Source organism: Clavelina lepadiformis, chromosome 1 (genome assembly GCF_947623445.1).
Source record: "Clavelina lepadiformis chromosome 1, kaClaLepa1.1, whole genome shotgun sequence".
Classification (NCBI taxonomy): Eukaryota; Metazoa; Chordata; class Ascidiacea; order Aplousobranchia; family Clavelinidae; genus Clavelina; species Clavelina lepadiformis.
Genome location: NC_135240.1, coordinates 27681196 through 27751640, shown reverse-complemented (window position 1 = coordinate 27751640; position 70445 = coordinate 27681196). Strand labels below are relative to the sequence as shown.

The 70445-nt window shown below is 38.7% G+C and overlaps 7 protein-coding genes across 9 annotated transcripts; 3 read left to right on the top strand and 4 right to left on the bottom strand.

The window, feature by feature from the left end:
* Positions 1-28922: 28922 nt before the first annotated feature.
* On the top strand, positions 28923-29426 carry LOC143470234 (transmembrane protein 254-like). Its single transcript, XM_076968231.1, has one exon. The coding sequence runs from the start codon at positions 28923-28925 to the stop codon at positions 29298-29300; it is 378 nt and encodes a 125-aa protein (XP_076824346.1). The 3' UTR covers positions 29301-29426.
* Positions 29427-29532: 106 nt separating this feature from the next.
* LOC143470227 (cAMP and cAMP-inhibited cGMP 3',5'-cyclic phosphodiesterase 10A-like) lies at positions 29533-33674 on the bottom strand. Its single transcript, XM_076968216.1, has 11 exons — positions 33164-33674; positions 32803-32972; positions 32561-32700; positions 32168-32289; positions 31941-32095; positions 31704-31844; positions 31433-31545; positions 31190-31356; positions 30879-31033; positions 30211-30780; positions 29533-29983 (listed from the first exon to the last, which is right to left on the bottom strand). Exons 1-11 carry the CDS (start codon positions 33575-33577, stop codon positions 29533-29535), a joined length of 2598 nt encoding a protein of 865 aa, XP_076824331.1. The 5' UTR covers positions 33578-33674.
* Positions 33675-39917: 6243 nt separating this feature from the next.
* On the bottom strand, positions 39918-44442 carry LOC143465207 (membrane-associated progesterone receptor component 1-like). 2 transcript variants are annotated; one of them, XM_076963406.1, is made up of 5 exons: positions 44240-44442; positions 43200-43365; positions 42685-42840; positions 40450-40585; positions 39918-40345 (listed from the first exon to the last, which is right to left on the bottom strand). In XM_076963406.1, the coding sequence occupies exons 1-4, from the start codon at positions 44360-44362 to the stop codon at positions 40479-40481; spliced, it is 552 nt and encodes a 183-aa protein (XP_076819521.1). In that variant the 5' UTR covers positions 44363-44442; the 3' UTR covers positions 39918-40345; positions 40450-40478. The 2 variants fall into 2 exon arrangements, with proteins under 2 accessions (XP_076819521.1, XP_076819515.1); XM_076963400.1 differs by having other exon boundaries at positions 39918-40585; positions 44240-44441.
* A 4788-nt stretch (positions 44443-49230) lies between these two features.
* On the top strand, positions 49231-53321 carry LOC143446941 (nucleoporin p58/p45-like). Its single transcript, XM_076946817.1, has 12 exons — positions 49231-49432; positions 50386-50507; positions 50631-50753; positions 50842-51058; positions 51139-51270; positions 51330-51452; positions 51530-51648; positions 51717-51799; positions 51898-51991; positions 52064-52219; positions 52867-53028; positions 53097-53321. Exons 1-12 carry the CDS (start codon positions 49380-49382, stop codon positions 53252-53254), a joined length of 1542 nt encoding a protein of 513 aa, XP_076802932.1. The 5' UTR covers positions 49231-49379; the 3' UTR covers positions 53255-53321.
* A 28-nt stretch (positions 53322-53349) lies between these two features.
* LOC143446948 (ubiquitin-like protein 3) lies at positions 53350-60817 on the bottom strand. Of its 2 annotated transcripts, XM_076946840.1 has the most exons (7): positions 60402-60817; positions 57561-58818; positions 56569-56660; positions 56266-56374; positions 55563-55649; positions 55410-55487; positions 53350-54681 (listed from the first exon to the last, which is right to left on the bottom strand). In XM_076946840.1, exons 3-7 carry the CDS (start codon positions 56641-56643, stop codon positions 54620-54622), a joined length of 411 nt encoding a protein of 136 aa, XP_076802955.1. In that variant the 5' UTR covers positions 56644-56660; positions 57561-58818; positions 60402-60817; the 3' UTR covers positions 53350-54619. The 2 variants fall into 2 exon arrangements, with proteins under 2 accessions (XP_076802955.1, XP_076802945.1); XM_076946830.1 differs by having other exon boundaries at positions 57561-60817.
* A 1296-nt stretch (positions 60818-62113) lies between these two features.
* On the bottom strand, positions 62114-64811 carry LOC143460011 (small ribosomal subunit protein uS11). The gene is made up of 5 exons (XM_076957366.1): positions 64691-64811; positions 63517-63672; positions 63197-63298; positions 62805-62941; positions 62114-62214 (listed from the first exon to the last, which is right to left on the bottom strand). Exons 2-5 carry the CDS (start codon positions 63663-63665, stop codon positions 62147-62149), a joined length of 456 nt encoding a protein of 151 aa, XP_076813481.1. The 5' UTR covers positions 63666-63672; positions 64691-64811; the 3' UTR covers positions 62114-62146.
* Positions 64812-65944: 1133 nt separating this feature from the next.
* LOC143460002 (uncharacterized) lies at positions 65945-69886 on the top strand. Its single transcript, XM_076957355.1, has 9 exons — positions 65945-66180; positions 66626-66870; positions 67110-67246; positions 67561-67681; positions 67755-67903; positions 68275-68446; positions 68564-68780; positions 68896-69072; positions 69387-69886. Exons 1-9 carry the CDS (start codon positions 66072-66074, stop codon positions 69575-69577), a joined length of 1518 nt encoding a protein of 505 aa, XP_076813470.1. The 5' UTR covers positions 65945-66071; the 3' UTR covers positions 69578-69886.
* The last annotated feature ends 559 nt before the right edge of the window (positions 69887-70445 follow it).

Sequence of the window (70445 nt, the reverse complement as noted above, 5' to 3'; positions counted from 1 at the left end):
CTGCGACCAGCTGCCGCCAAAATAACAACAAAACTTGTTCACAGCGACGTCACATGCGCATTGGACCGGAAATTTTCTTACTTTTTTTAATATGACGCATTGAGTACGAACACGTAATAATCAATGTGTTGCCGGCTCAAAATTGTCTTTATATTGGGAAGTGAGCCCTGCATTAGAACATACCAACTGAAAGTCCATCGTGCGCGAAAGATTGGCAATCTCTATCGAAAAGAGCTTGAATGTTTATTAAATAGATCAAATTTACACTATCCGCTAGATGGCGATTAGAGCACAGACATCCTTAATTGGTCAAAAGACATCAATTAAGGTTAAAATTCTGGACCAATTACAAGTAATTTGGTCCCATTGAAAATCTATGCGTTGTGTACGACATGGCGAAACGCAGTTAGCCTGGAACAAGATTATAATTCAACAATACGCTAGCAGGATCTGGCAAAAAGGCGATTTCATGTGTTGCCAGATTATCTTAGGAGCGCTCGCAGGAAAGTCGTAGGAAGACGACGTCTAGCAGTAATATAGACAAGACACACCTACTGATAACATAAAAACTGCGATCGTATTTATTTCCGTTTTGCAAACCAACATGGCGCGCGACCTAGGGTAGAAGCTTGCCAAAGATTTGCAAGGGATGGCTTGGTCGTTAACGTTCTCACAACTGACAACGATTTAAAGGTATTTAACGGCTTTTCCAAGCAAATGCAATCAACTCAAGAACAACCAGTAACACGTGAGACAAGCTGTGTTCATACCTTTCAATTCCTTGGTCGGCGTTTTCGAAAGCTTTGCATAGGTAAGTTCTTTACAAAAGAAGACACTAGCAGCGCGATGAAAGCACGTTCGCGAAAAAACTTTGCCATTCATTTCCAGTTGAGGTTGTTTGCTCAGTACGAAGCCTGCATCGAAAATCACTTGAAAAGGATCTTCAAACTGTGACAACTGTGACAAGTCTGCTAAACAACGCAACAGAAGCTGTCTTAGCCGGCCTGCAAGATGATCACAGCGAATGAATGTCGACGGTTTTCTTTCGTTCGCCGTGGTAAATCGCGACCACTGTTATGGAACAACAACAAAATACGTCTTGTACTAAATGACAAATCATAATTGCTTTGCAAACAGACCGTTGCCAAATACTTCAATCAATGAATTTTGGGTGTAATATGTTGAGGTAAAAACACCAAAAATGCAAAAGTGTAAACGATACATTTTCGAAAACGCTGCCGACAGGCAGCCATTTTGAAAACACAATACCTGGTCGATTGCAGCTTGCAGCTTTATGTCGAAACAATGGTTTTGGTAGCGCCCCCAGCAGTACCAATGGCTTGCGATGCATAGGGCTTTCGTTTACAGTCAGGCTTCCCAGCAACAAAATGGATGCAGTCGCTCGTCGAAGACGGAAATTCTGAAATAAAGGGCCATTGAAATAGCATGATTTAGGCGGAAAAGTAGTAGAAACTTACAAAAATAACCATTGCAACTATTTTAAAACCTAATGCTCAGAGCCTGTAAAGGCAATTTTTAAAAAATCATGGCCAAAACAGTATTGATGATGGTTGCATCACTAACTTGAAATGTCCACGTTGGCTGGCTCTAAAATGAGGCGATATGGATCGACGCAAAGCCGGAAATGACTTACTTGCAAATCACATGCAAGCGGTAAAATTGATTTATGTACTACTAGCATATATGTCAGTCAATGATCGTCCAGCCCCTGGCCGTCAAGGTTGATGCTACCATTCCGTTATCGGTCATTGTGCTAATCCAGAGAGACAAGACTCGTTAGAAGCCAGCCAAACCATGTCCTTTCACTCCTTTGTTAAATTTTCTATCAGCTTTTTCATCGTTTGTCTGCGTACATTTTAATAAAATATTAGTGCTTTATGCTTTTATTAACTTAAAACGCATCCATTCTGTCAGAAAAATACGTACACTTCATTATAGCACGAAAACAATAACTGTCCTACCAGTTTTGCAAATAAAATGAATAAACAAAGAATTAAACGCCGTTAAATACAAAAAAGCCAGCCAAAAGTATTTCTGGAAAGTGTGCAATCAAATTTTAGTTAATAGCCTAGCCCAAAAAACAAGCTAGCAAGTTAAGTAAGCCTAAAAACTGAGTTTTACATTCATAATAAATATTTGGCTTAAGGGGTCCCTACCCTTTTCAAAGAGATAGGCTTTTCAATGCAAAGTACATTAAATCAAGACGCTACTGTCGCAAATTCACATCATAAACCTACACTGAATTTTTGCTTGCAACGATATCTAGGTTATGACTATTTGCAGTCCTAATTTGGACAAAATCCATGTACTCAGTTTTCTATAACAGCTACCTAAACTTTACAGCAAGTTTTAAACTTAAAAATTCAGCACAAATTCTCCAAAAAAGCAAAAACTCAAACCCACAAAAAATGTACAACCTAGCCTAGACCTGCGACCAGCTGCCGCCAAAATAACAACAAAACTTGTTCACAGCGACGTCACATGCGCATTGGACCGGAAATTTTCTTACTTTTTTTAATATGACGCATTGAGTACGAACACGTAATAATCAATGTGTTGCCGGCTCAAAATTGTCTTTATATTGGGAAGTGAGCCCTGCATTAGAACATACCAACTGAAAGTCCATCGTGCGCGAAAGATTGGCAATCTCTATCGAAAAGAGCTTGAATGTTTATTAAATAGATCAAATTTACACTATCCGCTAGATGGCGATTAGAGCACAGACATCCTTAATTGGTCAAAAGACATCAATTAAGGTTAAAATTCTGGACCAATTACAAGTAATTTGGTCCCATTGAAAATCTATGCGTTGTGTACGACATGGCGAAACGCAGTTAGCCTGGAACAAGATTATAATTCAACAATACGCTAGCAGGATCTGGCAAAAAGGCGATTTCATGTGTTGCCAGATTATCTTAGGAGCGCTCGCAGGAAAGTCGTAGGAAGACGACGTCTAGCAGTAATATAGACAAGACACACCTACTGATAACATAAAAACTGCGATCGTATTTATTTCCGTTTTGCAAACCAACATGGCGCGCGACCTAGGGTAGAAGCTTGCCAAAGATTTGCAAGGGATGGCTTGGTCGTTAACGTTCTCACAACTGACAACGATTTAAAGGTATTTAACGGCTTTTCCAAGCAAATGCAATCAACTCAAGAACAACCAGTAACACGTGAGACAAGCTGTGTTCATACCTTTCAATTCCTTGGTCGGCGTTTTCGAAAGCTTTGCATAGGTAAGTTCTTTACAAAAGAAGACACTAGCAGCGCGATGAAAGCACGTTCGCGAAAAAACTTTGCCATTCATTTCCAGTTGAGGTTGTTTGCTCAGTACGAAGCCTGCATCGAAAATCACTTGAAAAGGATCTTCAAACTGTGACAACTGTGACAAGTCTGCTAAACAACGCAACAGAAGCTGTCTTAGCCGGCCTGCAAGATGATCACAGCGAATGAATGTCGACGGTTTTCTTTCGTTCGCCGTGGTAAATCGCGACCACTGTTATGGAACAACAACAAAATACGTCTTGTACTAAATGACAAATCATAATTGCTTTGCAAACAGACCGTTGCCAAATACTTCAATCAATGAATTTTGGGTGTAATATGTTGAGGTAAAAACACCAAAAATGCAAAAGTGTAAACGATACATTTTCGAAAACGCTGCCGACAGGCAGCCATTTTGAAAACACAATACCTGGTCGATTGCAGCTTGCAGCTTTATGTCGAAACAATGGTTTTGGTAGCGCCCCCAGCAGTACCAATGGCTTGCGATGCATAGGGCTTTCGTTTACAGTCAGGCTTCCCAGCAACAAAATGGATGCAGTCGCTCGTCGAAGACGGAAATTCTGAAATAAAGGGCCATTGAAATAGCATGATTTAGGCGGAAAAGTAGTAGAAACTTACAAAAATAACCATTGCAACTATTTTAAAACCTAATGCTCAGAGCCTGTAAAGGCAATTTTTAAAAAATCATGGCCAAAACAGTATTGATGATGGTTGCATCACTAACTTGAAATGTCCACGTTGGCTGGCTCTAAAATGAGGCGATATGGATCGACGCAAAGCCGGAAATGACTTACTTGCAAATCACATGCAAGCGGTAAAATTGATTTATGTACTACTAGCATATATGTCAGTCAATGATCGTCCAGCCCCTGGCCGTCAAGGTTGATGCTACCATTCCGTTATCGGTCATTGTGCTAATCCAGAGAGACAAGACTCGTTAGAAGCCAGCCAAACCATGTCCTTTCACTCCTTTGTTAAATTTTCTATCAGCTTTTTCATCGTTTGTCTGCGTACATTTTAATAAAATATTAGTGCTTTATGCTTTTATTAACTTAAAACGCATCCATTCTGTCAGAAAAATACGTACACTTCATTATAGCACGAAAACAATAACTGTCCTACCAGTTTTGCAAATAAAATGAATAAACAAAGAATTAAACGCCGTTAAATACAAAAAAGCCAGCCAAAAGTATTTCTGGAAAGTGTGCAATCAAATTTTAGTTAATAGCCTAGCCCAAAAAACAAGCTAGCAAGTTAAGTAAGCCTAAAAACTGAGTTTTACATTCATAATAAATATTTGGCTTAAGGGGTCCCTACCCTTTTCAAAGAGATAGGCTTTTCAATGCAAAGTACATTAAATCAAGACGCTACTGTCGCAAATTCACATCATAAACCTACACTGAATTTTTGCTTGCAACGATATCTAGGTTATGACTATTTGCAGTCCTAATTTGGACAAAATCCATGTACTCAGTTTTCTATAACAGCTACCTAAACTTTACAGCAAGTTTTAAACTTAAAAATTCAGCACAAATTCTCCAAAAAAGCAAAAACTCAAACCCACAAAAAATGTACAACCTAGCCTAGACCTGCGACCAGCTGCCGCCAAAATAACAACAAAACTTGTTCACAGCGACGTCACATGCGCATTGGACCGGAAATTTTCTTACTTTTTTTAATATGACGCATTGAGTACGAACACGTAATAATCAATGTGTTGCCGGCTCAAAATTGTCTTTATATTGGGAAGTGAGCCCTTATAGGGAATTTTTTAATCCGACTGTCTAAGGTTAAAGACACTTGCATTAGAACATACCAACTGAAAGTCCATCGTGCGCGAAAGATTGGCAATCTCTATCGAAAAGAGCTTGAATGTTTATTAAATAGATCAAATTTACACTATCCGCTAGATGGCGATTAGAGCACAGACATCCTTAATTGGTCAAAAGACATCAATTAAGGTTAAAATTCTGGACCAATTACAAGTAATTTGGTCCCATTGAAAATCTATGCGTTGTGTACGACATGGCGAAACGCAGTTAGCCTGGAACAAGATTATAATTCAACAATACGCTAGCAGGATCTGGCAAAAAGGCGATTTCATGTGTTGCCAGATTATCTTAGGAGCGCTCGCAGGAAAGTCGTAGGAAGACGACGTCTAGCAGTAATATAGACAAGACACACCTACTGATAACATAAAAACTGCGATCGTATTTATTTCCGTTTTGCAAACCAACATGGCGCGCGACCTAGGGTAGAAGCTTGCCAAAGATTTGCAAGGGATGGCTTGGTCGTTAACGTTCTCACAACTGACAACGATTTAAAGGTATTTAACGGCTTTTCCAAGCAAATGCAATCAACTCAAGAACAACCAGTAACACGTGAGACAAGCTGTGTTCATACCTTTCAATTCCTTGGTCGGCGTTTTCGAAAGCTTTGCATAGGTAAGTTCTTTACAAAAGAAGACACTAGCAGCGCGATGAAAGCACGTTCGCGAAAAAACTTTGCCATTCATTTCCAGTTGAGGTTGTTTGCTCAGTACGAAGCCTGAATCGAAAATCACTTGAAAAGGATCTTCAAACTGTGACAACTGTGACAAGTCTGCTAAACAACGCAACAGAAGCTGTCTTAGCCGGCCTGCAAGATGATCACAGCGAATGAATGTCGACGGTTTTCTTTCGTTCGCCGTGGTAAATCGCGACCACTGTTATGGAACAACAACAAAATACGTCTTGTACTAAATGACAAATCATAATTGCTTTGCAAACAGACCGTTGCCAAATACTTCAATCAATGAATTTTGGGTGTAATATGTTGAGGTAAAAACACCAAAAATGCAAAAGTGTAAACGATACATTTTCGAAAACGCTGCCGACAGGCAGCCATTTTGAAAACACAATACCTGGTCGATTGCAGTTTGCAGCTTTATGTCGAAACAATGGTTTTGGTAGCGCCCCCAGCAGTACCAATGGCTTGCGATGCATAGGGCTTTCGTTTACAGTCAGGCTTCCCAGCAACAAAATGGATGCAGTCGCTCGTCGAAGACGGAAATTCTGAAATAAAGGGCCATTGAAATAGCATGATTTAGGCGGAAAAGTAGTAGAAACTTACAAAAATAACCATTGCAACTATTTTAAAACCTAATGCTCAGAGCCTGTAAAGGCAATTTTTAAAAAATCATGGCCAAAACAGTATTGATGATGGTTGCATCACTAACTTGAAATGTCCACGTTGGCTGGCTCTAAAATGAGGCGATATGGATCGACGCAAAGCCGGAAATGACTTACTTGCAAATCACATGCAAGCGGTAAAATTGATTTATGTACTACTAGCATATATGTCAGTCAATGATCGTCCAGCCCCTGGCCGTCAAGGTTGATGCTACCATTCCGTTATCGGTCATTGTGCTAATCCAGAGAGACAAGACTCGTTAGAAGCCAGCCAAACCATGTCCTTTCACTCCTTTGTTAAATTTTCTATCAGCTTTTTCATCGTTTGTCTGCGTACATTTTAATAAAATATTAGTGCTTTATGCTTTTATTAACTTAAAACGCATCCATTCTGTCAGAAAAATACGTACACTTCATTATAGCACGAAAACAATAACTGTCCTACCAGTTTTGCAAATAAAATGAATAAACAAAGAATTAAACGCCGTTAAATACAAAAAAGCCAGCCAAAAGTATTTCTGGAAAGTGTGCAATCAAATTTTAGTTAATAGCCTAGCCCAAAAAACAAGCTAGCAAGTTAAGTAAGCCTAAAAACTGAGTTTTACATTCATAATAAATATTTGGCTTAAGGGGTCCCTACCCTTTTCAAAGAGATAGGCTTTTCAATGCAAAGTACATTAAATCAAGACGCTACTGTCGCAAATTCACATCATAAACCTACACTGAATTTTTGCTTGCAACGATATCTAGGTTATGACTATTTGCAGTCCTAATTTGGACAAAATCCATGTACTCAGTTTTCTATAACAGCTACCTAAACTTTACAGCAAGTTTTAAACTTAAAAATTCAGCACAAATTCTCCAAAAAAGCAAAAACTCAAACCCACAAAAAATGTACAACCTAGCCTAGACCTGCGACCAGCTGCCGCCAAAATAACAACAAAACTTGTTCACAGCGACGTCACATGCGCATTGGACCGGAAATTTTCTTACTTTTTTTAATATGACGCATTGAGTACGAACACGTAATAATCAATGTGTTGCCGGCTCAAAATTGTCTTTATATTGGGAAGTGAGCCCTGCATTAGAACATACCAACTGAAAGTCCATCGTGCGCGAAAGATTGGCAATCTCTATCGAAAAGAGCTTGAATGTTTATTAAATAGATCAAATTTACACTATCCGCTAGATGGCGATTAGAGCACAGACATCCTTAATTGGTCAAAAGACATCAATTAAGGTTAAAATTCTGGACCAATTACAAGTAATTTGGTCCCATTGAAAATCTATGCGTTGTGTACGACATGGCGAAACGCAGTTAGCCTGGAACAAGATTATAATTCAACAATACGCTAGCAGGATCTGGCAAAAAGGCGATTTCATGTGTTGCCAGATTATCTTAGGAGCGCTCGCAGGAAAGTCGTAGGAAGACGACGTCTAGCAGTAATATAGACAAGACACACCTACTGATAACATAAAAACTGCGATCGTATTTATTTCCGTTTTGCAAACCAACATGGCGCGCGACCTAGGGTAGAAGCTTGCCAAAGATTTGCAAGGGATGGCTTGGTCGTTAACGTTCTCACAACTGACAACGATTTAAAGGTATTTAACGGCTTTTCCAAGCAAATGCAATCAACTCAAGAACAACCAGTAACACGTGAGACAAGCTGTGTTCATACCTTTCAATTCCTTGGTCGGCGTTTTCGAAAGCTTTGCATAGGTAAGTTCTTTACAAAAGAAGACACTAGCAGCGCGATGAAAGCACGTTCGCGAAAAAACTTTGCCATTCATTTCCAGTTGAGGTTGTTTGCTCAGTACGAAGCCTGCATCGAAAATCACTTGAAAAGGATCTTCAAACTGTGACAACTGTGACAAGTCTGCTAAACAACGCAACAGAAGCTGTCTTAGCCGGCCTGCAAGATGATCACAGCGAATGAATGTCGACGGTTTTCTTTCGTTCGCCGTGGTAAATCGCGACCACTGTTATGGAACAACAACAAAATACGTCTTGTACTAAATGACAAATCATAATTGCTTTGCAAACAGACCGTTGCCAAATACTTCAATCAATGAATTTTGGGTGTAATATGTTGAGGTAAAAACACCAAAAATGCAAAAGTGTAAACGATACATTTTCGAAAACGCTGCCGACAGGCAGCCATTTTGAAAACACAATACCTGGTCGATTGCAGCTTGCAGCTTTATGTCGAAACAATGGTTTTGGTAGCGCCCCCAGCAGTACCAATGGCTTGCGATGCATAGGGCTTTCGTTTACAGTCAGGCTTCCCAGCAACAAAATGGATGCAGTCGCTCGTCGAAGACGGAAATTCTGAAATAAAGGGCCATTGAAATAGCATGATTTAGGCGGAAAAGTAGTAGAAACTTACAAAAATAACCATTGCAACTATTTTAAAACCTAATGCTCAGAGCCTGTAAAGGCAATTTTTAAAAAATCATGGCCAAAACAGTATTGATGATGGTTGCATCACTAACTTGAAATGTCCACGTTGGCTGGCTCTAAAATGAGGCGATATGGATCGACGCAAAGCCGGAAATGACTTACTTGCAAATCACATGCAAGCGGTAAAATTGATTTATGTACTACTAGCATATATGTCAGTCAATGATCGTCCAGCCCCTGGCCGTCAAGGTTGATGCTACCATTCCGTTATCGGTCATTGTGCTAATCCAGAGAGACAAGACTCGTTAGAAGCCAGCCAAACCATGTCCTTTCACTCCTTTGTTAAATTTTCTATCAGCTTTTTCATCGTTTGTCTGCGTACATTTTAATAAAATATTAGTGCTTTATGCTTTTATTAACTTAAAACGCATCCATTCTGTCAGAAAAATACGTACACTTCATTATAGCACGAAAACAATAACTGTCCTACCAGTTTTGCAAATAAAATGAATAAACAAAGAATTAAACGCCGTTAAATACAAAAAAGCCAGCCAAAAGTATTTCTGGAAAGTGTGCAATCAAATTTTAGTTAATAGCCTAGCCCAAAAAACAAGCTAGCAAGTTAAGTAAGCCTAAAAACTGAGTTTTACATTCATAATAAATATTTGGCTTAAGGGGTCCCTACCCTTTTCAAAGAGATAGGCTTTTCAATGCAAAGTACATTAAATCAAGACGCTACTGTCGCAAATTCACATCATAAACCTACACTGAATTTTTGCTTGCAACGATATCTAGGTTATGACTATTTGCAGTCCTAATTTGGACAAAATCCATGTACTCAGTTTTCTATAACAGCTACCTAAACTTTACAGCAAGTTTTAAACTTAAAAATTCAGCACAAATTCTCCAAAAAAGCAAAAACTCAAACCCACAAAAAATGTACAACCTAGCCTAGACCTGCGACCAGCTGCCGCCAAAATAACAACAAAACTTGTTCACAGCGACGTCACATGCGCATTGGACCGGAAATTTTCTTACTTTTTTTAATATGACGCATTGAGTACGAACACGTAATAATCAATGTGTTGCCGGCTCAAAATTGTCTTTATATTGGGAAGTGAGCCCTGCATTAGAACATACCAACTGAAAGTCCATCGTGCGCGAAAGATTGGCAATCTCTATCGAAAAGAGCTTGAATGTTTATTAAATAGATCAAATTTACACTATCCGCTAGATGGCGATTAGAGCACAGACATCCTTAATTGGTCAAAAGACATCAATTAAGGTTAAAATTCTGGACCAATTACAAGTAATTTGGTCCCATTGAAAATCTATGCGTTGTGTACGACATGGCGAAACGCAGTTAGCCTGGAACAAGATTATAATTCAACAATACGCTAGCAGGATCTGGCAAAAAGGCGATTTCATGTGTTGCCAGATTATCTTAGGAGCGCTCGCAGGAAAGTCGTAGGAAGACGACGTCTAGCAGTAATATAGACAAGACACACCTACTGATAACATAAAAACTGCGATCGTATTTATTTCCGTTTTGCAAACCAACATGGCGCGCGACCTAGGGTAGAAGCTTGCCAAAGATTTGCAAGGGATGGCTTGGTCGTTAACGTTCTCACAACTGACAACGATTTAAAGGTATTTAACGGCTTTTCCAAGCAAATGCAATCAACTCAAGAACAACCAGTAACACGTGAGACAAGCTGTGTTCATACCTTTCAATTCCTTGGTCGGCGTTTTCGAAAGCTTTGCATAGGTAAGTTCTTTACAAAAGAAGACACTAGCAGCGCGATGAAAGCACGTTCGCGAAAAAACTTTGCCATTCATTTCCAGTTGAGGTTGTTTGCTCAGTACGAAGCCTGCATCGAAAATCACTTGAAAAGGATCTTCAAACTGTGACAACTGTGACAAGTCTGCTAAACAACGCAACAGAAGCTGTCTTAGCCGGCCTGCAAGATGATCACAGCGAATGAATGTCGACGGTTTTCTTTCGTTCGCCGTGGTAAATCGCGACCACTGTTATGGAACAACAACAAAATACGTCTTGTACTAAATGACAAATCATAATTGCTTTGCAAACAGACCGTTGCCAAATACTTCAATCAATGAATTTTGGGTGTAATATGTTGAGGTAAAAACACCAAAAATGCAAAAGTGTAAACGATACATTTTCGAAAACGCTGCCGACAGGCAGCCATTTTGAAAACACAATACCTGGTCGATTGCAGCTTGCAGCTTTATGTCGAAACAATGGTTTTGGTAGCGCCCCCAGCAGTACCAATGGCTTGCGATGCATAGGGCTTTCGTTTACAGTCAGGCTTCCCAGCAACAAAATGGATGCAGTCGCTCGTCGAAGACGGAAATTCTGAAATAAAGGGCCATTGAAATAGCATGATTTAGGCGGAAAAGTAGTAGAAACTTACAAAAATAACCATTGCAACTATTTTAAAACCTAATGCTCAGAGCCTGTAAAGGCAATTTTTAAAAAATCATGGCCAAAACAGTATTGATGATGGTTGCATCACTAACTTGAAATGTCCACGTTGGCTGGCTCTAAAATGAGGCGATATGGATCGACGCAAAGCCGGAAATGACTTACTTGCAAATCACATGCAAGCGGTAAAATTGATTTATGTACTACTAGCATATATGTCAGTCAATGATCGTCCAGCCCCTGGCCGTCAAGGTTGATGCTACCATTCCGTTATCGGTCATTGTGCTAATCCAGAGAGACAAGACTCGTTAGAAGCCAGCCAAACCATGTCCTTTCACTCCTTTGTTAAATTTTCTATCAGCTTTTTCATCGTTTGTCTGCGTACATTTTAATAAAATATTAGTGCTTTATGCTTTTATTAACTTAAAACGCATCCATTCTGTCAGAAAAATACGTACACTTCATTATAGCACGAAAACAATAACTGTCCTACCAGTTTTGCAAATAAAATGAATAAACAAAGAATTAAACGCCGTTAAATACAAAAAAGCCAGCCAAAAGTATTTCTGGAAAGTGTGCAATCAAATTTTAGTTAATAGCCTAGCCCAAAAAACAAGCTAGCAAGTTAAGTAAGCCTAAAAACTGAGTTTTACATTCATAATAAATATTTGGCTTAAGGGGTCCCTACCCTTTTCAAAGAGATAGGCTTTTCAATGCAAAGTACATTAAATCAAGACGCTACTGTCGCAAATTCACATCATAAACCTACACTGAATTTTTGCTTGCAACGATATCTAGGTTATGACTATTTGCAGTCCTAATTTGGACAAAATCCATGTACTCAGTTTTCTATAACAGCTACCTAAACTTTACAGCAAGTTTTAAACTTAAAAATTCAGCACAAATTCTCCAAAAAAGCAAAAACTCAAACCCACAAAAAATGTACAACCTAGCCTAGACCTGCGACCAGCTGCCGCCAAAATAACAACAAAACTTGTTCACAGCGACGTCACATGCGCATTGGACCGGAAATTTTCTTACTTTTTTTAATATGACGCATTGAGTACGAACACGTAATAATCAATGTGTTGCCGGCTCAAAATTGTCTTTATATTGGGAAGTGAGCCCTGCATTAGAACATACCAACTGAAAGTCCATCGTGCGCGAAAGATTGGCAATCTCTATCGAAAAGAGCTTGAATGTTTATTAAATAGATCAAATTTACACTATCCGCTAGATGGCGATTAGAGCACAGACATCCTTAATTGGTCAAAAGACATCAATTAAGGTTAAAATTCTGGACCAATTACAAGTAATTTGGTCCCATTGAAAATCTATGCGTTGTGTACGACATGGCGAAACGCAGTTAGCCTGGAACAAGATTATAATTCAACAATACGCTAGCAGGATCTGGCAAAAAGGCGATTTCATGTGTTGCCAGATTATCTTAGGAGCGCTCGCAGGAAAGTCGTAGGAAGACGACGTCTAGCAGTAATATAGACAAGACACACCTACTGATAACATAAAAACTGCGATCGTATTTATTTCCGTTTTGCAAACCAACATGGCGCGCGACCTAGGGTAGAAGCTTGCCAAAGATTTGCAAGGGATGGCTTGGTCGTTAACGTTCTCACAACTGACAACGATTTAAAGGTATTTAACGGCTTTTCCAAGCAAATGCAATCAACTCAAGAACAACCAGTAACACGTGAGACAAGCTGTGTTCATACCTTTCAATTCCTTGGTCGGCGTTTTCGAAAGCTTTGCATAGGTAAGTTCTTTACAAAAGAAGACACTAGCAGCGCGATGAAAGCACGTTCGCGAAAAAACTTTGCCATTCATTTCCAGTTGAGGTTGTTTGCTCAGTACGAAGCCTGCATCGAAAATCACTTGAAAAGGATCTTCAAACTGTGACAACTGTGACAAGTCTGCTAAACAACGCAACAGAAGCTGTCTTAGCCGGCCTGCAAGATGATCACAGCGAATGAATGTCGACGGTTTTCTTTCGTTCGCCGTGGTAAATCGCGACCACTGTTATGGAACAACAACAAAATACGTCTTGTACTAAATGACAAATCATAATTGCTTTGCAAACAGACCGTTGCCAAATACTTCAATCAATGAATTTTGGGTGTAATATGTTGAGGTAAAAACACCAAAAATGCAAAAGTGTAAACGATACATTTTCGAAAACGCTGCCGACAGGCAGCCATTTTGAAAACACAATACCTGGTCGATTGCAGCTTGCAGCTTTATGTCGAAACAATGGTTTTGGTAGCGCCCCCAGCAGTACCAATGGCTTGCGATGCATAGGGCTTTCGTTTACAGTCAGGCTTCCCAGCAACAAAATGGATGCAGTCGCTCGTCGAAGACGGAAATTCTGAAATAAAGGGCCATTGAAATAGCATGATTTAGGCGGAAAAGTAGTAGAAACTTACAAAAATAACCATTGCAACTATTTTAAAACCTAATGCTCAGAGCCTGTAAAGGCAATTTTTAAAAAATCATGGCCAAAACAGTATTGATGATGGTTGCATCACTAACTTGAAATGTCCACGTTGGCTGGCTCTAAAATGAGGCGATATGGATCGACGCAAAGCCGGAAATGACTTACTTGCAAATCACATGCAAGCGGTAAAATTGATTTATGTACTACTAGCATATATGTCAGTCAATGATCGTCCAGCCCCTGGCCGTCAAGGTTGATGCTACCATTCCGTTATCGGTCATTGTGCTAATCCAGAGAGACAAGACTCGTTAGAAGCCAGCCAAACCATGTCCTTTCACTCCTTTGTTAAATTTTCTATCAGCTTTTTCATCGTTTGTCTGCGTACATTTTAATAAAATATTAGTGCTTTATGCTTTTATTAACTTAAAACGCATCCATTCTGTCAGAAAAATACGTACACTTCATTATAGCACGAAAACAATAACTGTCCTACCAGTTTTGCAAATAAAATGAATAAACAAAGAATTAAACGCCGTTAAATACAAAAAAGCCAGCCAAAAGTATTTCTGGAAAGTGTGCAATCAAATTTTAGTTAATAGCCTAGCCCAAAAAACAAGCTAGCAAGTTAAGTAAGCCTAAAAACTGAGTTTTACATTCATAATAAATATTTGGCTTAAGGGGTCCCTACCCTTTTCAAAGAGATAGGCTTTTCAATGCAAAGTACATTAAATCAAGACGCTACTGTCGCAAATTCACATCATAAACCTACACTGAATTTTTGCTTGCAACGATATCTAGGTTATGACTATTTGCAGTCCTAATTTGGACAAAATCCATGTACTCAGTTTTCTATAACAGCTACCTAAACTTTACAGCAAGTTTTAAACTTAAAAATTCAGCACAAATTCTCCAAAAAAGCAAAAACTCAAACCCACAAAAAATGTACAACCTAGCCTAGACCTGCGACCAGCTGCCGCCAAAATAACAACAAAACTTGTTCACAGCGACGTCACATGCGCATTGGACCGGAAATTTTCTTACTTTTTTTAATATGACGCATTGAGTACGAACACGTAATAATCAATGTGTTGCCGGCTCAAAATTGTCTTTATATTGGGAAGTGAGCCCTGCATTAGAACATACCAACTGAAAGTCCATCGTGCGCGAAAGATTGGCAATCTCTATCGAAAAGAGCTTGAATGTTTATTAAATAGATCAAATTTACACTATCCGCTAGATGGCGATTAGAGCACAGACATCCTTAATTGGTCAAAAGACATCAATTAAGGTTAAAATTCTGGACCAATTACAAGTAATTTGGTCCCATTGAAAATCTATGCGTTGTGTACGACATGGCGAAACGCAGTTAGCCTGGAACAAGATTATAATTCAACAATACGCTAGCAGGATCTGGCAAAAAGGCGATTTCATGTGTTGCCAGATTATCTTAGGAGCGCTCGCAGGAAAGTCGTAGGAAGACGACGTCTAGCAGTAATATAGACAAGACACACCTACTGATAACATAAAAACTGCGATCGTATTTATTTCCGTTTTGCAAACCAACATGGCGCGCGACCTAGGGTAGAAGCTTGCCAAAGATTTGCAAGGGATGGCTTGGTCGTTAACGTTCTCACAACTGACAACGATTTAAAGGTATTTAACGGCTTTTCCAAGCAAATGCAATCAACTCAAGAACAACCAGTAACACGTGAGACAAGCTGTGTTCATACCTTTCAATTCCTTGGTCGGCGTTTTCGAAAGCTTTGCATAGGTAAGTTCTTTACAAAAGAAGACACTAGCAGCGCGATGAAAGCACGTTCGCGAAAAAACTTTGCCATTCATTTCCAGTTGAGGTTGTTTGCTCAGTACGAAGCCTGCATCGAAAATCACTTGAAAAGGATCTTCAAACTGTGACAACTGTGACAAGTCTGCTAAACAACGCAACAGAAGCTGTCTTAGCCGGCCTGCAAGATGATCACAGCGAATGAATGTCGACGGTTTTCTTTCGTTCGCCGTGGTAAATCGCGACCACTGTTATGGAACAACAACAAAATACGTCTTGTACTAAATGACAAATCATAATTGCTTTGCAAACAGACCGTTGCCAAATACTTCAATCAATGAATTTTGGGTGTAATATGTTGAGGTAAAAACACCAAAAATGCAAAAGTGTAAACGATACATTTTCGAAAACGCTGCCGACAGGCAGCCATTTTGAAAACACAATACCTGGTCGATTGCAGCTTGCAGCTTTATGTCGAAACAATGGTTTTGGTAGCGCCCCCAGCAGTACCAATGGCTTGCGATGCATAGGGCTTTCGTTTACAGTCAGGCTTCCCAGCAACAAAATGGATGCAGTCGCTCGTCGAAGACGGAAATTCTGAAATAAAGGGCCATTGAAATAGCATGATTTAGGCGGAAAAGTAGTAGAAACTTACAAAAATAACCATTGCAACTATTTTAAAACCTAATGCTCAGAGCCTGTAAAGGCAATTTTTAAAAAATCATGGCCAAAACAGTATTGATGATGGTTGCATCACTAACTTGAAATGTCCACGTTGGCTGGCTCTAAAATGAGGCGATATGGATCGACGCAAAGCCGGAAATGACTTACTTGCAAATCACATGCAAGCGGTAAAATTGATTTATGTACTACTAGCATATATGTCAGTCAATGATCGTCCAGCCCCTGGCCGTCAAGGTTGATGCTACCATTCCGTTATCGGTCATTGTGCTAATCCAGAGAGACAAGACTCGTTAGAAGCCAGCCAAACCATGTCCTTTCACTCCTTTGTTAAATTTTCTATCAGCTTTTTCATCGTTTGTCTGCGTACATTTTAATAAAATATTAGTGCTTTATGCTTTTATTAACTTAAAACGCATCCATTCTGTCAGAAAAATACGTACACTTCATTATAGCACGAAAACAATAACTGTCCTACCAGTTTTGCAAATAAAATGAATAAACAAAGAATTAAACGCCGTTAAATACAAAAAAGCCAGCCAAAAGTATTTCTGGAAAGTGTGCAATCAAATTTTAGTTAATAGCCTAGCCCAAAAAACAAGCTAGCAAGTTAAGTAAGCCTAAAAACTGAGTTTTACATTCATAATAAATATTTGGCTTAAGGGGTCCCTACCCTTTTCAAAGAGATAGGCTTTTCAATGCAAAGTACATTAAATCAAGACGCTACTGTCGCAAATTCACATCATAAACCTACACTGAATTTTTGCTTGCAACGATATCTAGGTTATGACTATTTGCAGTCCTAATTTGGACAAAATCCATGTACTCAGTTTTCTATAACAGCTACCTAAACTTTACAGCAAGTTTTAAACTTAAAAATTCAGCACAAATTCTCCAAAAAAGCAAAAACTCAAACCCACAAAAAATGTACAACCTAGCCTAGACCTGCGACCAGCTGCCGCCAAAATAACAACAAAACTTGTTCACAGCGACGTCACATGCGCATTGGACCGGAAATTTTCTTACTTTTTTTAATATGACGCATTGAGTACGAACACGTAATAATCAATGTGTTGCCGGCTCAAAATTGTCTTTATATTGGGAAGTGAGCCCTGCATTAGAACATACCAACTGAAAGTCCATCGTGCGCGAAAGATTGGCAATCTCTATCGAAAAGAGCTTGAATGTTTATTAAATAGATCAAATTTACACTATCCGCTAGATGGCGATTAGAGCACAGACATCCTTAATTGGTCAAAAGACATCAATTAAGGTTAAAATTCTGGACCAATTACAAGTAATTTGGTCCCATTGAAAATCTATGCGTTGTGTACGACATGGCGAAACGCAGTTAGCCTGGAACAAGATTATAATTCAACAATACGCTAGCAGGATCTGGCAAAAAGGCGATTTCATGTGTTGCCAGATTATCTTAGGAGCGCTCGCAGGAAAGTCGTAGGAAGACGACGTCTAGCAGTAATATAGACAAGACACACCTACTGATAACATAAAAACTGCGATCGTATTTATTTCCGTTTTGCAAACCAACATGGCGCGCGACCTAGGGTAGAAGCTTGCCAAAGATTTGCAAGGGATGGCTTGGTCGTTAACGTTCTCACAACTGACAACGATTTAAAGGTATTTAACGGCTTTTCCAAGCAAATGCAATCAACTCAAGAACAACCAGTAACACGTGAGACAAGCTGTGTTCATACCTTTCAATTCCTTGGTCGGCGTTTTCGAAAGCTTTGCATAGGTAAGTTCTTTACAAAAGAAGACACTAGCAGCGCGATGAAAGCACGTTCGCGAAAAAACTTTGCCATTCATTTCCAGTTGAGGTTGTTTGCTCAGTACGAAGCCTGCATCGAAAATCACTTGAAAAGGATCTTCAAACTGTGACAACTGTGACAAGTCTGCTAAACAACGCAACAGAAGCTGTCTTAGCCGGCCTGCAAGATGATCACAGCGAATGAATGTCGACGGTTTTCTTTCGTTCGCCGTGGTAAATCGCGACCACTGTTATGGAACAACAACAAAATACGTCTTGTACTAAATGACAAATCATAATTGCTTTGCAAACAGACCGTTGCCAAATACTTCAATCAATGAATTTTGGGTGTAATATGTTGAGGTAAAAACACCAAAAATGCAAAAGTGTAAACGATACATTTTCGAAAACGCTGCCGACAGGCAGCCATTTTGAAAACACAATACCTGGTCGATTGCAGCTTGCAGCTTTATGTCGAAACAATGGTTTTGGTAGCGCCCCCAGCAGTACCAATGGCTTGCGATGCATAGGGCTTTCGTTTACAGTCAGGCTTCCCAGCAACAAAATGGATGCAGTCGCTCGTCGAAGACGGAAATTCTGAAATAAAGGGCCATTGAAATAGCATGATTTAGGCGGAAAAGTAGTAGAAACTTACAAAAATAACCATTGCAACTATTTTAAAACCTAATGCTCAGAGCCTGTAAAGGCAATTTTTAAAAAATCATGGCCAAAACAGTATTGATGATGGTTGCATCACTAACTTGAAATGTCCACGTTGGCTGGCTCTAAAATGAGGCGATATGGATCGACGCAAAGCCGGAAATGACTTACTTGCAAATCACATGCAAGCGGTAAAATTGATTTATGTACTACTAGCATATATGTCAGTCAATGATCGTCCAGCCCCTGGCCGTCAAGGTTGATGCTACCATTCCGTTATCGGTCATTGTGCTAATCCAGAGAGACAAGACTCGTTAGAAGCCAGCCAAACCATGTCCTTTCACTCCTTTGTTAAATTTTCTATCAGCTTTTTCATCGTTTGTCTGCGTACATTTTAATAAAATATTAGTGCTTTATGCTTTTATTAACTTAAAACGCATCCATTCTGTCAGAAAAATACGTACACTTCATTATAGCACGAAAACAATAACTGTCCTACCAGTTTTGCAAATAAAATGAATAAACAAAGAATTAAACGCCGTTAAATACAAAAAAGCCAGCCAAAAGTATTTCTGGAAAGTGTGCAATCAAATTTTAGTTAATAGCCTAGCCCAAAAAACAAGCTAGCAAGTTAAGTAAGCCTAAAAACTGAGTTTTACATTCATAATAAATATTTGGCTTAAGGGGTCCCTACCCTTTTCAAAGAGATAGGCTTTTCAATGCAAAGTACATTAAATCAAGACGCTACTGTCGCAAATTCACATCATAAACCTACACTGAATTTTTGCTTGCAACGATATCTAGGTTATGACTATTTGCAGTCCTAATTTGGACAAAATCCATGTACTCAGTTTTCTATAACAGCTACCTAAACTTTACAGCAAGTTTTAAACTTAAAAATTCAGCACAAATTCTCCAAAAAAGCAAAAACTCAAACCCACAAAAAATGTACAACCTAGCCTAGACCTGCGACCAGCTGCCGCCAAAATAACAACAAAACTTGTTCACAGCGACGTCACATGCGCATTGGACCGGAAATTTTCTTACTTTTTTTAATATGACGCATTGAGTACGAACACGTAATAATCAATGTGTTGCCGGCTCAAAATTGTCTTTATATTGGGAAGTGAGCCCTTATAGGGAATTTTTTAATCCGACTGTCTAAGGTTAAAGACACTTGCATTAGAACATACCAACTGAAAGTCCATCGTGCGCGAAAGATTGGCAATCTCTATCGAAAAGAGCTTGAATGTTTATTAAATAGATCAAATTTACACTATCCGCTAGATGGCGATTAGAGCACAGACATCCTTAATTGGTCAAAAGACATCAATTAAGGTTAAAATTCTGGACCAATTACAAGTAATTTGGTCCCATTGAAAATCTATGCGTTGTGTACGACATGGCGAAACGCAGTTAGCCTGGAACAAGATTATAATTCAACAATACGCTAGCAGGATCTGGCAAAAAGGCGATTTCATGTGTTGCCAGATTATCTTAGGAGCGCTCGCAGGAAAGTCGTAGGAAGACGACGTCTAGCAGTAATATAGACAAGACACACCTACTGATAACATAAAAACTGCGATCGTATTTATTTCCGTTTTGCAAACCAACATGGCGCGCGACCTAGGGTAGAAGCTTGCCAAAGATTTGCAAGGGATGGCTTGGTCGTTAACGTTCTCACAACTGACAACGATTTAAAGGTATTTAACGGCTTTTCCAAGCAAATGCAATCAACTCAAGAACAACCAGTAACACGTGAGACAAGCTGTGTTCATACCTTTCAATTCCTTGGTCGGCGTTTTCGAAAGCTTTGCATAGGTAAGTTCTTTACAAAAGAAGACACTAGCAGCGCGATGAAAGCACGTTCGCGAAAAAACTTTGCCATTCATTTCCAGTTGAGGTTGTTTGCTCAGTACGAAGCCTGCATCGAAAATCACTTGAAAAGGATCTTCAAACTGTGACAACTGTGACAAGTCTGCTAAACAACGCAACAGAAGCTGTCTTAGCCGGCCTGCAAGATGATCACAGCGAATGAATGTCGACGGTTTTCTTTCGTTCGCCGTGGTAAATCGCGACCACTGTTATGGAACAACAACAAAATACGTCTTGTACTAAATGACAAATCATAATTGCTTTGCAAACAGACCGTTGCCAAATACTTCAATCAATGAATTTTGGGTGTAATATGTTGAGGTAAAAACACCAAAAATGCAAAAGTGTAAACGATACATTTTCGAAAACGCTGCCGACAGGCAGCCATTTTGAAAACACAATACCTGGTCGATTGCAGCTTGCAGCTTTATGTCGAAACAATGGTTTTGGTAGCGCCCCCAGCAGTACCAATGGCTTGCGATGCATAGGGCTTTCGTTTACAGTCAGGCTTCCCAGCAACAAAATGGATGCAGTCGCTCGTCGAAGACGGAAATTCTGAAATAAAGGGCCATTGAAATAGCATGATTTAGGCGGAAAAGTAGTAGAAACTTACAAAAATAACCATTGCAACTATTTTAAAACCTAATGCTCAGAGCCTGTAAAGGCAATTTTTAAAAAATCATGGCCAAAACAGTATTGATGATGGTTGCATCACTAACTTGAAATGTCCACGTTGGCTGGCTCTAAAATGAGGCGATATGGATCGACGCAAAGCCGGAAATGACTTACTTGCAAATCACATGCAAGCGGTAAAATTGATTTATGTACTACTAGCATATATGTCAGTCAATGATCGTCCAGCCCCTGGCCGTCAAGGTTGATGCTACCATTCCGTTATCGGTCATTGTGCTAATCCAGAGAGACAAGACTCGTTAGAAGCCAGCCAAACCATGTCCTTTCACTCCTTTGTTAAATTTTCTATCAGCTTTTTCATCGTTTGTCTGCGTACATTTTAATAAAATATTAGTGCTTTATGCTTTTATTAACTTAAAACGCATCCATTCTGTCAGAAAAATACGTACACTTCATTATAGCACGAAAACAATAACTGTCCTACCAGTTTTGCAAATAAAATGAATAAACAAAGAATTAAACGCCGTTAAATACAAAAAAGCCAGCCAAAAGTATTTCTGGAAAGTGTGCAATCAAATTTTAGTTAATAGCCTAGCCCAAAAAACAAGCTAGCAAGTTAAGTAAGCCTAAAAACTGAGTTTTACATTCATAATAAATATTTGGCTTAAGGGGTCCCTACCCTTTTCAAAGAGATAGGCTTTTCAATGCAAAGTACATTAAATCAAGACGCTACTGTCGCAAATTCACATCATAAACCTACACTGAATTTTTGCTTGCAACGATATCTAGGTTATGACTATTTGCAGTCCTAATTTGGACAAAATCCATGTACTCAGTTTTCTATAACAGCTACCTAAACTTTACAGCAAGTTTTAAACTTAAAAATTCAGCACAAATTCTCCAAAAAAGCAAAAACTCAAACCCACAAAAAATGTACAACCTAGCCTAGACCTGCGACCAGCTGCCGCCAAAATAACAACAAAACTTGTTCACAGCGACGTCACATGCGCATTGGACCGGAAATTTTCTTACTTTTTTTAATATGACGCATTGAGTACGAACACGTAATAATCAATGTGTTGCCGGCTCAAAATTGTCTTTATATTGGGAAGTGAGCCCTTATAGGGAATTTTTTAATCCGACTGTCTAAGGTTAAAGACACTTGCATTAGAACATACCAACTGAAAGTCCATCGTGCGCGAAAGATTGGCAATCTCTATCGAAAAGAGCTTGAATGTTTATTAAATAGATCAAATTTACACTATCCGCTAGATGGCGATTAGAGCACAGACATCCTTAATTGGTCAAAAGACATCAATTAAGGTTAAAATTCTGGACCAATTACAAGTAATTTGGTCCCATTGAAAATCTATGCGTTGTGTACGACATGGCGAAACGCAGTTAGCCTGGAACAAGATTATAATTCAACAATACGCTAGCAGGATCTGGCAAAAAGGCGATTTCATGTGTTGCCAGATTATCTTAGGAGCGCTCGCAGGAAAGTCGTAGGAAGACGACGTCTAGCAGTAATATAGACAAGACACACCTACTGATAACATAAAAACTGCGATCGTATTTATTTCCGTTTTGCAAACCAACATGGCGCGCGACCTAGGGTAGAAGCTTGCCAAAGATTTGCAAGGGATGGCTTGGTCGTTAACGTTCTCACAACTGACAACGATTTAAAGGTATTTAACGGCTTTTCCAAGCAAATGCAATCAACTCAAGAACAACCAGTAACACGTGAGACAAGCTGTGTTCATACCTTTCAATTCCTTGGTCGGCGTTTTCGAAAGCTTTGCATAGGTAAGTTCTTTACAAAAGAAGACACTAGCAGCGCGATGAAAGCACGTTCGCGAAAAAACTTTGCCATTCATTTCCAGTTGAGGTTGTTTGCTCAGTACGAAGCCTGCATCGAAAATCACTTGAAAAGGATCTTCAAACTGTGACAACTGTGACAAGTCTGCTAAACAACGCAACAGAAGCTGTCTTAGCCGGCCTGCAAGATGATCACAGCGAATGAATGTCGACGGTTTTCTTTCGTTCGCCGTGGTAAATCGCGACCACTGTTATGGAACAACAACAAAATACGTCTTGTACTAAATGACAAATCATAATTGCTTTGCAAACAGACCGTTGCCAAATACTTCAATCAATGAATTTTGGGTGTAATATGTTGAGGTAAAAACACCAAAAATGCAAAAGTGTAAACGATACATTTTCGAAAACGCTGCCGACAGGCAGCCATTTTGAAAACACAATACCTGGTCGATTGCAGCTTGCAGCTTTATGTCGAAACAATGGTTTTGGTAGCGCCCCCAGCAGTACCAATGGCTTGCGATGCATAGGGCTTTCGTTTACAGTCAGGCTTCCCAGCAACAAAATGGATGCAGTCGCTCGTCGAAGACGGAAATTCTGAAATAAAGGGCCATTGAAATAGCATGATTTAGGCGGAAAAGTAGTAGAAACTTACAAAAATAACCATTGCAACTATTTTAAAACCTAATGCTCAGAGCCTGTAAAGGCAATTTTTAAAAAATCATGGCCAAAACAGTATTGATGATGGTTGCATCACTAACTTGAAATGTCCACGTTGGCTGGCTCTAAAATGAGGCGATATGGATCGACGCAAAGCCGGAAATGACTTACTTGCAAATCACATGCAAGCGGTAAAATTGATTTATGTACTACTAGCATATATGTCAGTCAATGATCGTCCAGCCCCTGGCCGTCAAGGTTGATGCTACCATTCCGTTATCGGTCATTGTGCTAATCCAGAGAGACAAGACTCGTTAGAAGCCAGCCAAACCATGTCCTTTCACTCCTTTGTTAAATTTTCTATCAGCTTTTTCATCGTTTGTCTGCGTACATTTTAATAAAATATTAGTGCTTTATGCTTTTATTAACTTAAAACGCATCCATTCTGTCAGAAAAATACGTACACTTCATTATAGCACGAAAACAATAACTGTCCTACCAGTTTTGCAAATAAAATGAATAAACAAAGAATTAAACGCCGTTAAATACAAAAAAGCCAGCCAAAAGTATTTCTGGAAAGTGTGCAATCAAATTTTAGTTAATAGCCTAGCCCAAAAAACAAGCTAGCAAGTTAAGTAAGCCTAAAAACTGAGTTTTACATTCATAATAAATATTTGGCTTAAGGGGTCCCTACCCTTTTCAAAGAGATAGGCTTTTCAATGCAAAGTACATTAAATCAAGACGCTACTGTCGCAAATTCACATCATAAACCTACACTGAATTTTTGCTTGCAACGATATCTAGGTTATGACTATTTGCAGTCCTAATTTGGACAAAATCCATGTACTCAGTTTTCTATAACAGCTACCTAAACTTTACAGCAAGTTTTAAACTTAAAAATTCAGCACAAATTCTCCAAAAAAGCAAAAACTCAAACCCACAAAAAATGTACAACCTAGCCTAGACCTGCGACCAGCTGCCGCCAAAATAACAACAAAACTTGTTCACAGCGACGTCACATGCGCATTGGACCGGAAATTTTCTTACTTTTTTTAATATGACGCATTGAGTACGAACACGTAATAATCAATGTGTTGCCGGCTCAAAATTGTCTTTATATTGGGAAGTGAGCCCTTATAGGGAATTTTTTAATCCGACTGTCTAAGGTTAAAGACACTTGCATTAGAACATACCAACTGAAAGTCCATCGTGCGCGAAAGATTGGCAATCTCTATCGAAAAGAGCTTGAATGTTTATTAAATAGATCAAATTTACACTATCCGCTAGATGGCGATTAGAGCACAGACATCCTTAATTGGTCAAAAGACATCAATTAAGGTTAAAATTCTGGACCAATTACAAGTAATTTGGTCCCATTGAAAATCTATGCGTTGTGTACGACATGGCGAAACGCAGTTAGCCTGGAACAAGATTATAATTCAACAATACGCTAGCAGGATCTGGCAAAAAGGCGATTTCATGTGTTGCCAGATTATCTTAGGAGCGCTCGCAGGAAAGTCGTAGGAAGACGACGTCTAGCAGTAATATAGACAAGACACACCTACTGATAACATAAAAACTGCGATCGTATTTATTTCCGTTTTGCAAACCAACATGGCGCGCGACCTAGGGTAGAAGCTTGCCAAAGATTTGCAAGGGATGGCTTGGTCGTTAACGTTCTCACAACTGACAACGATTTAAAGGTATTTAACGGCTTTTCCAAGCAAATGCAATCAACTCAAGAACAACCAGTAACACGTGAGACAAGCTGTGTTCATACCTTTCAATTCCTTGGTCGGCGTTTTCGAAAGCTTTGCATAGGTAAGTTCTTTACAAAAGAAGACACTAGCAGCGCGATGAAAGCACGTTCGCGAAAAAACTTTGCCATTCATTTCCAGTTGAGGTTGTTTGCTCAGTACGAAGCCTGCATCGAAAATCACTTGAAAAGGATCTTCAAACTGTGACAACTGTGACAAGTCTGCTAAACAACGCAACAGAAGCTGTCTTAGCCGGCCTGCAAGATGATCACAGCGAATGAATGTCGACGGTTTTCTTTCGTTCGCCGTGGTAAATCGCGACCACTGTTATGGAACAACAACAAAATACGTCTTGTACTAAATGACAAATCATAATTGCTTTGCAAACAGACCGTTGCCAAATACTTCAATCAATGAATTTTGGGTGTAATATGTTGAGGTAAAAACACCAAAAATGCAAAAGTGTAAACGATACATTTTCGAAAACGCTGCCGACAGGCAGCCATTTTGAAAACACAATACCTGGTCGATTGCAGCTTGCAGCTTTATGTCGAAACAATGGTTTTGGTAGCGCCCCCAGCAGTACCAATGGCTTGCGATGCATAGGGCTTTCGTTTACAGTCAGGCTTCCCAGCAACAAAATGGATGCAGTCGCTCGTCGAAGACGGAAATTCTGAAATAAAGGGCCATTGAAATAGCATGATTTAGGCGGAAAAGTAGTAGAAACTTACAAAAATAACCATTGCAACTATTTTAAAACCTAATGCTCAGAGCCTGTAAAGGCAATTTTTAAAAAATCATGGCCAAAACAGTATTGATGATGGTTGCATCACTAACTTGAAATGTCCACGTTGGCTGGCTCTAAAATGAGGCGATATGGATCGACGCAAAGCCGGAAATGACTTACTTGCAAATCACATGCAAGCGGTAAAATTGATTTATGTACTACTAGCATATATGTCAGTCAATGATCGTCCAGCCCCTGGCCGTCAAGGTTGATGCTACCATTCCGTTATCGGTCATTGTGCTAATCCAGAGAGACAAGACTCGTTAGAAGCCAGCCAAACCATGTCCTTTCACTCCTTTGTTAAATTTTCTATCAGCTTTTTCATCGTTTGTCTGCGTACATTTTAATAAAATATTAGTGCTTTATGCTTTTATTAACTTAAAACGCATCCATTCTGTCAGAAAAATACGTACACTTCATTATAGCACGAAAACAATAACTGTCCTACCAGTTTTGCAAATAAAATGAATAAACAAAGAATTAAACGCCGTTAAATACAAAAAAGCCAGCCAAAAGTATTTCTGGAAAGTGTGCAATCAAATTTTAGTTAATAGCCTAGCCCAAAAAACAAGCTAGCAAGTTAAGTAAGCCTAAAAACTGAGTTTTACATTCATAATAAATATTTGGCTTAAGGGGTCCCTACCCTTTTCAAAGAGATAGGCTTTTCAATGCAAAGTACATTAAATCAAGACGCTACTGTCGCAAATTCACATCATAAACCTACACTGAATTTTTGCTTGCAACGATATCTAGGTTATGACTATTTGCAGTCCTAATTTGGACAAAATCCATGTACTCAGTTTTCTATAACAGCTACCTAAACTTTACAGCAAGTTTTAAACTTAAAAATTCAGCACAAATTCTCCAAAAAAGCAAAAACTCAAACCCACAAAAAATGTACAACCTAGCCTAGACCTGCGACCAGCTGCCGCCAAAATAACAACAAAACTTGTTCACAGCGACGTCACATGCGCATTGGACCGGAAATTTTCTTACTTTTTTTAATATGACGCATTGAGTACGAACACGTAATAATCAATGTGTTGCCGGCTCAAAATTGTCTTTATATTGGGAAGTGAGCCCTAAAACGTAATCTCACTGAGGCCGAAATTATTACTCAAGCTCTAAGATCTCTGTAAGCTGGTGTTCCATGATGAAGTTCGACTTGAAATCCCAAAAGCCACGGAACAACGAGGAATCTTTTAGCTGATTTGCGTCTCTCAAATGACGTCTAGATCAAGCAAACCACCACTAGACTGGCCGACTATGTCCTCTATAAAGAAGAGAAGACAGCGGGAAGAAGGCAAAAGAACAAACAGGAAGAAGCGGCTTCAAAAACCGTGTCCTCATCCAACTCTCTCTTTCCATCTGTGTCCAAGACTCTTTAACCATCGTCTGGTTCTGCATCAGCGTTTCATTCGTCACAGACAACAGCACGGGGAGCAATGACGTGAAGGTGATCAAGATCTGAGCTCGGATCGCGAACAGAAGCTGAAAACGATGAAAAAAGAAAACCAAAACCTTTCTGCTCAAGCAATGAGGATGAACTACAATGAACAAATCTATCGCAATTTTGAGATAGTATTTTCGGCGGATTGCCGGTCATCTTCGCATACAAATGATGGGGTAAAGATGTGAAACGCGAGACAACGTGCTTCGCTCAGAGGGAATTGAGCTGGACAAGACCAAGTAATTTAGCGATTTAGTTAATATCTAATCTAAAGCAAACACGCTGGAGTTGGCGGAACGTGGTGTCTGGTTACCTCCGTCGCATTTTGCGCTTTGTCATGGCGGCACCAATCTGATAAGTTTGAGGAAAGGACAGAAACTAGGCAAGACGTGAATTTGCTTTCAATATTATTTGTTTTACGCTTTCGTATTATTTAGATATTATTTAGATTTATATTTGCTTTCACAGTTTCACAATTAGCGTCACATCAAAATTAATTGTGGGTTATACCCTACATATTAACTAACGTTTGTACTGCAACACTACACGTAACGCTATAACGTGTGTGGTGCATTAGAAGTAACAGCAAGTAAAGCATACGTAAGCTGCGTATATTATCTACCTTCGAGGTTTCTTTTAACTTTGCTGTAGTCTTTCGTTATCCATTCTACCTTGCCATACAAATGGTGTTGTTAGTTGTGAAACGTGATACTACAAGTGTAGAACAAGACAAAAACGTATTCATGATAATTAATCTTATCTGTGAGCAAGCTATAGTTTGCGCTGTGTTTGTTCTTTATTTCACTTTATGCTTTGTCATTGGTGACGCAATTCTGACAGGTTTGGAACTTGTGGTAAAGGCAGCAAATCGAAATTATATTATTTTGTTTTCACGTAAACCACAATGTTAATGCATTTCATACGCAACCAGTTCGGCTTAAACAGCTAATCCAGAGCCGATACAAAGGGCACGAGCTATGCTCAGTACGTCCATGGTATTATAGATGTCATGGCTCATATGATATGTTATGACTTGACTGTCAATATATGGAGAGTGGGTTGTAGTGAACTTTTCAGCCATTGTTGTGATGAAGAGTGAAATTCAATTTGTATTTAACATTAAACGAGCTTTATCAGTCGCCCGATGATTAATATAAATTAACTATTATAAGTTGTATACAGTACAGTAAGGACCATATGTAGCCTATACGTGTTTTGTGCATAAACATTGCATCATATTTTCTGAATAGAGTTTAGTTGTAAAAGGCAAACATGTCTGGCAACGACAAAGAAATTTCCTCCAAGTATTTCAAGCGACTGGGAGTGTTGGTTTTACTGCTTAACTGCGTTCTATTCAGTGTGTTGTACCTTGCCATTTACCACAGGGACGTCGTGCCCTACAAAAGTCTGGGGCCGGTCGGATCTTTTTATCACTACATCTCGTACACCTACCCCAGCATTGCATTCTACGTCTTCTACGGACTAATCGTGGCTCACATCGTTGAAGGATTCCAGACTATGCACATTGCTCGTAAGAAAGGAGTCAGAGACGATGCAGCGTTGATGAAGTGGTTCTTACAAACGCTGCTTGCTGGTCGATTTTCAGTGATGCTCATCTTAGCTTACAAGCCGAAGACAAAGAACAAATAGACTTGAAGATCAGGCGATGTACTGGAGCTGTTTTAATTGACTTATAACCTTGCTGACTTTACTTGTAACGAAACTTTAAGGTTATTCCAATTTTTGGGATTTGGTGAATCAAGATTTTAAAGCGTTTCATTTCGTGTTGATTGTTTTCAGATTTAGAACAAAGCGACCGTTTGATGATGTGATAGTCGCGTGAAAAATCTTTTATTCTATAAAATCGAGCATTATTACGCAATCAAGTTCTCGAATGTTCCACGACCCACATCCCTCCCCTTAATGTTAACCCGAGCCCCTCCTGTTCAAGCTCCGTTTCTTTTTCCTTCTCCTCCTCCTCTTTTCGCTTCTCTTCTTCCTTCCTCGTCTTCACGATCTCTGCCTCTTGCCTCCAACGTTCTAGATTCGCTTCCGCACCAACCGCCAGTTCCTCGCAGGAGGGCAGCACCCGCTTTAATGTGTTGTAGCATTTCAAGGTAACATTGGACAAAAAACCGACCTGGCCCTCGGCCAAATCCTCCTCCAAATCGCGATCCATTATGGGGGGGATTGAGAAGCCGAGCTCTTTACGTAAGTTTCCCTCGTTCCAGAACTCGTGGTATAAATCTAGAACGCTCGATTCCATCGTTTCCCAGCTCTTGGCGTTGAAGCTGATGTCACAGGCGGTCATTATCAAGGACATGGCGCGCTGCCTAGAAAACATGGGACGAAGAAAGTTGACATATTCAATTTTAAACAATAAAGTTTTGAGCAACATGTCATAGGCCAAATAACATAACGTTTATATGAATTAACGCGTAAACTATAATAATACGTCACGCGGTGTACCGTTATAATGCATTAAGAGTCATGGTAAAAGCTAGGTACTGTAAACAAAGCACAATAAAGCTGCGTTGGCCTACCTTCAAATATCTTTTACCTGTGTTCGGGGTGGTACAAGTCGAACTGGTCCTTATCTAGAAGCAGCTGGACAAGTTCGCGATTTCCGAAATAAAAAGCTAGATCGGTGGAGATGATGACGTTTTTAATAATCGCGACCGCTTCTTCGCGACCGTCCTCCCCCAAACACGCCAGGACGTCGTGGCCTTCCCTGTGTAAGATGTCCATTGTGACATTGACGTGATGATGCTCCATGGTAGAGTTAGGATAGAGAGCAGAGAGTGGATGGTTGATGGTCTGGAGGAAATGATTCGAGAGCGCTCTGTGATCGATGTCGTGGCAGAGACTCGCGACGATCAGCGCCAGTCTTTCGACGTCACTGAAGACGTCCATATTCCGGCGCAAGACACAGAACATCGAATGTGCCACCGTCATGGCGTGGCGCCAGTTGTGGTAGACCTTGTCACGATAATTGTTTCGAACCGCCAAAACAAATCGCGCTATAACTTCGTCGGGAATTATGAAGTCATCGGTATTTAGTATGTTGCGCAATATGTGTGTGAAGAAGAGCGGAAGTTCTACGTCATAAGGGAGAAGCGAAAAATCGAAGCTGAAAAAATGTTGATATTTTGAGTTATTTTTACACGAAAACCTTAAAACCATCAAAAACATTAAAAACTTTGAATTAGAAAGTAGTTCCTTTGGCACCTTTCAAAATCTCGGGGAATAACCGCCAGCACATTGTCGTCACCTTGTTTGCTTATCAGGTCCTCGACCTCGGATTCCGGGCATTGGCTGTGGTAGAGATATTGCTCGCGCACGACGTTGAAACTGCGCTGGTCCCTTGCCAACCACTGATGGAGCTGGCCCATTTATACAACATAATCGCTATTGTTATGAACGAAACATACAACGCTTTGATTGACTTTACTGAAAATCATCTTTACCAGCTGTGACCCACAGCCTTGCATGTCCCTATATAGGTGAGGATGCAATTGACTTGAATCTGAATCACTTACCTTGGAGTATCTCAAAGCTAGCGCACAAAACACGGCGAACATTTTGAAGTTGTTTTGGTCAGTCATGGTGAAAGCGCCGCCATCTTTTTTATTAATCATCTCTACCACGCCATAAACCTCATTGTCGCTCATAATAGGAATGCACAGTAGGCTGGTTGTAGTGTAACCTAAAATTAAAAACACACAATTTCGATTTCGTTTCGAAATTCAAGTTTATTCGCAAATGGTAAATTGTTGATCGACCTGTTATTTTGTCAAACTCTTTGTTGAACCGCTGATCTACGTAGGCGTTTGGGATGTTTAAGATCTGCTTCGTAGACGCCGCTGCACCAGCTACGCCTTCTGTGATCGGGAACCTGCAAAAAGATGTAAACTGTGCTGTGCGACTCAAGCAAGTAGCTGATGAAATGCCATGATTTCCATCTACTCTAATGGATGTCTTGATAGTTCAAAGCTTGAAATTTAGATGATATTTCAGTCAAATAAACGTCATACCCGGCACGAGGTATATCACCTGATCTCGGATTTCTTGGAGAAGATTGTCTTTCCGTCTTTCTCCTCACCGACGTCGAATAAGTCAGAATAAAGCTCATTCTTCTCTTTGTCATAATGGAAGAGCGTGCAGCGATCGGCCGACACCAGCGATTTCGCGAACCTGCGTTGTCATGACAACATAAAAAGAACGTAGCAAGTAAACTACGGTATTTTGACCAAAACTAAGCTGCAGTGATTTGTTGTTGACCATTGTTACCTCATAATGTGTTCAATGATGGTGTCAACGTCGGTGATGTCATCCAGATAAGTTCTGCAAACGTCGAGAAGAAATTCGCTCATCTGATATTGCTGCTTCAACCCACTGCTCACTTCCGTCTTGTGTATCGCTAGCGTCATCCAGTGGACGATAGTCTGAGGCGTGAGAAGCAAAGATCTTACAACGTTGCAATAAAAAATTCCTGGAGCTTTTCGCTAATTCGCCACCTTTGCCATGACTAGTGTCTCCTGCGTGTAAGCCGCTTTCTGCCACGTCCTGTAGAGCTCCAATACCCCCAGGAGGTCGCCATTTTCCAAGCAGATTGGAAGACACATCACCGAGGTCGCGGCTGCGGATGAATAGATCGATCGTGAGCTTAACGATGGAAACTGCTACAACGATCAAGTCAGCAAATAAGGTTCTTTTAGACGGTACGGATTGTTTTTATAGTATTTTTTTTTATTTAACTGCAACTAAAAGAAATTAGCAAATTTAAACCCACAATGGGTTAACCCTGGGCTAACACGTTATATTCTATCGGAATGGAAACTTAAAACAGGTCCTTCGTCATGGCTACGGTATCAACCTCGTGCAGAGATACAGTTGCTTTTGGAACTTACTTGAGTCCTGTGTTGATATTCCTTTTGGAAACCTTTCGTCCAGCTGCAGGTCTTCCACTAACACTGGACGTCGCGTATGAGCTGCGTATGCTGCCACCGTGCTCTTTGTTCCGATGACGTAATAAGGAGTGATGTTACTTCTGTATGACGTAACAATAACTAAAACGTAAGTTTAACTTATGGGGAAAATGGCGAGACCAGTTCAACCAGAAAACGGACTCAAGAGTTTATTGAACCATGACCTGAGCATGGGTAAGGGGTCATGCCGCCACTGAGGTAGATCCGGGTTGTACAGATGCAGACTTTCACCGGTACCGCCCACCGCGTAAAAATTAAATCCGCTAGATAGCGTAGCTTGGCGTAGATGGGCGGATGACGCGTATAGAGGGGCCAAATATTTACCAGAGTCCACCTGTATTAAGATGTCGATTATACAAGCTTGTTATTCAACAAAAGCTGATTTGTAAACTAGTGAAAAACAGAGTTGGGTATCTTTTACGTTGTAAAGATGATGATATAATTGATGACGAACAGCACGCGGCAACACACACACACACATACACGCACACACACACGCACACACACGCACATACACGCACTTACCTTATCAGACAGATATAACCATGCTGTGTCGTCATTCCCCAAAGTTTCTTTTGAGTTGTTCAGATCGTCAGAAGTTCCAGGGGAATCCCCTAAAGATCGAGACGCTTTTCCGTCGAAGTTGAGGTCAGACCCTACGTTTTGCAGAAAGAACTTCTTCCTAGTCAGCCACCTTGATATGGTGTCACATCTCGTATTTTGAACTATGTAATCTTCGAAGAGACTCGGGTACTGCGTCGCTATGGCACCTAGCTGCTTGATTACGTCACTGTTGGAGATTTCGTCGGAGTTAGAAAGCATTATATCCGGTGTTGAACACGAACCTTCTTTATAAAAAGAACTGTGGGTGGCCTTGTTGCCAGGGAACGGCAGTCGAGGCTGGGACCTCATTTGTCTGTAAGGCCACGGAGAGGTCATGACCTTTGATCAAGTTCTGTCCCACACCTGGCATCTACTTTTTAAAATAATGTTGTTGGCTACCGTTTTAAGCATGTCTTTGCTGGCTTTAGGTTATATTTATGACGTCACAAGGCTATTTTTAAGCAACAAAGAAAAATGAATGGTAAATAAATAATTTCAAATTGAGCTGATAAAGAAGCAGCAAAAAGAAAATCTCTGATAGTGTTGATCTAATGTTTAATGTATGATACATCAACAACCTAAAAAATCATTGTAAATTATGCCACCTTGTTCGAAAACGTGATATTCTGCTGATTAATTAATTATATTTATGCCCCACTTTAGAACTTAAATCGTTTTTAATAGCTGAGGCGTGTTTGCAATGAAGTGAATTTACCTGAATTTCAGAAGTCCAGTGAGTAGGACAATGATTTGCAATTTCGTTCATCTTCATATTGAAAACTCCCTAAAAGAAAAAAGAGGCACCTTCTTTACTATTATAGGGCGGGTATGACCATTACGTCGCTGAAATCGAACATATTTGCATAAATTTAATGATTATTACTTTTCCTTTCACATAACCTGACTCTTCTGCTGACCGCGGTATTACCTTTAGCTGGGTCCACATCACCATCATTTATTGGCAAATTCCGCAAGAGAAGCAATAAAAGTCACTCCCACTGAATTCTTTGCCATGTACTCTTTGTCGCGGTTTGGAGAGCAAATGTACAACTCCTTAGCTTTACCATGAAACGCTTGTCAATGCCTATGCGTATAGAAGTAATCAACGCTTGTGTTACTGCCATATGTCTAAATTAAATTAAAATAAATTAAATTAAAATTTTTTTTACCGAGAAACGATTGAAGGAAAAGCATTTCACCAAATTTGTTCTGTTTTTTTGAAAAGCACTTTTTCAATGTATTTATTTCCACCGTCCAAACCGAGGGAAAATTTCTTTTTTGATAATTCCGAATGAGTATTTTTACAAGCTGTTCAACAAGATAATTTTTATAAGTTTCACTCGTAAGAAACTTCCTAAACAAGAGCACTATAGTTTGCGTTTTTACTTGGAAGGCTGGACTTTGAGAGGAATCAAGGAATGATTTTGCGAATATCGACACAAAGTAATAATTCGACTTTTAAAACCAATTCAGAACCAAAAGGGCAGCGCTTTATGCGTGTCTTTCTACACCGTACACAGAATATATCCGTTTCACTTTTGTCAATTTTCCCAGCAATGTTGAAAAGCTGCAACGAACTCAAAAGCAAACTGAAAGCCACGATCCCACCATTGTTTGATGAATCCTGATCAAAGCCATTGATCCCTTCATTGTCCATAAGGTACAAAGCAATCTAATGGAAGGCGGAAATTTGCACAAGTCACGTTTCAAGCATAAAAGCATTTAAAAATATGCGCAAATCAGCCTTCTTTACATCGCCATTTTTCCAAGAGATGTGGTTCCCTAGTTGATGTAAATCCCCTTTGAACAAGATAAACCTTCTTCTTCCCTTACGTCAAACACGTTTTCAAGATGAGGAAAACATTCAAAATTGTGACCCGGAGTCTAAAAACATGTCTCACCAGCATAAGTATATATAATTAGGCGGTAAAAAAGCTTCGAAAGTCTGGAGTTTAGAACTTTACCAGACGTACTTTACATTACGCCATTTTCATGAAGATAGCGATGGAAAATGTTCAAAAAGAATGATTTTCCTAAACCAAAATTTCCGCAAATAGAGTAAATTTGCACTGGGTAAATCAGCTGCATATTTGTGAAGGAATACTTCAGACATAACAGCCATGTCAACTTTTGGCTTTCATCCATTTGTTCCAACAAGCTATTATTTTACCGCGTGTTGGAAACACAGTTTAGAGTTTTGGTATTTCCCCACACTACAACAGCGTCAACCAAAATAAAAAACATCGATTCACGATATTATATTTGAAAGCATATAGGCCTAAATAACTTAATCGTTCAAAACCTTTCATTTTAATGTTTAAAAGATGATTTTGCTACCTATAGTACTGTAGGTTTGTTTTCCTCTTGTTTGCAATCGCTCTGTTAGTAAGTAAATGGAATTCTTGTAGTTTAAATCCAGTATACCGGACATACTGTACAGTTATATAAGAATGACATTTTTTATTGATTAAGATGTTTATAACTAATCTGTATGTGACGTTTCAGTTGGCTAACCCGGCTAGCTGGAGTGCCGGTGTTATTAATAACTAAAAAGCAGCAATATTTTTATTATTAAGCGATCATATTTACATTGCACACAATGGCGTAACTACAGCATGGCCATCTTAGGCAGATGTCTAAAGGGCCACCGCAGAAATGGGCGCATGACGAATGAAACATTAGGTTCCTTCAGATGCAAAAATCTTACTGAACTGCGACGAACGCGCCTTTTCAACTTTAAAACAAAAAAAGGACCGGTGTTAATTTTAAAGTGTCCGAGCTGTCACTTTGAATTTAACGGTTCGGAACAAACTCAAAAATACAAGCCCGAAATCGCATGTAATTTTCAAGTCCAGTTTGCCGTTCATTTCTTGAACACTGGTTTGGTTTGAACATTGGTATCACTAACAAAGAGAAAATAATTTCAAACGGAATTTCCTACAGAGGCACATCACAGAAAGTTTCCTAAGGGTCCATGGGTATCTTGCTACGCCTCGGTTTGGATAACAATGATATTTTAACAAAAATTGTGTACTAATAAATCAGCACATATACCTACTGTTTTAAGATAATAAAGGGCCGGAGAAGATACGGTTAAAAAATAATGTAAACTATAACACGAAGTTAATGTGGTTAATGTGACGTTTAATGGCATAATAAAGTAGTAACCAAATGCAGAACTTTCAATATATTTTCTTCACTAAAAACCTATTTATATTTTTAAAATAAGCAAGTTTTTTCTCTTTGAATAGACAGAACTTATCTCGGGTTGAAAAGCCATGACCTTGTGACGATTACGTCACGAGTCACGAGTTGTTTTCGAGATGTTTGGAATTTAATTTGGGATCTTGTAATTCAGTTGTTTACCAGACTTGAGTTTTCCTTAATGACGTCAGATAAATTTCCTCGATTGAACTAGTTTGCCACATATATATACTGTTGTAATGTTTACGATCTTCCCTTTTACTGTCTCATTTGTTACTGAGCGCGATGTAACATTCAGCAAGATTTGCCCGAAGGCAAAAGCCTTTGTGTTATAATAAATAAAATGGGAACTTCATCATTTAGTAATTTGTATAGACAGAATTAAGCAACTAACAGCATAGTCACGCCGTCTGAGAAATGAGAACTCAAACATCGAAGCAGAAGTAAAACAAGTTATCAACCAACTATCGTCCTCGCTCATATTCAAACAATTACCGCCAACATATGCGGTCTTTATGGCAGATGAGTTTCTTGTGTAATACTTCACACAAGTAGTGCACAAGCGAACAAAAATTTGTCATAACCTAAAAGAAAAGGATGACATAACATTAAAGCTGATTATATGCTGACAAGCCAACTTAGACCTGACTTTTCGCTGTTTAGTTGTGAAAAACAATGAAATTTGCCGTGAAATAATCTTGTTGACTTTAGCAAATCTTTATGTATTTACAAAAACTTTATGAATTTAAGCTACTCTGACTTAATACTGACTTGATTCCAAACTTCCAAAATAAACAACTGTAAATTGCATTAAATCTGGTTTAAAGGTCTACATTGTTGTAGACATCAATTCCTCTCCAACATCATTACACGTTCAACAAAATAGCGGCGACACTTATACAGCAGAATCAGAAGTAGGCCTACAAATAAAAAACTGCTCTTCCGACTTAAGGTCGCAGTAAAGAGACAAAAGGAAAAGAGCTCAATGAGCTAAAATGCTTTTTTCGTGGACAAACAATTCTCTTGTTTCTGTCAGAGATGGTTTCTATCAGTTTGTGCGAATCTTTCGATGCAAACTTAACGTTCACAGAAAACCAATTAATATTACTAAAAGGTTTGAAACGAATCGCAGTTCGTTGTAAGTGAAGTCAATTGACACGAAAGAAAAAACATAGAACTGCTACAGCACTCGTTGATTTCCACAATTATTGAGAAAACAAATGGGCGTTTATTACTATACTGTAATCTTTTGTTAATCCTTTGAAAAATCTTTTGTTATCGCTTAACACGCTGGTTTCAGGACTTGGACATTGTGATAAGCGCTCGCGATTATACAACTAATATTTGTGGAACATCTATTTCGTCATCATGTCTATGCACTTTGGACTGAACAACTCAGCAAAAAAGTAAGTTTGTTTTATAGCATAGTTCGACGATAAACTGTTATGTTGTATTTTGTGCGATGCTGCATGTCGAACCCATCATGCAGAATAAAAGCACAAATAAACATTAGAAACAAATAAATAATAAGAACATTTGTTTTTGTTTAGTCGTTTAATTTGCTGCTTTTAACAGATTAGCCAGCACTAGTTGCATTTGAGCACCTTATATATTTCTGAGTTGTTGTGTGGTAATTTGCTCGAATAAACATAGACAGCAAAATTAAAATTCATAACAACACATAACAATTTAACTAATTATTTCAAACCGTTTACGCAACAAAAGTATGCTGGAAAGGTTGTGATGGTAACGTCACGAGTCATGGGTTGCTTTGTAAATGCTGAAATTTTATTTTGGGATCTTGCGATTCAGTTGTTGACCAAACTTAAAGTTTCCTTAATGACATTCAGATAAATTACCTCGCTTGAACTGGTGTGCCATATTAATACTGTTGTAATGTTTGCAATCTTTCCTTTACATTTTTCTTTCTCTCACTAGTTATGACTGCGCAATGTAACATGCAGTAAGCTTTGCCCAAAGGTGAAAGCCTTTGTGTCTGATAATAAATAAAAATGAGAACGTTATCATTTAGTAATATGTATAGACAGAATTAAGCAACTAAACAGCATTGTCACACCGTTTGAGAACTCACGTCATCGAGTCAGAAGCAAAACAAGTTATCATCTTCAATCGTCATCGCTCATATTGTAGCAATAGTCGCCAGATCAGCCGACCTTTATGACAAGATGTTTGTTGTGTAATATCACAACAAAAACACATATTTGTCATAAGGTCTACCAATAGGAAGTCACAACAAGGCACTCGGTAAAATAGCGCATTGTCAAGTGCACACATCATCAGGACTGAATTGAAAGTAGGGTGCTAGTAAGCTTTCCATAATTTCAAGCAATATCGTGCGGTGAGCAATTGCAACGAGGTACGGATCAATGTTCCCTCTAATTTTTCACGAGTCTGAGCAAACACACTAACTCCCTGAGCGGTCCCTTGGACCACTGTGAGCAACATCAGACGTGCCACGTGCGCACTGTGGCCATTGTTATGCGTTTATTTTATTTTCAATTCAGATTGGATTATTTTCTTGTGCGCAGATTTTCTGTGCGCGGAGACCGTATCAGCAGTGCGCATTTGCGCAGCTTAGAGGGAACATTGGTACGGATTGAGCAGGGGCCGAAAGATTTCATTTGGCGGGTTGTTGACCGCCGAGGCCTGGAGCATATTTAACTTTAACACAATGTAAGCGTCTAAATGCTAACCCTAAACTGAGCGAATAATTTTTCACACTCAACCAAACCAAAAGCCTGAAACTAATCCTTGACCTTTGTGCAATGCGAGATAACAATGAAACTTGTAGCAGATGTTTTGATAAAACTAGTTCTAGTCAGGATGTAATTCTTAAACAAACACTGGAAGGGTTCCCATAATGGTTATCAATGCCATTGTATTACCGCTAGATTATGATCGCGAATACAGAAATAAGATTTTCTTTGCTGAGTTAATTGAAATAACAAAACTTATTATTTTGATAAGGATAATTCAGGCCAGCGTGGTCCAACTGCAGGCCCGCGGGCCAAAGTTGGCCCGCGAGCACCGATTTTTTGGCCCACGAACTGATAGTCGCTATTGTCGAGGAAGAACCTCGACCGCAGATGTCACATTGATCAGCATTTAATAGCTAAGTAGCTAAATAGCTAAGCTCTTCAGTTCTAATTTAAAAACATTGGCCCGCAAGATAAAAAAGTTTTCTGATTTTGGCCCGCGATGAAAAGAAGTTGGACCATGCTGATTCAGGCCATTACGAACTTACTCAGGTGATAAAATTATTCTTCTACTGATGCTAACAGCGCCCCCTGTTGGAAACATACAAAAATCTCAAGCAGTCTGAGAAAAACCCACTCCAAGTTGTGACGTAGGCTACTACTATCAGATGTAAACGACATCCATGAAAACCCCAAATCTCTGGCTGAGGAATGAAAACAAGCCTGAAAATACTTTTGATGAAAGACTCTAAACATTTAGTTGGTCCCACAATGAAATACTTTATTGCAGTAACTGTGACGTGCTTAAATTCAAATGTACGTTTAAAATCTTCCCACAAAGGATTGACAGAACAAATAACTTGAATTAGAGAATCTATTGTTTCAAAAACACTTAATGATGTTGGTTCATGTACTATATACATTTCTGTCATTGCTACGTTGCATTTCACTATTTACACATTGAGTACAATACAACCATCAGAAGCCAGATCGCACATAAAGCAAGATGGCGGCTTAAACACAAGGCTGTGATCAGCAGATTAGCCAACTGGGCATCAAATTACAACCACACACAAAGAAAATCAAGTCAGATTCACAACTGCGTAATGGCAACTTCAGTATAATAATATTTACATACCATCTCTGCATCTAATGCAACGGTCGGTTTCCGACAGATTTGAATCTACAAAGTCGAATGATCTTAGGACTTGCGCAATTAAAAACTTCAATGCTAATATCATAAGGACACGTTCAGTGTAAATCTGTAAGAGGCTGTGTGAAAATTACCCAACAGCATTGTCTGGTATGTCTTGGGATTAGTCGTCCTTATTTTTCTCCTTGTCGGCTTCACTCTCACTTAAGTCCGAGTAGTCTGTCGGCTCCTCTCCTGGCTTCAGAAGCTTTCCAATGAAATCATATTTCTCTGAAGAAAGAAAAGTTACAAATTGAACTAAAAATGCAATAAACGTTCTGTGGTTTATAACTGGATTAAGTAAGAAAATAACAAGGCAGGGAAGCATAGCCTTGAACTTCATGAGTAAATGCTGAAAAGTGCAATAAAATTTTCATTCTGTGATTTTTATTGAAGAAGTTCTTCCAGAACAACAATAAAATCAATTATGACAAAATGCTAAATTCTGGGTCCAATAATATAAAACTACATACTTCCTAACTTTGAGAAAATAAAAAGATCGGAGTTTGCCAAAAAGTAAATCACAAAAACATAAATCGGCCTACACTATTCCAAACACTGAAAGAGAAAAACAGGTGTTTTATAATTGCAAAATATCAAACCAGACAATATCCAACAGGACAATGGCAACCCGAATTTTTCCAAACAACAAAATAACCTAATTGTGATTTGTCAATCAATAATTACATGTGAGGGGCGCTGTAGCAGTGTTAGCCTACAAAGCTTCAAAATCTGCGAATCATATCTGATGTTGCAGATTTCCCATTTTTAACTCCAAATACAATAAATTAGTTTTTTTTCCTTTTATGTTTTTACGCTGTTTTGGAGACTTTTTCCTTAAGGAAATTTGTTTACCAAGTTACCTTTAAACCACAGAAAGGTTTATACCAGGGGTGGGCAAATTTGTTCAATGAAAGAGTCACTTGCGGGAAAATATAAACACCAGCGAGCCGCAAAATCAGTAATGATTATCAATTTGGTTATTATACTATTACAGTAGTAGTCATTTTGGGATATTACTTTTTAACTAAAAGACCCATAAAAACATGTTGGTGAGGTGCATTTTGACAACCTTTGCCATAGAGTATAGAATCTATACCTGAAAACAATGTCGGAATCGATGTCTAGTGTTACGTCATAAACGAAATCCTGGCCTAAATAAAGAAAAACTACACAGAAACTTTCATAAACGGTACTCTTGGTAGCCTTTCCATTTTTTGGAATTTTACGATTCGACTAGAAGAGCCACAAAAAACATGCCGGAGAGCCGCATGCGGCTCGCGAGCCGCAGTTTTCCCACGTCTGGTTTATACAGTGAGTGTAGTCATAAGATGTCCATGAATTCACAGCACGTTTTAATTGCCCCTGATCAGCTTTTGTGAGGTCACAATAAATCGTAACGTAAAAGGAAAAAAGGTCACAGCACGAAAAGCTGAGTGCATGTTGACAACACAATGAGAACCTGATCATGATTTATGACTATGACCCGTTGTTTCCATTTTTAAACAAGATGTACATTGTTAGAATTTCTCGTGAACCTTTTTCTGACACTTGCTACTATTTTATCCTCTGAGCAGTTGTGTGGTTTATTGTGGAATGATAAAACAAGTCAGTAATTGAAATACATTTATAAATAAATTAGATTGTTTTAAGCCTTTTTCCGTAATTTAGCATCAATTTAAAGTTTTCATCTGGCAGCCTTGGTTAATGTGGGACTAAAAGAATTTTGAGCACAAATCTTGTTCATGAAATAGCGTAACAATGAAGACCACACAGCCTTGGTCATTGCTTAACAGAGTCAGGTACAGAAAACCTCTGCTTGCTACCGAGCTTTATATTGGTCCCATCTTGTTTAAGTGCATGAATTCTTACTACTGCAAGATATTCGAAAACATTTGAGTGACAAACAAAACTTTGGCACGCACAATGTCACTCTGTAAAGCAGGCATGCACAACTCAAAACAGTACACGGGCCGTTTTAAGGAAAAAATATTTTTCGCGGGCCGCGTGCTAACGTTGTTGTAACTAACGTGTAGCCTACTTTATATAATGTGACCGATTAACCGTCGAATAAGAGATAATGAGCGAAATCACGGAATATCTCGCGGGCCGCAGGAAAAGGTTTCGCGGGCCGCATGCGGCCCGCGGGCCGTATGTTGTGCATGCCTGCTGTAAAGACAATGCAACCATAAAAAGTTCTGGTACTGGCTGGCATTTACATTTTATATGGTGAAAAATGTTATATAAATGATCTGAGCTCTGCCTGATTAGTTGTAGCAGGCCACCTTACATCATTCTTTTACTATGCTCTTATAATTGCACCAACCAACCTGAAAATTGCATTTCCCATTCCTGCACACTTTCCATTTCCATCGAGTTGAGGTCAGAGATGTCGTCATACTCATCTTTAATGGCATCCTTGTCCAGTCGAAATGTAGCGAGTCCACGAGAAGCGTCTCTACCGGCAAAAATACCGTATGGGCCTTCTACAAAATTTTTAGGACACATTAGAAAAATTGTTAATAAGCTCAAGCAAATTTTTCTTAAATTGTAAGAACTTTTCTCGTCAAAACAATTACGCTTAATGCATTTTATTGTCTGGTACTGCAAGCAGATAAAGCACAGAACAGGGTTAAAAGTGGCCAACTTAACAAGATTAATTGACTGTACACTTGCAGGCTGCATTGTAGGTCAATTCAATTATTCATTGCTTGACTTCTTTTATTTTTGCAACATGCAACCAGCAACTATGAAACACAATACGACTGCTTGCTGAAAGATCTGCATAATATTGTGCATGAAAGTACAGAATTTCTCCAGAATACGAGATAAAATTATCACAAACCTGGTCCATAGAATCTTTTTCCTCTGGTAACATCGAAAACCTTTCCATTAACAGCAATCAATATCCTGCCTTCATTTTTTATGCCGTCGTATTCTTTAAGTTCGGCGACGGTCATATCCTGTTTCTTCAAAGTGGGCAACTGGGGTTCTGGAGGGGGTCCGGGGTCCTGCCATTAATTTGAAAACAACTTGAATTTTTAATTTGAACAACTAATTTGAAAACTTCATTTCATAAAATTTTAAAATGACATCATTTAACAGCCGAGTCCATCGTGCCGCTACAAACATTTCAATTTCAAGGTGGTAAATACAGTATATATTGTTTACTTCTGTATTGGCTGCATTGTGCTGCAACTATGGTAAGTACCACAACGAAAAGTCATTTTATAAATGCATGGCTTATAACAAATTTCAAGGTGCGAGTTGATCACATGATCACTAGTTGTAACTAACCAACAGGAGTGCAACAAATTCATTGCTATTGTACTCAACGAATATTTCTGTAACCCCTGCATAATACAGTGCAATCAATACAGTGTCATGTTCAAATTCAGCAAATGAAAGGAATAAATTTCTATCAAAACAGTTGATATTGCTCATAGCAGTTAACCATATTTGCATTGCAACTAATTCTGATAGTTTCTGTTACATACACTGCTATTTGGTCTCAAAATGCTATAGAGCAAATGCATGCAAAGCCTATAATATTGATCAAAAAGAAGTTAACAACATTGTGCAGATACACAGAGGTATGAACAACTACAAAAAATCTTTTAACAACAGTGCATGGGAAAAGTTAATATACTTCCACTGTTTGTGAATGGAATCAAAAAAACGTTCAGATTAAACATAGTACATGGTGGTTACATCTATACACTGTATATATCAGGGGTGGGCAAATTGCGGCTCGCTGGTGTTTATAGTTTTCCGCAAGTGACTTTTTCATTGAACAAGTTTGCTCACCCCTGGTATATATCACACCGTATATGAAAAGTCTAAGCTGTTTATGCTACTTTAGATATATATGGTTCTTTTTTTTACATCGTTGTTTGGCTTCAAAATTTTGTAAAGCAAATACAAGCAGACAGCCAGCAAGCCAAGATTGAGGGGGCTTGTAAAAATACTTTGTAGCATTCCCATCTCTTCTGTTTCTTCCACCACCATCACTTAGAGTTGTTAAAATATAAATTATCAACAATCTATTCACTTAAATATAAAAACAGATTTTATAAAAGCAGTCTTGCCTGCATAAATACGAAGTATTCTTTGGAATTTAATCACAAATAAACAACTGGAGGCGTTGTACTCTTTCCTATTTAAACAACATAAAAAACCAAAGAATAAAGTAAATTTGCAGTTGCCATGGTATCAATGTAGTTGCACTAAGACATGCATTAGATCCATGCCAAGCTGACGTCTATAGTGGAAAGCATGGCACCTGCGAGATTTGAGCACTATGCTTGTTGCACCCGAACATCAACTTCAGGGAAAGGTGTAATCTCTAAAAAAGTCTGTTTTACATTTTTCACTTCCTACGCAATGTCTTGTTTTCAGAAATTGTGTATTTACCGCAGACAAAACGTGGCCCACAGATTGGGGAATTTAGCCTACGGAACTGCAAAATGTAGGTGAGGCGCTATTTTAGCCGTTTTGCACCATGATTTTGGCCGCCCTTAACTCATGGGTAACTTATCTGGAAGACTCCCTGTATAGAATGGCCAATGCAGACCAGAATATGTGCAGCTGTGTGAATGCAGTAATTTAGGTTGTATTTACTTCTACTTGATTACTTAAAACTTGATATGCAAAACCAAATTAGCCTTCCTAACGCGTCGCAGATAACATGCTTCGCTGACCATGAATCTAGACGTCATAGAAAAACAAAAAGTATTAATTGTTACCATAAGAACTGACACAAAGGCAAGCTTGGGCTGATTGTGGAAGCGTTGCACTTTCCGATAATATCTCAAGGGTGCAACATAATGCTCCTGGTCCATTTTGCAGTTTGCTTGGCTATACTTAACTTTCCTCAGTCCAAGGATAACAATGCGATAGCCTACTATGCAACAAGCTTAGGTCATACACTTTGAAAATTTGCACTATCATTTTTTAGTTTGGCCCTCTCAAACCAGGACTGCAGAGTATGGCTGTTTTCAGCAAGAAATTGTGTGTGCTAAACAACCAAATATGATAAGTGCGTGTGTGCAATTACACAGTGATATAACCAGTTTGACCAATTAAATTAATTAAAAACTGAGTTTGCACAAGTTCTGTCCAAGTGATTAAGTGCAAAATTATGCACCTAAAATGGGATACTGTAGCTCATGTTAAGCAGTATTGAATTGAACCTATGCCAAACTTTGCAGTCTGGTCAGATCCGCAAGCCAGACCAAGTAGTATGATGGTTGTCGACGAGAAAGACCAAAGACTTAATTTTGGTGTGATCTGTAGTGGAAAGTGGCACCTGGATGCCTGGTATTCACCAACATGCAATTTCCAGTCGGAGACATGATGGCGTGCACTGAAGGCTCAATTCTTATTGTATTTATTATGAATTATACTGTTTTTCATGAGCTTCTTGGTGAGAGTCCACCCGTTCTCACTCTTCGCTGCACTTAAGGTGCGTTATTTTGCTCTTAATGACTAGGACAGAACTTCAGTTCTCACCGAAGTGCTCCAAACTTTTATTGTGTCTGAGCATTTTTGCACACCGCACTTTTAGTTGTTTGGCACACCCAAGATCTTGCCGAAAACGGCCATACTCTGCAGTCGGCAAGCGACAAGCCAGTTTGAAAGCTTGTTGTTTTTGGGTGAGATATCCCCCGTGAAAAATATTAAAATGTTAAACTATTGTTAAATTATGTAGGCCTACCTGCAATTAATTTTAATCCCCACACACTTAGGCCTAGTTTAAACTTTCTAACCTGGGCAACAAGCATTTCTCTCCAGGCCAGACTGTATGATAGGTTCAAAGGTCAGTTTAGATTTCTGCATTAACATTTTAACATGGTGGCAATGTGTTATTATACCGGTAGCTATATAGGAGTCGGACTGGTACAGCCTAGGTCTGGAGGCATTGGTTTTTGACGACTCTGTTATGCTGCATTTACTAGATTATTTAAATAACTGCTGCCTTGCCTTGCGCAGTTTAATCGCTACTTCAACATTACGTGGGACGAAAGTAAACTTCGAGAAGTTCGAGCACGTTCTCACTTCTCAAACATGGTCTAACAGCCCATAGGCCAGTCCTATTTGTATATCTCCATTTGCCGCTGACTCATCATCGATAAGGGCTGCCATTAAAAGGCGGAATTCCGTAATTAACCTCATTGAATGAGCACACAGAAAAATGGTTATGAACTTTTACCAGTGCATTTATTTACATAAGTAAATTCTGCGTCGATAAAAGAATTTTAGAGTTATATTGTTTATTTTTACACGGTCGGCTTTCAAGTACAGGTCTATTTACTTAATGATTTGCTTATCATTAAAAAGTAGCATTTGCATAATCTAAACAAGAAAAAAATGCAGTTTTGCTTAAATCACTCTGGGTTTTGTTACGAGCGAAGATCGATAAATAACTGGACTAATAAAAAAGAAAAACAACGAAAAAATATTTGGCTTAACAACCACAGTGTGAAACTAGAAATGAACTTAGATCTTTAAACAGATTTGAGAGAATATTTTGACAAACAATACAGGAACCAGTACGGCGAACTAAGAGCAGTGGGAAAGATGGTTTGCTGGCTTCGTTTTACGGGGTGCGATTAAGTCACTAAGTCTTACTAGACCGACATTGGCGCGATGAAGGCAGTGTCCTAATTTAAAAATCTGTTGCTTGACTCCATCTGACTACAGAAGGTCGTCAACTTAAAGTACTTGACAGCTAAAATAAAATATTAAAATACAATTTAAAAAAACGCTGGACTTTTAAGCACATTTTAGCTTTTCTCACTGACGCAGATTTGAACACTAAATTCCCTGACATGTCAGGGAAAATCCTGACGTATGGCAACCCTAGACTAGAGACCATTATAATACGTTCCATTTTTCCGAAATCAAACCAAGTTTGAACTATTGAAGGCAATGAGGTAAGCATCCAAACCGGAGTCGAAACTTTTTCAACAACAACTAATAGGTGTGGTAACTTCACGGAGAAGTAATGAAACCATGTTTTTGATTATTAAGGTTTGATCTATCACAGACTACCACTATAGGCCTACCTACACATGAATTAAAATTTTTCTATGCTTCAGTTTACTTGATCTACTAAGCAGTAGTTACTCTTTAGATTTTTTTTAGCTATTGCTGTGCAACTTGGACAGTGTAGTTGAAAGGAATAATAACGGCAATTAGCATAAATACGTATGCGGATTAAGTTTTGCAAACTTTCATTTTGGCAGTTCTACTCCGGTTTACGTTCGCATTGAACGCATACATTACTCTGTTGCTGGCTCAGGTTCAGCAAGTTTGTGATAAGATAAGTTTTTACGGTTTGCTCCTGGTTGAAATTTCATATTGCGTCCAAGTGAGATTTTAGAATTAGGTGATATTTTTATCAGGTTAACTAATGAATCTATTCTGCTGAATTGTTATTTCAATCTCAATAATACCCCAACACCTGAGCGCTGGACACTTGGGCGCACAACATCGTCCTTATACGGCCCTCTTCAGCTCCATTGCCTAACTACCGAACTAGCTCAACACAAACCTGAAATTTAATTAGAAGCCATATATTGGAGAGACAGCTCGCACCAGCTTCTATGTAGCCTACCTCCATAATTCACAGCTTGTCCAAAGCCTACATATCCTATGTCTGTTGAAAAAGAAGAAGCCTAGAATTAACTACGAGCGCAGGGCGTCAGGCTCCTTTATAGGCTAACCGCACAACGTACAGTGAAACAATGAAGACCACAGAAAAGGGTGGTAACCTTTGTCCATTAAGCAAACAATGAACTGCGCAGTAATTTGCAATAATTTATTCAGTTTTATCAAAATGGGTTTGGCAAGTCCCGCGTTTTTCTAACTGTTGTAACGTTTCATACAATTGCCGCGGTTCCTGCTGACCTATAAAAAGATGATTACACTAGATGTGAATTAACGACGACGATCATGTTATGCAGGTCAAGCGTCTACAAAACAAACACTATCAAAATATAGGACGGGTCAGATAGAGTCTCTTTTACTTTAATGCAGCAATTCCTGCTGACAGCGATGAAGAAAATTAAAAATGTAAAGTAAATTTAAATATCGACATAAGTTTTTGTGATAGTATCCCAATCTTTGTTCTTGGACTAAGAAAAATCTTTGCACGACTTAAACTCCGCGATGATTTCTTACCGCTTGAGCCTCGATTATCGAGTTTGTCTTTGTCCTAGTTTCGATGGTTGGCCTATTGCCCAAATATAGGCTGTTCATTAGCACCACTAAACAGGACCAAACATCGTTCATACCTCGGTCAAGGGTATTACAATGGTAGCGCAACTGGGAATAGGACCCGGTGTACAGCTAAAACCTGCCCTTAAAAAAGCCATTAATTCAAACTCAATTATGGTTTTGACACAGCAGAAAAAAAGCCGTAGCCTGACCAGCGGTTAGCGCAGTTGGCCGAGTTTGGATAACGAATACTCTGTCTTTCATTTTTTCTTTGGACTGAGCTACCGGCAGTTCTTTCCAACAAGACAAGAGGTTTGACGGGTATAAATACGGTTGACTGCTGAGTACAATAAAGTTATTTGTTTGCTTTTATAGCTATTTTTTTGCACTACAACGGTTTCGAATGTTTACGAGCCAAAGCGCTCCAACAGCTCCGCCAACGTGCGGACAACATGTATTGAATACGTATGGTTCAGGTTACATTGTATGACGTTGGCACAAGGAAAAATGTTTCTATGCCATTTTTCTGACTTCTTTTGATAAAGGCGAACAAAGGGACCTTTAGAAAGCAACAACATCATATTTGTTCTCGCTGTGTTAATTGCCATAATTGTGGTTTAGAAATGATGGTGGCGCCAAAGTGCACGGTGAAAATAATTTCAGGTGATAGAAACTTGCGCACTTGCATCAAATAAGCTTAAAACATTATTCAAAGCCCGTGATATAAGATTATTTTCCATGATGCTTGTATAGCAGACTTCGTGGCGTGTAATGCATTTGAACTGTGTTTAATTAAAAGTAACTCATGGCTTTTGGTGGATTTGGTTCGGGATCTACAGGTTCTGGCTTCAGTTTAAAGTGAGTGTTGTGATTGTGACATAAATATAAAATAGCCATGTCTAGTACACAATTGCACAACCGCAGGATGCTTTTGTATACTATACTCCAGCTACTCAAATTATCACGTCATCTGGTTGTGCACTTGTATACTAGACCCAAATAGCCTTTGTCAGTTTGTGTCCATAATAAAAACTAGACTAGAAAGTGTGGTACGTGCACGAACGTGACTTGCCAACTTGTCCGCCAACCTTTTGCACATTCACGCTAACTTATGACAAACCTACCTTGCAAAGTACATTGCTAGGAATCATGGATTTAGTTGACGACATCAAACCAAAGTTTGTGTCCCTGCACACACAATTTCTAGTCGAAAACTGCCCTTCTTCCCTTTCGGGCCTATTTAAATGTGTCACCTGATGTAACATTTATAGCTTACAGTTGGTAAAAGTTCATAGTGCCAAGTGTGGCGCCTTTGTGCATGAGACGAGAACCATTTTTTTGCTCTCCGCAGTCAGTGGTGAAAATTAAACAATGTGATATAACTCATTCATAAACTTGCCAAACTTTTTAATCTTCGCTCCGATTTATAATAAAACACAAGTTTGGTTGATTAAAGACCAATGACGTTCAATGTATTGTTGACGATATGTGCACACCATTATTTGTGTGCTGTGTGCGTGATTGTGTGTTTATTTATATTAAGTTGAATCTCAAACAGCCCATAGTGGAAAGCATGACATCTGCACCCTCAAGATTTTTCAAGACTTTGCTAAGTTTGCTGCGCTCGAGTGAACACGAGGGCCTACAGGCTTTTGTGTTTATTGCAGAGTGCAGACTGCATAGTTACACCATGTTGCAAACCGATTTTACCCGTCCTGGACTCGAAAAGTTCCATGCTTTTCAGCCTGGCGAACAACCACTTAGCCTTGCTATGATGGAGTTAACTGTGTGCTATGATCTGTACCTTGCAGAGGTCCTGCCACCACAACACAGTCCACATTTAGTGGATTTGGCTCAACAAGTTTATCTGCATCTAAACCTTTGGGCACTGGATTGACTTTGACGACTTCACGGAGCGCTACTTCATCTGCTGGTTATTTTCTATTTTTTTGAACATTTTACATGACATATCAAAACCTTACTTATGCTCATAGTAATTGAAGGATCTGGAGTTAAAAATAGTTTCTAGGTATCAAGGGGTGCTTGTCATTTGTAGGATTTTCATTTGGTCTTGGTCTAGCTTCCAGTGGCAACACATCAACGACGACAACATCGTTTAGCAGCGGCATGTTTGGAGCTAAAAGTTCTGCACCTGCACCTAGTGCTGGCCTTGGATTTGGTAACGATGAAATTTTCTAAAGTACACAACATAAATTAGCAAAATAACTATGCGTTATACTCTCTCAACATGAAAATCCCCATCTCAGGATTGACAAGTTCGGCCACAAGCAGTGCAAGCATCTCGCAACCTGTAAACTTACTGAGTCAGACTCAAAGCAAACCAGAGTTTAAAGGTCTTGGCGGTGTCGATTTGTCCTCAAGCTCGACAGCAAATGGGAATGGAAACAAGAACAGCACTGTCAGCCAGGCGGTGAAGGATCAGGCTGTTCCTGATGAAATCTGCAAGGACGTTCAAGCGTTTGAGTGCGTCATGTTGTTCATAAAAGCACCATTATGATGTCATCATTGCACTGTTATGGTGTGCATTGTATTGTTTTCTCCAGAAAATATGTCGCAAAGCAAAGGGAAGAAAGCAACAAAGTCGGACAATTTTCTGTTCACTCACTTCACAAAATCAACGAAGAAATCAACAGTGTCAGTGTCGCTTTGGCAACAATCTCCTCCTCAATGCAAAGGTAGAAAATCAATGTCATTGTCTTCAATTGATCTTCTTTATCGAATTGTTTATTCCCAGGAACAAGGCTGCGGTTGAAAAATTGCGCGAAGTGTTTGGGAAGCAATTGAAGCACGCTGAGATGGCACAGCAAACTCACAATACTCCGTCAACCTTACAACATGACAATGTTGCTCCGATAAGGTGAAATCATCTATCTCGTGTTGCTTTGTGCTATCTTCGAAAGTATTGGACAATTCGTTTTGTTCTCACCGATTCAGGTATTTCGTGGATTTGGTCACTGAGTTTGGAGACAGCATGAAGCTTTATCGACTTCAAATTGACGAGCTTGAAAATCACCTTCATACGTTATCACAGAGTCACTTTCTTACTCCACAAGGTAAATGTTTATCGGCCTTTCAGGTATAGTCAAGCAAAAGCTCATAACATTTCTCATTTCTGACTCAGACATATCAAGTGCTCTCTTGAAGACACAGGAAACTTTTGTCATCCTCGCCTCCAACCTGCATTCCGTTCATGATAATGTTAAAGTGAGTTTGTTAGGTAAATGTCGACAAATTAAACTTCTAAACACCTGAGCAATGCAACACAATGTTTCTGATGCTTATACTGTTCCATTTCTTTTCAGCATTTGAAAGAACAATATCTGGCGTATAGAAGAGTTGTGCACGGGGACTCTACCGATATTTTTCATCTCCATGATAAGGAGAATCAGTCTAGCAGTGAGTAGTGAGATGTATTTGCTTGGAGGAGATGTTCACTTTATTTGCATGACTGGATCCTTTCTTCACCAGGTTTGCAGAAAACATCCATAAAAGGTCCGGCACCTTTTCAAAATCTGAGCAATGTGGCAGCACTGGCCATGGCATCGATGCTGCAGCCACAACAGCAGACAGTGCAGCAAGCTCCCCCACAGCAAGGCTTCATGAAATCTTCATTTGGCCTGGGTGGTACGTAAAGTGTTCAATACAGTAATGCCCTTGTTTTGTCCTGCTTATTTTACTTCTTGTGCGGTGATAAAAAGATCACATTTGTTACTCTAAAAGCAGTTATGGTGTCGAATGTAACATTGGTAATGCACCACTATTAAAGCCAATTAGGCATAGTAACCTTGATATTGTCTGCCAAGCTAGGTCATCTTATAATAGTGCGGCCCTTCTGTTGTCAAGTTTCACTTGTCCATCTGCTCTAGCTTAACTTTGCGCAATTGTTTTCATGATTCGCATTACATTTGTGTTTTGTCTTAACTGGAAGTTCATGACATTGTTGACTCGGTTTCTAGAATGTATGCACTAGAGAGTTTTAAGATGAAGAGGCATTAAAACATACATCGCAATACTAATGTTGGTCATTTCTAGTTTATAGTAACCATTATTTTGACAAACATAGACATGACAAGCGTTATTTATGTCTTGAGGAACACAACAACACTGCCAGTAGTTGCGTACAAAAAGTTTTCATAATAGAGTATTTGCCAAGACCGTTAAAGTTATTGACCGAGTTGGCAAGCTTTCATTACTGCAGTAAAGTTTTGTTTGCGTACTTTGTCATGAAATTCAGCGAAATTCAAATATTATAATTTGTTTCACCCAATCAGGTGGTAGCAGTGGGTTGTTTGGTTCCACCAGCACTGCCTCCGGTGGATTATTTGCGCCAAAACCTGCTGCGAGCACATCTAACCTATTTGGAAGTTCAACTTCGAACAATTCCAACATTAAGCTGGGATCGTCGAATCCACTTAAACCAACCTTGAGTGCAGGTAAAGAATGGTTGAAGCTGTTTTTTTTTTATGAGAAGTGAGAACTACAACTAGTACTTTGCACTTAGGATTTAACAAATCATCCAGTGGAAATGTGTTTTTTGGAAGCAATCAGACCTTCAACTCCGCAGCTGGCGTCACTTTTGGTGGCTCGGCGAGTCGACCAGCCATGCAACTGAAGCTCGGTGAAGTCCCAGTAAACAACAAACGAAACAAAAACAAATAAGGCCTTTCCTTTGTTCCATTTTTCTGTCCTGGCAAGCGCGATAACGAATTAAAATACCACACACTTGGTCAAAGATGTTTTTTTGTACAAGAATATCAGATTAGACAAACACAAGTTTATTCAGCAAGACTTGATAAAGAAAACAAGAGCAAAATGATGATGATAAAGCTGTAAAAGGGCCAATGACATAAACTACAAAACGGTTACGTAAAACTCAATGATGTTCATGCAAAGAAACTCTGCTCAAGGGACTACCTTAGTTTGTACAGCACAGAAAATTTCATGATACAAATGATTCCACTACAGCACCAACTCAGTACGAAGTTGTTTAGAAATTTATACAATTCACTGTCACTAATTGAGTTGTATCTTGTGGTGAAAATCCTACCAGATTGTGATTAAAAAAACAAGGTCTTAAGTGCATAAAAAAAACAAAAATTACAGAAAACATGCTCATTTGCTTCGGTTCTAGAACAAAGATTTCTCCATTTCATCAGACGGAACCAAACGCAAGACGAGTAACTACTAGCGGTGACATTTTTACCATAAAATTCATTGTGGTTATAAAGAGTATCAAACACTTTCATCAAAACATTATCTACGGTCAACAGAAACATTACAATTCGTGATCAACAGAGCTACAACTGTAAAAACATCGTGATCATTGTAGTTGCTAATAAATGAACTAAACTAACTTGACAAGAATAATGCACAAAACATACAGTGTAGTCCAAGCCTAATATATTAAGTGTTTCTCTGAGGTATCCTGGGCAATAAGTTTACACATGCTCAGCCTAATATTTCATGTTAAAATTTGATTTAGGGAAACAATCATTTTCAGGTGGGAATGTCGGGTCAAAATCACAGTAGGATGAACAACATTAATTTCACACATTTCATTTTTGCCTTACTTAAGCATTTGGCTTTAGATAAAGTAACATTACGTTGCCTTATCATGACAAGCTTCTATATAATAAGGTCTTGCAGCTCGCTTGCTGCCTCAAGAACACATCCTCAAAATGTTTTGCGGTAAAAGCACAAAAAAAAGAAAAAAACTGAATTTGATTAATCTGCAACTGGGGGATTTTTCCACTTCAACAAGAACCCAAATTTATATTTTTTTTGTCAACCATTAACGAAAACTGTTCAACTCAAGTTCGGCGAGTTCAGAAAAGTTTACAGACTTGCATAAATCTATGATTTATTACTACATCTAACTGCATGTGAAGATTTGAAAAACTTTGCAGAGATGGATGGTTTCCCGGTTGATTCCGCAAATAATCAACCAACCAGAAACGTGGACAACCCATCCATCTCTGGGCTCGACCACGTTCTAATGTAGGGCAATGTCTCATATTTTTCAATCTACAGAATGGCACAACAGAGACGGCACCTTCTTTCACCCGTCTTCTCTTGAGATTGTTGATCTGCAAAAATTAAGAAGCCACTGAACTCTATAACATTGTTTCAACAAATTCAAGGTTGAAACAAAAACTATCACCCTGCTGTGATGTGGAGTAAATTGCTCAATTTCTCTAAAATACAATATTAATGTGGGAACACTAAAGAAAATATTATTATCGAAATCTTGATATGGTACAGTATTTATAAAAATATATCATTCAACAGAGTTTCTTCTGCCACTAGCCAGACTATATATTCGCCGTTATTAGCCAATATAAGTAAATACCTTTAACTTGCTTCACATTACACTTAAACATTCTTGCTCTACACAAGTATACAGCAGTGCATGTGATGCTTTGAAGCATGTTTTAAGTAAAGCTACAACCTGAGTGTGTTTGACCCGATATCTAACGCAGTGGAAAGAGCTAAATATATTGTTCCAAGTGAACTGACAATGCTCTTACTCCAGTACAACTATACACAGCTTCTTATCAAGGATTTTAGTAGCTAATCTCATGGAATGTATCCTGTTATTATAGCATTTTAGCTGAACTGTAGTTGGGAGAAAGCTAGAGTAATGTAACCTGGTCATCAGTCATTGATAATTATGATTTGTCAATCAGAATAAATGGAAGCAAAGCTTCATTGAAAGTGGATATAAAATACGCCTTGACTGATGCAGATATATGAACGAATAATAATATTGTATGACCAAACAAGTTGGCAAGAATGGAAGAAAGAAATAAGTCACCCTGTGAGTGTGGCTCTGGTAGGGTCTCCCTTGAAACTAAATGCATCACTGTTGTTTTGCCCACCGGAATCTTCAGAGCTGTAAAATATAAACAAAGTTTCATTGAAATCGTTCAGTTGAACCAAATCTAAAGTTGCATTTTCATGTTGTCACCTCCAAGTGTGGCATTTCCATGAAGAAATCTCCCCTGGTATATCAAACGCAAAACTGCGTGCGTGTTGACGGTATCTTCGGTCCAGTCTAAACATTCAGAGCTATTTAACGACTATCAAAGCAAGATTAACGATACGTCATATGATGTAGTTGCTCAACTTTGATGGCCAAACACTTTATATAATAGATGCTTTCACTGGCAACAGGACAATTACAAGCTGTGGCTTCTGACCAAAGCAGAAAATGTAAATAAGCGGTAGAACTAAATGCATGAAACTTAGAAAGCTTGAGGTAACAGAATTAAAATCACATGAACCTGATTTGGATGAATCAATGCAAATAAATATGTCACTGGACAAACAATTAAAACAGAGAAGCTTCCAGCCAATAGGTTATATGATATGTTTCTGGTGTTTACACCTTACATGTAACAAGATACGTCACAGTTATTTGACAAACATTAACTGGTCCAATTTTATCACCCAATTTCACATGGATACATAGCAGCCAACAACTAAAAACTAGAGATACTGTGTATGTAGCTAAACCCAGGTACGTTTGCCTCATTTAAACTAAAGTAATAAGAAAACTTACTCAAAGTTGTGTAAATTCACGCTCAATGAGTTGAAATAAGCACATACATATATACACTTTTAAAAATCATGCTCTCTACTAAAACTATCATACGTTACATAACGCATACTTTCTGGCCAGCTATCAAAGACGTGCTTTGCAACATCTGATGCAGAGTGAGCTGGTGTGAAATAGAATGTATGTGTTTGGCCACTCACTCTCATCAACTTCAGTGCAATCTACAATTTAAAACTTTAATTTAGCGTCGAAATAGTGCTGTTATTTTAATCTTTGTATTCACTATTATACAACATGCACATCACATGTGTTATGATTCAAGCAATAGTAAGTGATAGATTTATGATAACTTCTCCCCTAAAACACATGAATGAAAACAAATATGTCAAAAAAGCATAAAATTGTTCTTTTATACCTTATCCTTGTTTGAAGCATTCACTGAACTTTTTGTTGGTGTAGTAGGCGCAGAACTACTTGAAGAGGCGGCCATAACTTAAGTACTACTCCCTGTCATTAAAATAATGAAATTTTAGGGCAGCCCAAAAAGGCATTATTGATTATGACTAAGGAAGACAAAAGGCCAAACAATGAGGCATTATGACATCGCATGGTACAAGATTTGTCAGACTTTTATATTTAAATAACCAACCCATGAAAGAAGCCTTATTTAAAGCTAACAATTGGCATCTAAAGACCTATATATAGGATTACAAGTTATTAATCAAACACAGTAATGAACCAACTTTGTAAAACAGCTTTAGCAAACATAATTACATATATATATATATATATGCATATATATCTTTTATACCCAGATTTTGTAAATGTGTGAATTAATCGTATAAAAAGTACAGTATGATTATAATGTTGCTGTTGCAATTAAGCTAATTGACACATAGGTAATACCGTCAAAAAGCCAATAGCCAGCAAAATTAAAGAGTAGATACAAATTTACATGTTTTCAGCATTTGCATTATACAGTGAATCTTTGAGCTACAAATGTTACTTTACAGTTTTAGCATAAGGGCACTGTTTGTTTAAAATTTAATACAGTTCACTATTTACTTTCTTTCAATAAAAACTCTGAGTGGCAGCCACATCAGACTATGTTGATGCGTCGTTGAAGTTGGCCAATCAGATCCAGTCATGCAACGGTATTGTTTGTTGTATAAGCACATAATTACACACAAAGTGGCACTTTTGATTCAGTGCATGGTGAGTTGGTGACATTTAAGGGCAATTTGAAAATTTCCACGGTGAATGTAATTGCAACAACACGAACGGCAATCACACATTGCTATTGTTTATGATATTTATGTTATTTGTTTTCATGTGATCACATGAAGCAGCCAAGGTGGAGTGCAAGACAATCTCTTAAGCAAGTATATGTTACGGTACAGTACATACCTCAACTAGAAGATAGAATCTTGGTCAGAACTTCTGAATAAACAATTCACTACAAATAAGCGTTATTTGTGAAGAGTTTAACTTATAATGTCGGCATGACGGGTAACTATCTTTAATAGATGTTTATGTTTTGCCTTAACTGTAATACACAAAAATAAAACAAAAGTAAGCAAACTGTGAAGAAAAACAGAAAATAGTCATCCAAAACTGCTATAGTATGTACTGTTTAACCAGACCATGATCGATACGGTTAGGTATAAAATGACAAAAAACACTGAATTCATCATTTACTTCATTAGCATCAAACAGCAACACCAAAGTGAATCTCAATAGTACAGGTGGCACATTTGTCACTGTCGTGTTGCATAATTGACATTAAAAAATAAGAAAAAATTTAAAAGCAATGGATAAAGTGGTCATAATATGCAAAATCTGGTCATGGTAAACATAGACCTTTTATAGCAAAATTTGTGACCGAAGAAGGACAATAATATTAAGCAGGTTGTCATACTATCCACAGTCATAGTAAGTGGATTCTGCTATATACCGGTACATCTACTCAGGATATATTTCGTCATAAGTATTGACTTATATAACTTTGAAATCTCAGATAGTGATGAATGCTAAAGCTGGGTGAGTATTATTTATTCGCTTACAAGTCTTACCTCATATATTGTTATATTGTATTTAATAAAATAGGCTTTTGATGCTCTGGTGTGAAATCGGTAAAACACTTCCTCCTTATTCAACTGACTTGTACATGACTATTGAGCGAGCTGATTTAATGCACGGCGAATATGAAGGAGGAACTGGATTGATAAAGTTGTCTCATTTAGAAGTTGCTGCCATTACTGTGCAGTGACCTTCTGTTGCAAAGCACGTGCATTTTCTCTTTGCTTTTTTTTGATAAAGTGAGCAATTCCCACCAAAAACATTACAAGAACAAATTGGTTAGGGAGTTTGAAAACAGCACAATCAGCAAAAGTTACCCAGACTCTAGCACTTCCAACACCACACTGACATAAAGGGTGATAACTTGAACATGAGGAAAATAATGCAAAACAAACCCAAAACATTAAATAACACAGCAGAGATAGAAAGAAATATTTTTCTTCAATCAACCGACAAAATGGCTGGTGTTATGCTTGTATCTGGAGTATTTGCACAGAGAACATGGATGCATTGGTAAAGTTGACTTCCAACTATCATAGTATTATTTCCATTGTGTTGATGATGAGTAGGGCCATTTTTATATGACCTTAAAAAATCAATAATATGACTTTATTTTTTGGAAAATATGACTTTATGTGAAAATCGTGTATTTTTACATGCGAACAACGTCACTCACGGAACTAAAGAGTAAAACATACGCAACATTACAGTAATACACATCCATTTTTATTTTAAACCACTGTTGTAGTACAGTTTCATGTAGTGTGGAATGTTAGAGTCTTTGAAGTTACGATTTGAACGTAAAAATGACTTTAGTAAGGAAAATGAGCGCTCCACAGACGCTGATGTGGGTTGACACTTCTGCAGTTTTGCATAAAGCACTGGTGAAATGTCTTGTCTTTGTAGCTCCATAATTTGTTTCACATCGTTTTTGTCCAATCGCTTCTTAATGTAATTTTTGAGCTCAAGCTAGCGGATCTTTTCCGAAATCAAGGGCATTTAGATCAGCATGGGCCTCTTTGATGGTGTACGTACAACTTTCCATTTTGAGTATTAAGTTTGAAATATTGTTGTAGTGGAGGCATATTTCTGTTAACTGACTAGTCAACTTTGGATCGTTGACTGTAACCGTCTGTGACTGTAAGTGTTACGTAGGCTAATCCTACAGTTTGCCTTCGTTCAATCAGAAATTGCCTTACTTTCTTAGTGCTTAATTGCTTCACCGCTTAAATTGGTACTTTTTATTTAAAGTATACAACGATATGACTTTATAACTCAAAAATATGACTATATAACTTAAAAAGCTGATTTATGACCTAACCAGGAAAGTATGACTTTATATGACTTCATAACTTTCTTAATATACCTCATAGGGATGCGGTTTTTGCGTTAAAATTGATTTCACGACTTACTGATGCATAGAAAAAAATATGACTTTAAATGGCCTTAATGATGAGAGACAAGCAGAATATTCATTTAAAGCGTAACAGTATAGGCGTTGTTATGCGCGCACACGCAAGCAATTGCTAAACAAGTGACACTAAATTAACATGTTTGCATGCACAATGACTCATCAAAAACTGTCGAAATTTTCAGTTGGGGGTAAATGGACGCTAGTAAAATTGGGTAGTTAACCGTAATGGAATGTGGAGCACCTTTACGTACGAGGTCCATTAACGTGCACATTTCACTTTTTTATTTTTACGATGATTTGTGTCTTTGCCGACACGATTACCCACGTGCTTACAGGTTGGGCTATACGGTAGTTAGCTACTTTGCTGTTTGTATGGCCTAAATGAGAATGTCACTTTCTTAATCGGTCTGTATTTCATGGCAGGATTCGCTGAGATCTCAAGTGTGCATCTCATCATCTCTTTATGCAAAGCATTATGGCCTCTCGCTTTGCTAGGTGCCACAAATGCAAAGTCGTATTTTACAATTATATAATACTTGGATAAATTTCCAATTAAAGGGTAAATTACAAAATTTATACTGTTGGACAGCATTGTATTTTTACAAAGTCAAGTATGCAATAAATTTGCTTCAAATTTATCTCTAGTGTGCCGCTACCACGAAATACAGACTGGTCCTTAATAAACAAGTTACTATAAGGAAGGTAGTATTATTTAAAGTCACAATTTTTATCACACTGAGTTCTGGGCTATATACCTTTTCTTGGAAACGATGGAAATAGTTCTTAGCAATTGGCATGACAACTAGGCCTAATAGCGCTATTGACTCGCTCGGCTCTCTAATACATTGATACTCCGACTTGAGTAGGAAGAAGTTATGAAGTAATAAAGACTAACTGATGACGTAATAATTCCATAACACTCCGTCCTGATATGGCAGTGCAAAAGTACGAGACCCCAACTAGCAAGGACATAGAAGGAAGTAAAACTACAGTATATATACACTTAGACTAGGCCTATATAAGCTCTAAGCTAGTGCAGTAGTAAATTCTTAGTAATCAGGTATTTTTGCAGGTACGCATTGACGCAGATTAGCACTTAAAAATATTTAATAACGTTACCTTCATCATATTACATACATACTTAAGTCTAAAATTAACAGGTTCAACTCGTCTGTCTCGTCACCTCTGCGTCTCAGGGTTTCGTGAAGTTCTTTGTGATCGGAATTCGGTGACACAATAAACATCTTGTAACAAAATATTTAGCTGGGACATGCCTTTGCAGAAATTACGTGATTGTTCGTGAGCATTTGTTTTATTATGCTATAACTCTAACGGTTAGCATCGTAACTTTTGCTCCGCACAGTTAATGGTGAAAAATAAATAATACTTTAGAGAATAATTAGATTTATGATGAACCGATCAAGCTCGTAACCAGACCGGAGCACGGAAGGAAGCGTCCAGGTGCATCAAATTTGTCTGACAGCGCCTGACTTTGACATTCTTTTAAAGCAGGGGTGGGCAAACTTTTTGTACTGAGGGCCACATTTGAAAAAATGTTGCAGCCGGCGGGCCGCACATTCTCATTACAAAGTAGGAAAATTTACCCGGTGTGTAAATAAACGCATATTCATATTAAACACAATTTTTGCATTTCACACTAAGTTACGTTTAAAGCTATGCAATCATCATCACAAAGGCCTACGGTAGCCGCTACCGTAATTGTATTTTATGATCAAACAATTGAATCAAGCAATGCGTGAGAAGTGTATGTTGCAATACATGCGCGACTGACGCCTTACGATATTACGGTAGCCGCTACCGTAATTGTATTTTATGATCAAACAATTGAATCAAACAATGCGTGAGAAGTGTATGCTGCGATACATGCGCGACTGACGTGTGTGTGTTTACGCACTGAAAGTGAAGAGAAAAACACACTCGTAAAGGTAACCTGTTTAATTGAAACAATAAGTGATGAGTAGGAGTTTCTGCAAGTGCCGGCGGGCCGTAGTTTGCCCACCCCTGTTTTAAAGCTATTTTTTTTAACGCGACCCAAGTTCACATATCTTTTGGAGCCGGCCGACAATTCTGTGAGCTCCAGCAGCATTGCAGTGTTAACAACTTTTTGATTTATTTCTTTTTTACTTGAAACGAGAGTCAGCAAATGCCAACACGAAATGTGACATGCATAGAAACAAGCTTTTGTCAGCCCTTCAGATGGGGTTTACCTACAAGCTGGCAGTGACAAATAATTCAAACTTTATAACCGTTTCACGTCATACAACTGAAAAATTTCATATCAGCGGTAGTGTTTGCAAACTTCGGATGGGCATAACCTTAACACTTGCAAGAATTTGATATCTTTAGTAATTAACTGCTGCACTTTAAATCTTCCAACAATTCCTGTCTTTAACATGTTGTTTATTCTTATCACTAACCAGCCTGCATTGACAAATAAGGGCAAACGTAAAGCAGATGTTTTAATTTTATTACGCACTGCTTACAAACGTCTTCCTCTGCGACCACCCTTTCGTCTTGTGCTGTCTGACGGAACAGGAGTGACATCCTCTGCAAAAACATTTCCTCATGAATATATGCTGTAACTATGTGTTCTATAGCATACTAAGAATACTGTCTATGACAGGGGTTCTTAAAGTATGGGTCGCGACCCAAACATGGGTCGCGGAGGGTCAGAAAATGGGTCGCGACATAGTGACATAGGTGGGTCGCGACATAGGTTAATATAATATAATATAGGTCTACAGGACATTAAAATGGGTCGCGACATAGGTTTGGGTCGTGAGGTGATCATGAAACTCAGATTTGGGTCGCGCTCAAAAAAGTTTAAGAACCGCTGGTCTATGATTTATGATGGATTTGATTGAACAACAAATCAAACCACCAACTGTAATTCACATGGTTACAAGTTTGGACCAATACAGCCGCCATTACTACAATACTGACAATGAACGTGTGTGAAATAGAAAATGTCCAGATATATGCTACTGTAGTGATGCCGACCTTGCATGTATTTGCAGTCAGCGACCGTCGAGAAGCATCATTGCTTTTGGTCAAACTTTGACCAGAAGTCCACTAACACTGGACTTCCTGGCTTCGATATTGACCTGACATAGCAAGTGCGAGCACAAGGTACTTACCTATGCGACCAATCTTCATTCCGGATCTGGCAAGTGCACGCAAGGCGCTCTGAGCACCAGGTCCTGGGGTTTTGGTTCTTGTACCACCGGTGGCTCTAAGCTTAATGTGAAGAGCATTTATGCCAATTTCTTTGCACCTTGGAACAAAAAGTCATGTGATTTGTATCAAAATTAAAGCCTTACTACAGATGTTGTGTAAGCATGCAATGTAAGTCAATGTGGTAATTGCCAACTGCACGTGAGCATTAGTGCGTTAGCGACCGTCATAAAAACAAATTATTCTGGGTCAAGTTTTGACCAGTTCAACGAAAGAGGCAGAGAAACTGGCTTCGATAATGACCGTTTAATATTTCTGAAAATATATGAAGAGGGCCATAGCATTATTGAAGTACCTTGCGGCAACATCCTGAGCTGCCAACATAGCAGCATACGGTGAAGCTTCGTCACGATCGGCTTTTACCTTCATACCACCGGTGATACGAACAATTGTTTCTCTGAGGAAAATGATAGTTAAAATAAGACTGCACCACACAAAGTCACGACTTAAAAATACACCATTGCCCAGCAAGGAAACAACAGCAGCAATAGCTTCTTATAGCAAGGTATATAGCTTAGAATTCTTTGTACAGAATAAAGGTAAACCACTATTAAGTACAGTGACAAAATATCTGCATAAAACAGCAACAATGGTTGTGTTATTTTTAAGACGTACTTTCCCGACAAATCAGTGACATGTACGAAGGTATCATTGAACGAGGCAAAGATGTGCGCTACGCCGAAAACATTTTCACCTTCGGCCACTTGAGGTCCAAGTTGGACGACTTCTTCAACTTTTTCGGTCTTTCCTTTTCTTGCTGGCATATTCTATCTGAAAAATAAAAATATTATTGAATATCAAACACGTACATTTCACAAACTTTTTTCTAAATGCTACATCCTCAACAGTATTATCAGTTATTTATACTTTTGGAATTTAAGAAACAGTAAGTAAGCAACAGCTAAAATGGGATAAGTCTCAATAAAAAATTGGAGAGTTTGTTGTTTAAGTCAAGTCTTTACACTTAATAACAAAGCAAAATAGACATCTTTGTCACTCATCGATTTATGTTGTTTGAAACATACGTTCAACTCCAACAATATTAATGGTTTAAAAAATTGTTGTTTAAGCTTTTACAAACCATGACATGACAAAAAGAAACCTAAGATGAAACTCCGTGATTGTCCAGACTAGAAAGCACGGCAGTTTTCGACCAGAATTTACGCGTGCTAAGTCGAAAATCAGTGCACAACTAAATAACGTCGGGGTCTAGTATACAAATACATCCTGTGGTTGAACTCATTAACATGCAAACCAAAGTTTGAAACAATCATGTCGAGATATAATAAACAAATCAGGCAGAAGCTGGTGGCATGAATGCCTTGGGCCTATTGTACTTTGACTTCAGTGAATTGAAAGCCAGTATGGGAATGAATTATGAGGTAATAGAAATAATTATGATGCAATCATTCCCCAATATTCGACCCTGATATGAGAATGCAAAAGCAACCCAGAAGGCGTTTGCATGACAACTGTTTATAACCTTAGCTCACATGATTTCCAAACACACAAAATTGTGCTTCTTACCAAACGCTTCAATTTGAAACAGTGATATTAGCTTACAATACAACCATCAGGGTTAAACTACATTTCCATTCACTATGCTGTAAAGCCTAACCTTTGTTAACTTAAAAGCTAGATTCGGCGACTAACATCTGACGGTAAGAAAAATTTCTGCCACAATGTGCTACAAAACGCAAATAGAGATTTCCTTGATTTCACTTAAAACGCAGAAAGTTTAGTAGTATTGACGATTTATTCAGATATTGGGCCACATATGTTAACTTACCTAAGCACACCAACACCTCAATCAAAAAGAAGTAGTTAGTCCTTTCCAGTATCCCGTGTAACAACGTGTAACTTCTACTTGCAATCTTAGAAAAGGTTTATTTTATTGATCATAGAAATCTGAAAGGTTTACGGAAAGATTTTGAATTCATCCACCAAACACCCATGTCTTTTAACATTTCAATGTTTAAGTAAACTTTTAAAATAAAACTGCTTTTGCTTTGTGAGAAACGGGAACAGATTTATTACTACTGGTTTATTAATTCTGTACATACCGCCATTTTACGAAACATAGCTTTTGTGTTCATTGAAGCGAAACTACCCTGATGCTTCTTAAGCAATTTTTTCAGAAACAATTTTCCACCAAAATGTTGGGCAGCTGCTTTGTAAATTGTTGCTGCAAATATAAGTGACATCATTGGGACAGATCCTCATATATCATATTTTTGGAAAAAGATTGGCATTATATCGACTATTGTGAGTTTACCGGCCGCCTTTGAGACGCAAGTCAAACTCTTCAGTCTTGCGTTTAATAAAACTTTGGTGACTTGTTAGAAAAAAGGTGGTTTAACTTTTTGATGTCATTTGCAAGGTAACTTAAAATTATTTGAAACAAAAGACCGTAGACCGTAGGCTTACCTCCGGAAGGCTACTAACAAACTCACTAAGTTTCTTTCTTAAACTGCAAGCGTATTGGAAATCGGATTGTTAACACTTTTCTCATAAACACAGTAAATAAAATTCGTTACATAAAAAAATATTAAATAAAGTTGCTTACTTTTTATAGTCGATAGTAGTCAGTGTAGACAGCGTAGCAAACGACAAAAAAACCACAACTTACAAATTTCTGTGGTATTAAGCCTCGCGTTTGAATACGTTATACTTCATTACTTCAGTTCACATGTGTTTATCAGGTATTTTCAACTTTGCTCGAAATGCAAGGAAAAATTTGTTACTTATAACTTATTTATCACAAGCAGGATCCGATGAAATTAGTTTTACAGCAAGTTGATTTACATCCGTCTAACGTCAGTTATAGCCCGGGGCGAGCGCATCTTGAGTAGCAAGTCCACAACGATTTTTAGTCGACAAAAGTGTTGATAAAATTGTTAGTTTGTTTTGTTCGAGTCAAGTCGAAGTCGCTTGAACTTATCTGAATGTTGAAAAAGTACGAGTGCTCGTTTTGCCGATATCTTGCTGAGGGTTGTGATTGTGATAAAGATTGCTCATAATTTATAGGCCAAGCGTAAATGGTTTTGTTTATTTGTATAGACAGATAGCAAAGTTTCTGAGATAGGCCTAAAATGTAAAACCTGACATGCTTTAATGACGTTAGATCAGGGTAATCACCAGTTTTGTCACTAAACATGCTGTAGAAAGTCATGAATCTTTTAAAGGTTATTTATTTTGGCGCCTTGCTTTTGATGTCGGCAACTTCAGCTTCCAGTAATACTATTTCCACAACAAACAATTCCTCTCAATGCAGAAAAGGTAAGCCACGGTGACTGGTTCATTTTCTTGGGTTTAAATAACACGTCATAATGTTGCGTGATTTGGCTGTCAACTGTTTTGTTGCTTGTGCCATTGACATCAATAAGCTAATATTTATTCTTATATAGCTCGCGCAAAAGGTTTAAGTAATTAAAAAGAAGTTAGACAAAGTAATCTTTTAGATGAGTTGTGTAAATGTTTAATCGAAGTTTTAAACCACAACCTAACCAGTTTCAAAGTCCAAACACAGTTAAATTTTACCGGTACGGGATAACTTTTATCTGCTTAAGAGACGTCATAATGACAACCGACTGATAACAGAAAATTGTAATTTAGCAATTACGCGACATTCTTACAAAACAATGGTTAGCAAAGGCACTGGCAGTCTCAACAGTCTGACATCTTTGAACTTCTTTGATCTTTAATCTTCCATTTCAAATTCCAGATGCATCGCCAGAATTCAATACCCCCACTTCCCAATCACCCCACCACGAGCCCAGTGTCGCCTGCTGTCCTGATGAGGTGACTCTGAGGATTCCCAAATCACTGGTCGGGCTTTCCACATCTCCGGGTCAAGTCATGTTTAGAAGAGATGCATCCGAAAGATGTCGCTCATCAGAGGCGAGCTCCTACGCGTTCCAGCTCTCATTTGATCTTGATGATGAAGAAAATTGTGGAAGTGACGTAAAGGTAATGTCTCATGTAACTACCGCTAGATGCTGCTGCTGAAACCAAAATAACTCAACAAAAGAGTAAAAGGGAAAAAGCCGCTTTTGAAACATTGCCCTATAAGTTTAATAAAACCAATTTCTCTTTTTCGTTTGTTAATTGTTGTCTGCTAGGTTAGCATCAGAGCCTATAAGAATGCTTAGCGCTGCTTTTTGAAAACTCTCAAAATCAAACAAGTTAATTGTTTGTTGAATTGACAGAAAGAAGGTCCAAAGATCGTATCTTATAGCAACGAAGTGGTTTACCTGAACGAGAAGAACTTTGTTTTAAGTCTCATCAGCTTCACCTGCCTCTACTATGACGGTATTTACGTGCCAGCCCTACCAGCCTCATACAGGTAGGCTCATACATATAGGTAGCGGCGCACCAAAAGCTCTACTGATTATTGCGGTTATTGGAATTGTTGAACGGGCTGTGATGGGGAAATGAAGTGAAGCGATTTCACGTCGGTTTATGAATGATCGCTAAATCCCACAGAATACATGACCTACAAATTTTGGAAAACGGCATCACGACCTAGTGGCTGTTCAACTCGTGTCCCGACACCTAGTGACCGAAACATTCGGCTCATACAAAGAACAAGAAGCCAAAACGCTAGACTGCTTTTGACAGTTACATTTTCAGGTTAAACTAACCAAATGTTTTATGCAGAAAAGAAATAATCACGGACAGAAGCGACTCGAGCAAGAAATTGTTTCTTGAGATTATCTTGTACAGGGACGCAAGTTTTTCCTCCTCATCTTTGATCAAAGAAAGGTTTCCTCTGGCATCTGTAAGTCCAAGAGGTGCACAGTTGTTGAAATATCTTAAAACGTTATCTGAAACTTTTAAATTGAGCATCACAGGTGGAAAAGTTCGTCTTTGTTGAAGTGAGTCTTGAAGGGATGGAAGCCTTGGCCGAAAAATCTCGCTTCTTTATCGACAAATGTTTCGCGAGTTTAAACCCGGACCTGTCCAGCAAGAACAAAGCAGTTCACGGCTTTATAGAAAATGGGTAAGCTGGTGGAGTCACATTTGCTTTGTTTGGTAATAATGCTAGATAAAAGCAGGCCAGTATCCAACTGCAAGTCGGTTTAAATATTTTTAACAAATTGCTGTGATCAAGTAACGTTCAAATATTCTCAAAAATTTTCCCCTTGGTCTGGGTTGATCTACATCCGATTGGAGCGATTGCATCTAATTGGGCCCCGTGAAGGGAAGCTCCGCCCTTTGCTACACTTTATAATGAAAAAAACGCGTCGCTATCCAAACAAGGTTTGGTACCAAAAAATCCAATCAAGCCCCGCACTTTCCAAGTGCTGTAGTCAACCATTTTACAAGCCGTCGTATTAAGCTGAAATGTATTTAACAACGTTCTTTATTTAGATGTGCTGACGTTCGAGATTCCACTGTACAAGTCTTAAACGAGTCGGAGTCCTCCCTCATTCGTTTCAAGTTTCAAATGTTTAAGTGGTCCAATATGAGCGTTCAAAGGATTTATTTATTTTGTCTGGTTTCTTTCTGTGCCTCTGCAAATTCTTGCAATATCACTTCAAATGTAAGTCAGTGGTTAACTTCCTGAGAAACTGCGGAGCTTTTGGTCTGGTTTAGCGGTGAAATTTAAATTGCTTAGTTTTGGCTTAGTTTGCACAACTAACAAGACTTATTATTTCAGTCATGTGAAAATAAAGTATCCGTTACACGGCAGCAAAGAGTTACGCAACCGAAATCAAGCAATCCAGTCAAACGAGCTGTTGAAGGGCACAAAGCTGATTTAACGCTTGGAATTGGTCCAATTTTCCCCATTTTTTCTGCATTTTTAAGAGATAAATCAGATGCCAGCTCTGACGACTCCGACGAAAACAATGACCCCTTTGTTGGGAATAAATCAAGTGAGCCAATAATTTGATTCTTTGTAAAAATAATAAAATTTACCGGTTTGATTGTTCAACTTTTAATACTATTTTATGCTTCGTGGATCGTCATGTTTCAGTTTTTTCATCACAGTTGACCACAATTCACTACACATTGCGGTCGGCGTGGCGGCGGCGGTAACTTTCCTCATAATTGCCTTTGCTCTTTATGCTTTGTGGCGCCGCCACAAACAACGGCAGCAGCAGCACGTGCCCCCATTGAAGCCAACAAAAGAAGATCGAATTCAGCCGGGATTTGCTTTTGTTTTGAGTAAGTTAAGATTATTACCTCGTAACTGTTTCATTGTGGGTCGCATTGTTACGCGCGCCCGTGTCAAATTGCGTTATTCCCCGATTTCAAGAGGTTTTGTAATTGCAATTTTTATGTTTCATTTAACCGGAAAAAAGTCATAAAATTCGGCTTTTGTGCAGTTAAAATTTAATTAAATTCGCCGGACGCTGTTCTTATGATCCCTTCTAAGTATGTGGTCCAACGTAAGGTCGTTAAGAAGAACATGATAGTCTTGATATTCAATCGCGTTATAACCCTAATCTATCGTCTTACTTTTGTGACGTAAATAACAGGGTCATCGGACGACAATGAAATTTTCAACCAATCGCAGAATTCGGAAGAACAATCGAGAAAAAATGGAAAGAAATTGGATGGAAAACGCGAGCAAAGTAAAAAGGCGGACGCCGTTAATATGGAGCTTGAGGAAAATGAACGGAGTTTGCATCAAAATTTTGGTGGGAACATCCCGAGCAATTTGAACTAAATCACGAAACTTCAAGTTCAAGCAACGCAATAAATACGTCACATCCCCCACTTCAATAGTCACGAATCGAGTGATTTATTCCATGTATGACGTCATATGACCGGCAATGTTATTCTTTCATGGAAGTATTGAATGTTATGGGATGCTTAGATAAGCGGCCCATGATCCTTTCTCGTCCAACGTGAAGTCATTTAAGACCGTTGAGCTGCTGCCTAAAACACTGAAGTACCAAATAACTTCAATCTACCTTAATAAAGCATTGTTGTTAACAAAGCATTGTTTGGCGACATAAACCAAATCGATATTGTTTGTGACGCATCTCAGCCACACGAGTTTGTCCGTTACCGCATTATAAGATTTTAAATGTTTCCCCTTAATGGAGTCGATAAAAGCTTTCCAACGCGATGCTCAATATGACATGACATGTCTCGACGGTAATCACGTGATAGATCGCCAAGATCGCGGCAACATTCGCTGCTTTGTGACGTAATCGGATGTAGCTGGGCGCCTTCAAAGAAAGTTTTTCCGATGAATTGCTAAGAGTATAAGTCTCGGAGGAGGCCTCGGGAGGCGATCAAGTCATCTGCTTGTTTTAGCGCGGAATCTGAAGCGTTACGTCTTCAGCGGGGCGGATTGCGAAATGATCGCGGCACGATTGTAATTCTTTCTATTCGATAACTTCATTACATTGATCGCGTGGCTTTGACTTTGAACTGACATGTCATAGCATAGATCTCCGATTGAAGTTGAAACCCAGCGTACATATCGTACATGCCATACTGGTTGTCGTATAATTAGGTGGTTATGCGGTGTGCGGCGTCTTAAAATACGTTTGTGAGCTAATAGCAGCGCTATACGTATGCAACTA

Coding starts and splice junctions, on each gene's coding strand:
- LOC143470234 (XM_076968231.1), top strand. CDS start 28,923: ATGTCTGGCAACGACAAAGAAATTTCCTCCAAGTATTTCAAGCGACTG.
- LOC143470227 (XM_076968216.1), bottom strand. CDS start 33,577: ATGACCTCTCCGTGGCCTTACAGACAAATGAGGTCCCAGCCTCGACTG. Junction 32,973..33,163: donor GGTTATATCTGTCTGATAAG/GTAAGTGCGTGT, acceptor ATCTTAATACAG/GTGGACTCTGGTAAATATTT. Junction 32,290..32,560: donor AATATCAACACAGGACTCAA/GTAAGTTCCAAA, acceptor ATTCATCCGCAG/CCGCGACCTCGGTGATGTGT.
- LOC143465207 (XM_076963406.1), bottom strand. CDS start 44,362: ATGGTGGTGGAAGAAACAGAAGAGATGGGAATGCTACAAAGTATTTTT. Junction 43,366..44,239: donor TTTTGAAGCCAAACAACGAT/GTAAAAAAAAGA, acceptor AATTAATGGCAG/GACCCCGGACCCCCTCCAGA. Junction 40,586..42,684: donor ATGGGAAATGCAATTTTCAG/GTTGGTTGGTGC, acceptor TTCTTTCTTCAG/AGAAATATGATTTCATTGGA.
- LOC143446941 (XM_076946817.1), top strand. CDS start 49,380: ATGGCTTTTGGTGGATTTGGTTCGGGATCTACAGGTTCTGGCTTCAGT. Junction 51,271..51,329: donor ATCTCCTCCTCAATGCAAAG/GTAGAAAATCAA, acceptor GTTTATTCCCAG/GAACAAGGCTGCGGTTGAAA. Junction 51,992..52,063: donor TAAGGAGAATCAGTCTAGCA/GTGAGTAGTGAG, acceptor TTTCTTCACCAG/GTTTGCAGAAAACATCCATA.
- LOC143446948 (XM_076946830.1), bottom strand. CDS start 56,643: ATGGCCGCCTCTTCAAGTAGTTCTGCGCCTACTACACCAACAAAAAGT. Junction 56,375..56,568: donor ATGCTTCAAACAAGGATAAG/GTATAAAAGAAC, acceptor TTTAAATTGTAG/ATTGCACTGAAGTTGATGAG. Junction 54,682..55,409: donor ACCAGAGCCACACTCACAGG/GTGACTTATTTC, acceptor TAATTTTTGCAG/ATCAACAATCTCAAGAGAAG.
- LOC143460011 (XM_076957366.1), bottom strand. CDS start 63,665: ATGCCAGCAAGAAAAGGAAAGACCGAAAAAGTTGAAGAAGTCGTCCAA. Junction 63,299..63,516: donor GTCACTGATTTGTCGGGAAA/GTACGTCTTAAA, acceptor CATTTTCCTCAG/AGAAACAATTGTTCGTATCA. Junction 62,215..62,804: donor AATGAAGATTGGTCGCATAG/GTAAGTACCTTG, acceptor ATGTTTTTGCAG/AGGATGTCACTCCTGTTCCG.
- LOC143460002 (XM_076957355.1), top strand. CDS start 66,072: ATGAATCTTTTAAAGGTTATTTATTTTGGCGCCTTGCTTTTGATGTCG. Junction 67,904..68,274: donor CACGGCTTTATAGAAAATGG/GTAAGCTGGTGG, acceptor TTCTTTATTTAG/ATGTGCTGACGTTCGAGATT. Junction 68,781..68,895: donor CTTTGTTGGGAATAAATCAA/GTGAGCCAATAA, acceptor TTTTCATCACAG/TTGACCACAATTCACTACAC.